General features: G+C 38.2%; 5 protein-coding genes across 12 annotated transcripts in view; 4 read left to right on the top strand and 1 right to left on the bottom strand.

The window, feature by feature from the left end:
• micall1a (MICAL-like 1a) overlaps positions 1 to 13,090 on the top strand; it is a 20,297-nt gene extending 7,207 nt beyond the window's left edge. The window contains exons 3-16 of one of the 3 annotated variants that reach the window (XM_030134168.1): positions 1,745 to 1,886; positions 2,035 to 2,135; positions 3,329 to 3,477; positions 3,988 to 4,586; positions 5,910 to 5,970; positions 6,173 to 6,597; positions 8,122 to 8,465; positions 8,547 to 8,681; positions 8,777 to 8,903; positions 9,337 to 9,427; positions 10,335 to 10,408; positions 11,256 to 11,370; positions 11,457 to 11,503; positions 11,603 to 13,090. In XM_030134168.1, the coding sequence (XP_029990028.1) occupies positions 1,745 to 1,886; positions 2,035 to 2,135; positions 3,329 to 3,477; positions 3,988 to 4,586; positions 5,910 to 5,970; positions 6,173 to 6,597; positions 8,122 to 8,465; positions 8,547 to 8,681; positions 8,777 to 8,903; positions 9,337 to 9,427; positions 10,335 to 10,408; positions 11,256 to 11,370; positions 11,457 to 11,503; positions 11,603 to 11,736 (2,544 nt within the window). In that variant the 3' untranslated portion in view covers positions 11,737 to 13,090. Of the gene's footprint in view, positions 1 to 1,744; positions 1,887 to 2,034; positions 2,136 to 3,328; positions 3,478 to 3,987; positions 4,587 to 5,909; positions 5,971 to 6,172; positions 6,598 to 8,079; positions 8,466 to 8,546; positions 8,682 to 8,776; positions 8,904 to 9,336; positions 9,487 to 10,256; positions 10,307 to 10,334; positions 10,409 to 11,255; positions 11,371 to 11,456; positions 11,504 to 11,602 lie in introns of those variants that run through there. The other 2 variants (XM_030134158.1, XM_030134177.1) reach the window with 2 other exon arrangements.
• c1h22orf23 (chromosome 1 C22orf23 homolog) lies at positions 12,571 to 23,079 on the bottom strand. Of its 5 annotated transcripts, none has more exons than XM_030134201.1 (11): positions 22,978 to 23,079; positions 21,209 to 21,249; positions 20,971 to 21,091; positions 19,457 to 19,540; positions 19,185 to 19,221; positions 14,871 to 14,964; positions 14,736 to 14,798; positions 14,468 to 14,644; positions 14,125 to 14,259; positions 13,862 to 13,962; positions 12,571 to 13,706 (listed from the first exon to the last, which is right to left on the bottom strand). In XM_030134201.1, the coding sequence occupies exons 5-11, from the start codon at positions 19,215 to 19,217 to the stop codon at positions 13,581 to 13,583; spliced, it is 729 nt and encodes a 242-aa protein (XP_029990061.1). In that variant the 5' UTR covers positions 19,218 to 19,221; positions 19,457 to 19,540; positions 20,971 to 21,091; positions 21,209 to 21,249; positions 22,978 to 23,079; the 3' UTR covers positions 12,571 to 13,580. The 5 variants fall into 5 exon arrangements, with proteins under 5 accessions (XP_029990061.1, XP_029990088.1, XP_029990070.1 ...); XM_030134228.1 differs by lacking the exon at positions 20,971 to 21,091 and adding an exon at positions 18,698 to 18,845 and having other exon boundaries at positions 22,978 to 23,071; XM_030134210.1 differs by lacking the exon at positions 20,971 to 21,091 and having other exon boundaries at positions 22,978 to 23,072.
• On the top strand, positions 22,754 to 26,822 carry klf1 (Kruppel like factor 1 (erythroid)). The gene is made up of 3 exons (XM_030134189.1): positions 22,754 to 23,085; positions 24,586 to 25,438; positions 26,242 to 26,822. Exons 1-3 carry the CDS (start codon positions 23,011 to 23,013, stop codon positions 26,415 to 26,417), a joined length of 1,104 nt encoding a protein of 367 aa, XP_029990049.1. The 5' UTR covers positions 22,754 to 23,010; the 3' UTR covers positions 26,418 to 26,822.
• An 18,696-nt stretch (positions 26,823 to 45,518) lies between these two features.
• LOC115426160 (nuclear factor interleukin-3-regulated protein-like) lies at positions 45,519 to 48,869 on the top strand. Its single transcript, XM_030144159.1, has 2 exons — positions 45,519 to 45,667; positions 46,369 to 48,869. Exon 2 carries the CDS (start codon positions 46,461 to 46,463, stop codon positions 47,691 to 47,693), a length of 1,233 nt encoding a protein of 410 aa, XP_030000019.1. The 5' UTR covers positions 45,519 to 45,667; positions 46,369 to 46,460; the 3' UTR covers positions 47,694 to 48,869.
• Positions 48,870 to 55,744: 6,875 nt separating this feature from the next.
• nfil3-5 (nuclear factor, interleukin 3 regulated, member 5) lies at positions 55,745 to 64,999 on the top strand. Of its 2 annotated transcripts, none has more exons than XM_030134140.1 (2): positions 55,745 to 56,043; positions 61,016 to 64,999. In XM_030134140.1, the coding sequence occupies exon 2, from the start codon at positions 61,575 to 61,577 to the stop codon at positions 63,450 to 63,452; it is 1,878 nt and encodes a 625-aa protein (XP_029990000.1). In that variant the 5' UTR covers positions 55,745 to 56,043; positions 61,016 to 61,574; the 3' UTR covers positions 63,453 to 64,999. The 2 variants fall into 2 exon arrangements, with proteins under 2 accessions (XP_029990000.1, XP_029990007.1); XM_030134147.1 differs by lacking the exon at positions 55,745 to 56,043 and adding an exon at positions 56,582 to 57,783.
• Positions 65,000 to 66,139: the final 1,140 nt, after the last annotated feature.

Genomic DNA, 66,139 nt, shown 5'->3' with positions numbered 1-66,139 from the left:
GGTCAGGTTTTACTGTTTAAGAGGCAGATGTTTGCTCCTGTCTGTGTGGGGATGTAATATATAAAGATGGGTTTGCTTAGTTAGTTTTACTGTTCAGAGACTCTGAATTTGTTAAAGTTCTGGTAGGGACTTTCTTAGTATATTGTCATGGAAAAGGTGTAGGAGTGAACTGAACTTTTGACATCTTCTTGGCTTTGTTTGGAAGTTTTAGAAAATTGAGGCTGTCCTGTTGGTTGTTCTGCAAATGCATATGACCATGCTCATCTGGCATCAGGGCTTAAAACTGAGAGGGGAGACCTGTAGGCGGGGCCTTAAAATGAGAAATTACACTGAATGATGATAAGACAATGAATAAATTAACTGTAAGGGTCAGTTTCAGTTCTTTCTACATGTTCACACTCGCTTGTTACACTTTGTGCTGTTGCCTCTGTCACTCGATACGTTATTTAAGTGAAATACTATATAGCTCATGGACAAACCTGTTCTGACAGTCGAAGTGACTAGCTTTGCCTGTATCACACAGCATTTTGATTTTATAAGACATACTCATAATGTTTTGTAGAGTATCTGCTTTCTGTATTTCTAAAAGTTAGTGGAAGTTTATTAATAACAAGAGCACATTGAAATGACACACTGTTACTGCATCTAATTCTGCATTTCAACCAATGTTTGTGCCTACTCGACTGAACTTCTCAATGTTCTATTGTGACAGCTTTTATTTACTTACAACTGCAGGAACATAAAAAGGAAGAGCAGGTATAATGTGGGGATTGCAGTGCAGTGTGTTTAGATTAATATCACTTGAGTCTGCCATTCTTTGCTGCTGTGTAGCCTTTGTTGGCTGGTTTATGTCAGTGATGTGTGACTGCCAACGATCGTATCCACCTTGTTATGTAACCTTAACTGCTCTCTCATTTCTTCAGTGGAATTTTTCATTAAGCTGATGGTTATCCTTAAAGACAGAACATTATTTTACAACGGAGTGACTGATGTTTTGGCAGCACATCCTACTTTCCAGGGCATCATGTATCTGGTAGTTGGTGGGCAAACGCAAGCATTTTTGCATAAGTTTAACACACAGACCTTCTTCTGTTCCCCCTTTTAATAAATTTTGTTGAAAACACATCCAGATCTAGGTAATATTTTATATATTGTGTATGTTATTAACTTAATAATAAAAGAGTGTACTCTGTCTAATATTTAAAGGGTGTGTTCACCCATTTATACAGGTCATTAACCATACAAATATGTGTTGGTTTTACTTGCAGAGAAGATGGGTATTCAAGTACAAACATGTAAGCTGAACTGTTTTTGTGCTGCTCAGTGCACAAAATATAATACATATTCAGAAATAGTATCAACAGCATCATCATCACTGCACTGTATATCCAAAGCCTGACCAAAAAACTGGAGAATTCCACAATTTTTCATGAAATAAGTCATGGATAAACAATTCACAGAGTATGTGCTGTTGATTTTCCCACTCGAGCTGAAGGACAAATGGGAATGAATAAAGTTAATCTGAACCTGTAGGAAGTAGGATTTGTGCAGTAATTTTGAAGTTAGTTTTACCTGGTTAAAATCAGAAGGTGAATAATTTGTGCTTCTCAAGTCTTTGCCTTCATTAATAATTGAAAAGACTTGGTTAACTGTGTTTTAGTTGAAGCACGTACTCATACGCAGCGTCTTTCCTTATCTCATCCCATTCCCTCCTCTGCTTTCCTCTGTCTTGGCTTCTTCACAGGCATTTGAAGTGGCAGAGACAGAGTTGGGGATCCCAGCCCTGTTGGACCCAGAAGACATGGTGTCCATGAAAGTGCCTGACCGCCTTAGTATTATCACTTACGTCTCTCAGTATTACAACTTCTTCAACAACAAGTCTCAAGGTGGGTATGATCTTCTATTCTGGATAATGTGGTAGCTTTTCCATGCAGAGCAGTAGAAACATCTTAATCTTAAATGCAGCCTCTAATTCTTATAATAGCACGGAAAAGTCTGGTTTGTATCATTAACAGATTATTTCTCTTCCTGCAGCAAACCCTCCCTGCATGAAGAGACTGAGCTCTGTTGGTCACAATGAACCAGCCCAGAAAAGGCCTTCGATGCCTTTGGAAAACAAACCGGTTGAGTCTGAGGTAAGAGCTGGACTTGGTACCAGGAGAAGGCATGGAGATGAACAGGAGTTATTCTGCATTTACTGTTCATGACACATCTTTTGATTCTAATGTTTTAACTTTGTATAAACCCAAAAAACCACAGTGCTGACCTCCATTATTTCTGCATGACATTCTGCATGATAGCTGCATGTTAACAAGCTGTATTTTCAAATGAATCTTTGTCTAAAATCTCCTGTTGGTGACTGGATGAGCGATGTGAGATGTGGTCTCACAGAATACTTAGTACTGTTGTGTTTGAGAGGTCTCTAAGTAAACAGTGATCATTCTGCATGTGCTATTCGGGGGCATTAAGTCACCAGGGCTGTACAATACAAATCCCATCCTCCCCTTTCAGTAGAACAATATGGATTTCATAATTACTACTTCCTTGTGTGGGCTTTGTGTTGCACAGCAGGGGAAGAGCAAAGCACCAGAGGTAGAGTAAGTCTATAAAGAATAGCCTCTGTATCCTGTCTCTCTTTTCTTTCGCATGCCTTCATCTTCTTTCCTCCATCCCCATACTCCCATGTACGGGCATCCTCCTCCTCCACCACCCCCTTCTTCAGATGGAAATCCATTCCACTCCCTCCTCTTCCTGTTCTTCTTCCTCCTCACATCTGATCCCCCCTCCACTCTCTGGTCCTGAGCCTAGACAGTAGGATGGGGGTGGGGTGGGGGGTGGGCGAGGAGGTGAAAGCAATTACATTAGGTTAGTTTTTTTGTTTTTATTTTTAACCACGTCTTCTATATTTGAGACTAACAAGTTGCACTCTCCTAACACTGTGTGCCAAGTTTTGGAATTTGCTGCTGCTAACCCCTAAATGAAAACACCCGAATGCCTGACACATTAATATCAAACGAATCCTGAATATGAATCATATCCAGCAAATGTGACCCCTAGAGCCACTAACCAAAGCTGTTTGGATTTTTTATTTTTATTTTTTTCGTAATCAACCTGTTTTAATCATGATAATTTTTTATATCAAGTAGTGTTTTAAGCTGAAGCAAATCTGCAATGATGAGCCATAGATAGCTAACAGAATGAACAAACCACATCCTCAAATCCTGACTCCGTGTTTGATCTCCCCCCTCCCCCATTACTCTCCATCTTCCTCCCTCTCCTGACGTTTCGTCCCCCCTCCCGCGAACACCATCCTGGCCGCTTTTGCTAGCTGAGCCTGCCTGAGCAAACAGGTGTGGAAGTGAGTGCACCAGTGAAGCGCAGCACCCTGAGCAGCACCTGCGCCGCCTGCCAGAAACATGTCCACCTGGTGCAGAGGTTCCTGGTGGACGGCAAGCTCTACCATCGCAACTGCTTCAGGTGAGCACTGTGGATACCCACTGCTATTCTCCAGGTTCTTCTGAGTGAGCATTTTAAAGAAAGTATGGTGTTTCTGTAGGTACTTTAAGCCAAAACTTATGAAGTGATGAAGTGTAGGTATGCAACATGAATCATTCAGTATCCAACATTCATGAATGACATCCCTGTGTTTTGCATGTAGAACAGTGTTTAGTTTTCAGTGCAAATGATATCAAAAACTAAACATAAAGCTGCCATAAGAAGCCACCAACCACCCTTCATTTTTCTTTATTCTCATTACCAAAATCAGGCTCCAGTTTCCATCTATGTTTAATATGTTTTGCTGGTATGGATCTAATGTAGTGCTTAAATTGCTTTCACAATGTCTGTTAAAGGTCTTAAATTGTATGTGCTGAAACCTGCAGAAATCCAGCTACAATTACTGGTTTCTGTCTGAACCTTTTTTAGTCCCACAGTACAGCTTTATATGAGTGCAGTCCAGTCCTTCTCACCCCCCTCTTATTCTCACAGGTGCATAGAGTGTCATAGCACTTTGCTTCCCGGATCCTACAAATTACAAAGTAACTCCGGGGCCTTGGTCTGCACACATCACCTTGGACGATCCACCTTAACCAGTCAGAATGGCCGACCGGATCTTAGTAAGAGACCACCAGTGGTTGAGTCTGTCAGGATTGGTCGAAGCACAGTTCCTCACAGCTCGTCCTCCGAGATGGACAAGGCAAAGACTTTGAACAGCAGCGTAAACAGCTCTGATGCCTCTGCCAGTGACTCTCTCACACTCACTACGGTTACAGCAAACCAAGCAGACTCTTTAGAAGAAGCAAAAGAGATCGATAACAATAAAGAGACTAAGGATAAACCACGCTCTTCCTCTCCTACCAACCCTTTTGATGAGAGCGATGAAGACGAGGAAGATGAAGGAAAAGAGGAGGATACTGACACACTGGCTGAAAGTACAGTAAATGGAGATCTTCCCTCTGCACCTGTCAGTCACTGTGAAAGTGCAAGTCGGCCGGTGCCTGCACCTCGCAGGGTCTCTGAACCCACTCCCCCTCCTCGTCCTGCCCCTCGAGTCCGAGTACCTCGACCTGCAGACAGTCCTGCTGTTGGTAAGCATTCAGCAAGTAAAAACTACCAGTCACAGGTTTTAGAACACCTGCATATTCTCTAAAGGAAAGACCTACAGTTTTAAAGGAGTTTTAGAAGATGTGTGAATTAATTTATATTCACTGAAGAAGTTTTAGTTGCTGAAAGCTGAAAATAAAGTTGCTAGTTGTTTAAACTTCCATCCTCTCCATTCAACAAAGAAGCGAATGAGGAGATAAATACACCATCACCTTCATACAACAATAAGATAAGGCTGTAAATAAATACAGCTGAATGTACAGTCAAGGAAAATATTATTAGAGCATCAAAAGTCATCCAAACAATGGTTATGCAATCAAGCACTAACTCCTGTGTGTATCATGTGACTAAAACAGACAGAAAAGAAAACATGGAATGCCTAAAAGCACTGTTTTTGGCAGTACAATGCCATAGCTATTGATGTAAGATCTTACGTGATTTTGAGTATTATCAAGAAAACATGGAAAATGGCTAGATATCAGCTCTTAAATTAAACTCATATGAGCTATTTTTGTTGTTATCATTATATTTGTCTAAGCAAATGTACCTTTCATTGTACCAGGCATTAAAATGAACAAGAAATTGAAGAAAACAAGGAGTGGTTTAATAACTGTTTCTGGGACTGTAGATGTAACCCTGACAGACAAAACTTGGCCAAAGTGCACACTGAAACTGTAGTTTTGTTTCTACAGATTTGGACAGAGGTAAACAATCACTGCCTAAAGGTCCAAGTTCAGAAATGTTGTAAACACAGTAATACAAGAGGATAAATAAGAAAATGCACACAGCCAAGCCAAAAAAACCCCCAAACAAAAAAAAAAAAAAACACTGTGATTTTTGTATTGTACTGCTTTTAGCTTTGATTATGGCATGCATTCACCATGGCATCATTATAATATGCCAATGCTTATTTTTCCTTCATTTTTGGACACATATTCATAACACTGCCTCCATAAGCTTGTAATAAAGACACTAGGCATGATGGGTAAACACCTTGATGGACCCATCACTCTGGAACAGGGTCAGTCTGGACTCATCAGACCACATGACCTTTTTCCACTGAAACACTGTCTAGCCTTTATGCTCTCTATCAAACCGATGAATGTTTAAGAAATGAAAAGCGACTCACTGCATCAGTTAGAGTTAAAGAAGTTGTTGCAGCTGAAACATACGAATCCCTGCTGAAATTATCCAATTTTTAGACAAAATAGAGGTGTTCTAAAACTTTTGACCATTAAGATGAATAAGAATATATTAAAAACGTGTATTTGTTGATATTTATCTTGACACTTTACCTGAAATTCCAGGTGAACAACAGAAGCCTCTTATCCCTCCTAAACCTCGAGAAAGATCGCAGTCCCCTGGAAGGTACCCGGGTTTCTATTAGTCCCTCTTTCCCTGTTCTTTCTATCATTTCATCTGCCTTTATCATATCGTCACAGACATTTTCTGTCCATGTACTAAATGATGTCTTGTTAGTATGTACTGTATTGTTTGCCCCTTCATGAGCCTTCATTGTGCTGTGACCCCCCCCCCCCCCCACCCCTATCTGTGTTATTTCACTGTCCAGCCTGTCTGGTGGCCCCCCTAAACCCAAAGACCCGCCATGGCTCGCCCTGGTCCAATCCCAAGAACCCAAGAAGAAGAAAGCCCCACCCCCTCCCCCCGCTGGGCTGGCGACACCTCCAAACACAGGCTCTCTGTCCTCTCTCAAAGGGGAGGGCTCCAGACCCAGCACACCCCCTCCGCCCGCCAACCCATTTGATGAGGATGATGATGAAAATAATGAGGAAGAAGAAACGAGTGAGGGAAGCGAAATTCCAGCCACAGTGGCGGTTAGTCATCCATGGTACAGCATCACCCGGGTGGCCGATGCAACCGGTTCTGACACTCCCCCTGATGGAGGAAGCTCGTCACGCTCAGCCAGCCCCGGGAGTGCCAAGAGGAAGAAACGCCCAGCACCCCGAGCTCCAGGGCCACCTACCTCCAGCCAAGGTCAGTTCTGGACAGGAAATGACCTCTGGATACGGCACATTTAATAAACTGAACTCAACATCATTTTTGATCTTATTATATCTTATTTAATTTGCAAAGAGGAAGTTATACTTTGTAATTCTGCACCTTTAGTACTTTGCTCATTTAGTGAGTGAATCATACATAAAACCAGAAGAACTCCACTCTTTATAAAACCTTGTTCAACTGTTTTACTGTGACAAGATCCACCTAAAGAATATTTATTTCCCCTTTAAACTTGTATTAATGGAGCAGCTGCTCAAAACGGAATTTGATAATGGGGTTTGCAGTAAAATGAACTGCTTCGTGGATTTGGAAGTAATTACTGGACCACTGATAAAGTAGTAAAGACTGCACTCTTAAGTGTATGTAGAGTATCTATGTTTTATTGTGTGGAAATGTGAGGCAGAAATCTGGTACAAGACGCATGCAATGCTTGCTTTACAAATGTAATAAAAACAAAATAAGCTGAATTTTGATTAATGAAAACAAAACCCCAATTTTCTCATGAATGACTTGCATATAAATTTCATTACAGTATTACACTATTACAGGAGCTGAATATCAAAAGGTCGTACTGTAGAGCTGTTATATTGAATTATTACCAATAACTGCATGAGAGCTAATAATTATTTCTACTGCTGAATATAAAAGGTTATTAGTTTGATGTGGAATTAAACAATTCAACAACTACAGAGGCTGGCATTTGTGTTTCAAGGTTGTGATTACTGTTCCACTCAGAGAAATTAGTCATGCATTAAGGCTCATTAAGGAAAAAGGAACTTCATACCCTGTATGAATACTACAATACTGTGCAATCATTTTAGGGCAGAATTAAGTTTGTTGTTTCAGCAAGTTTATAATCACCATAATTATGCATTTCTCAGCATCACAATACAATACAAAAATATATAAATAGCATTAAAACCCAAATGTCAAGAAAAAATATCAGTATTATAGATGCTTTAGGGAATTATCTGGACACAGTGAGTCTGAGTGTAATACGCCACAAGATTCCAAGAAAGTTCAAGATGTAACGAGGTCACACTAGGTTGTGACATGACAGGTGATTTAGCTTTTTTTTATACTGAGTGTGTACTTACTTTGTGTCATTGTATCTTAATAAAGAGAGTGTTTCACAGTAATGTAAATATACCCAAGCACAAATATGCAGAGTTCAAGTACTGCCAAAGTTTTTAGTAGTATTAAGCTTGTCATTAGTACTTAAATTTATAGATATTGACTTAAATGTGCAGTTAAAAAAATGCAAACACGTGCCTCAATCCAAATATTTGAGGCTAAAGAGAGATAAAGAAGGAAGGACGTTGTGTGTCCATAAATGTTGATTGTTTGTTAACTAACTTATTCCCATGTCTTCTTTCCCTATTTCAACCTATTCCAACTCCTTGTGTTCTGTTCCATTCCTGTTCTGTTTGTTTTTACTGAACCCTCCTTTCTCTTCAGTTCTCCCTCACTCTCAGCCCCCATCTTGTTCTCCCTCTCCAGCTCTCAGCACAGAGTCTCTGTCCTCCAGCTCGGACCACAGCTCCTCCCAGCCCCCCTCGGGTGGTGGTGCCAGCAGCGACCAGGAACATGCCTTCACCAAAAGCGTCTCAGAGCCTTCCATCTGTTCACCATGCGACTCTGTCGCCTCCTCCTCTTCCACTGAGCGCATGCCGCATCCTTCCCTGAGTCCCTCCCCCTCTCCCCTGCCGTCAAATGCCAGTTCGGCTCCAGCCACCCCCCAGACGAGTCGCAGCTCAGGGACCAAAGGGACAACAGCGCCTCCACCACGACCCCAAACAACCCCCAGCCCATTAGCCTCAGGGGCCAGCCATGCTCACAACAAGGTGAGGGGATTGTGTCCAAATACTCAACTATTTACTGTAAAATAAATAGTGACTAAAGAAGTTTTTCTTTTGTTTTTATAGCGTATCTGTAAGGAGAACCCATTCAACAGGAAAGCTTCCCCCTCGCCTGTTAAATCCAAAAGTAAACCACCAAAAGGCCCTCGCCCTGCCAGACCACCAGCCCCTGGCCATGGCTTCCCACTTATCAAACGCAAAGTACTAAAATTAATAAAATGCACAAACAATGTATCGTATTCAGCCTCTGTCAGTCACAAACTGAAACTTTCCACCCTGTCTAAACATGAATCCAGGTGCAGTCAGACCAGTACATCCCAGTAGAGGACATCCATGGGGAGATGAGTCAGCTGGAGAAACAGCTCGACCAGTTGGAGCAGAGAGGCGTGGAGCTGGAGAAAAAGCTGAGAGACAATCCAAACGGTTAGAGCTCAGGATAGAGCTTTGAGTTTACACCCACTGAAGACGATATGTAACATGTGAAGGGCTGGGTGTCACTCAGCTGATAACTTGGCATCAGTACCAGTTCCTAAACAATACTTTTACCAATACCATTTCCCTATTTTAGTAAAAAGAAACATCCATTACATATTATGATACAAGTCAGTTTCACAACATTAAAACTCTAAATGTGTTAGCCACATTAAGTTTTCAGCTCCAACTCTGACATTCTTGTACCTTTGCAACATAAAACATAAACCTATTTACTGCAATTTGAAAATTTGAAGTGGTCTGAAAGCATAGTTTCATTAATAAAATGTGTAACAGCAGCTAATACATACAAACATATTTTTTGTAAGGGCAAATATAATAAGAATGTTAAATATATTGCTGTGTTCTTCTGGTCTGTGTTCAGACGAGGATGAGGAGTGCCTGTTGGTCGACTGGTTCACTTTAATCCATGAAAAGCATCTCCTGGTCAGACGAGAAGCTGAGCTGGTCTACACGTACGTATTCTCCTGCAGCCCCTCCCAGCAGCGCACTCAGAACGGACTAAACCAAGCATGTGCACACCAGTGGCGGCTGCTCATCGGCTTACGTCCAAAAAAAAAAATTTGTCAGGTTATTTAAACATAAATTCGGCCCTCCGTTCCTTTTTAAGAAAATGGTCAGTGACCTTATCGTACCAAGTAAACAAGGAAATTATGTTAAATTGAACCAAGAAAGTACAATGAGTGTTTTATTTACAGTGCATGAAATGAACAAGTAATTTCATAGTGGTTTCTCTCTTGATTTCACAGCAGAATGCGCGACGGTATTAAACTGAACTGTCAAGTGAAGGAGTATATCTCAAAATGGCTGTCAATCAAACGGGATTCAGCCTTTCGACTGACCCTCCAATCAGCACGTGGAAGACCGGCATCCAGGCCGGCCGAGCTCCGCCCACAGCTGCATTCACCCCCAGAGACGCCGAGCGTCTAGGGGCGGGACAACATCGTGGCATTTATCCAATTACCGTCCAGTTTTGAGGCAATGAAAAAAACTGTTCCACTCAGTACCATTGAAGTGCATGGACACTGAGTGTCTACGGGCAAATGCACTGAGCATAGATCGTATGAGAAAACAGCGCAACGGGAATGTATGAGAAGTGAACAACATCGAGTCTGTTGATTTGTGATAAAGCTGATTCTAAACGAACTCGTCTTTGAGATGAACGTGTTCTAACACATTTGTAGTCAATGAAATGTCAACACAACCGTACATATTTAACCATTTAATTTTCGTAATTTTAGGGGAAACTGAGCTTCCCTTGCAGTCTGTGAGAAATGGCCTCTGGTGCACACACTGCCATCTATAGTTTAATATACTAAAGTGGTTTGCAGCTTTCTAACGTACAATGTGTACACTGTACAGGGCTAAGCAGCAGAACCTGGAGGAAAGACAAGCTGATGTGGAGTATGAGCTGAGATGTCTGCTCAACAAACCAGGTGGGTTTCAAGACTTATTACTTTTTACGGTGACAGTTGAGTCATGCCAGGAAAATCATTTTAATTTCTTTATACCAGAAATTTAAAACAGTATTTATTCTTTGTTCAATAAAACCTCAACCTCTGTATTTTTTCACACTATAATATATATCTGAACATGTATGAACTCCTCCAACTACATCAACTTAAAAGGGTCATATTTTGCTAAACCCACTTTTATTAGTCTTTGGTACATTTATGTGTGTATTTGGGGACCCTAATAGTTCATAAAGTTTGAATTTGATCCCTCCAGGTGCTGCAAAGCTATCTTTATATTTGTTCCGGCAAAAATCGAGTGGGTTTCCACAACCCATTTCAATTCCTTCTTAATTTGTTACATTTTATAACTAGTTACATCATGACATTTGCACATATAAGGTAAAGACTTCTGACAAACATTTCTCAGATTACGCCATAATCATTTGTCAGCAGCAGCGGCTGTAGTCCATACTGAAAATATGTCCAAACTTCGACCTGATTACCTAAAATGTTCAGTTGTTGGTTGTATTAACGAAGACAAGTGGCTGAACGGTACAGAGCACTACAGTCAACAACCTGGAGGGGGTGGGGCATGAAGTGGCTCATTTGAATTTAAAGGGCCAGCGCTCAAAATGACCTTTCTGGTGTCATTACTCAGAAATAAGGTTGAAGATGGACCTGTGGAGTTGAATTAATGAAGAATTCAGACCCAAGCAGAGCATTTACAGTTTATGAAGACCACAGGGAAATGTTTTAAAATGCAAAATTCCAATTAAAAAAGCAAAATATTACTCCTTTAAAACCTGTTCTTGTTTCCATGTTTGCACAGAGAAAGACTGGACTGAGGAAGACAAGAATCGGGAGCAGGAGTTGATGGCTGAGCTTGTCACCATCATTGAACAACGCAACCAAATTGTCAACAACATGGACCAGGACAGGCAGAGGTAAACGAATAGTGACATTTATTGTGTGTCTGTACAGCAACTCAGAAAATCTTGATCAGTGGTTTAACAGATGTTTTTTTGAACAGGGAAGAAGAAGAGGATAAACTGATGGAAGCCATGCTGAAGAAAAAAGGTAAGCTTCAGTGACCATTACTGCTTTAAACACAATATTCCAAATTGTCTTAGTTTGTATTTTAATGTTGATTTCTGGCTTCTTTTTGTTTTTGCTCAGACTTCCATAAGGATCCAGACAGTGACCACCAGAAGAAAAAAGGGGCAAAGTTCAAACCCATAAAGGTGCTCAAAAGGCTGAGCCACAAAGGGGAACCCGGCAAGAGCCACAGCCCCCGAAAGGAGAAAAGCTGAAAACCAGCCAAAGGACACATTCCCTGCTAAGAGGAAACTATTTTAGAAAAACTTAGGACAATAACAAACGGATGTGGGAGGAAGAATCAGGTCAGAGCAAGCGTGTCCCATCTAACTGTGTTGTTAATTAGGTAAAATATAGCGTAGCATCCACTCCCAGCTCATGTATTATGCAAAGCTCCTTCGTGACTATTTTCTGCTGCCTTCGTGTGTTGAAAGGAACTGGACAACGACTTTAAGTGCTTTTAGAGTTGACACATCTGTAAGCTCTGACATTCAAACCAGTGAAGGGTAAACACAGGTAGGTTTCTAAATGACTGCACTGACTCGTCGCATCTGCCTGCTTCACTGATCCTGCATTGCACAGCGACTGCCCTGTTGGCCTTTTATCAAAGTTCATCCAATGTATGATTCATTTCTTGGACTGAAGCCAGTTGGATGCAAAATTATCCCTGATAATCTGCACCTTTTTAAAGCGGTGATCTTTATTCTCCCCTATTTTACCCTACAGTCCCTGTTCCCTCAACTCCTCATATCCAGTTGATGGTGTCGGTTGATGGAGAATGTTTTGTGAAGCCATTGTGAAAGTAAAAGGTGTTTATAGAGAAAATCAGCTTTAAAGTACCATTTACAGGCAATCTCAAAAATGGATACCTAAGCTATTTTAGCTGCTATAGTACAGTACCATTGTTTGTGAGTCTTTTTAGTATCACGTATGTGTATGCACCATCAAAGATGGCATGCACATAGATACAGTATTTATGGGTGTTTGACAGGAAAGGAAGACTTCATTTAGAATATGTGATGGCTGTAGGGGAGCATTACAAAGACGTGTTCAGATGTCATTGTAAGTTTTAATATCAAAGGTCATTCATGCAATAACAAGTATTAAAAAAGATGAAAATATTTTAACGGCTGCCGCAAAACACCAGTTTTAACTATTGAAAAAACCTCAATATGCAATCGTTAATTTATATTTTACAATGCCTTTTTAAATGTTTTAGTGTTTTGCCTTAATAGTGAAAACGAACAGCCTGTTAACAGAGATTGTTTGTATGAGTGCCACTTATTTAATTGCATATATGGATGAACATTTGTTGGCGCTAATGTAAATGTCCATAAAGTTTACTCATTCTGTACCTGTTTTGTTATTAAGGGTGTGTGCTTTGTTTGTGTATATTTGTCCTCTGTTTCTGTCTGTTTTTGTCCCGCTTCTATCTTCCTGTCCAGCTGAAACCAAGGGCTTCTGTAGCACTGCATTAGTGTCTGCTATATATGGTCCTAAAACAGCAGCAGAATTCTACAAAATACTGACACTGGAAGGCCAGAGGAATAAAATAAGTTCATGCAAAAATGTCATGTTTGTGTCATGTGTAAATGTAAAGTTTTTAACTGCCGTCTGGTTACATCATGGATTCATGTAGTTGCAACCCAGACCACTGAACTTACTGATTAGATCACTTTACCAAACAAAAGTGATGAATTCAGAACATCTAATAGTTGTGAGTTAAAGGTGTAGGAGGAAGAAATTTTGTAAAATGCTAGAGTTTTGTATGAAGATAGATGACATCTCACTTTGTTGTGGAAAAGTGAAGGCAAGATATTTAGAGGAGCTGCCATGTTGGATCGGTGATACCTGGAGTAGAAGAGTAGAGCACATCTGACAGAATCTCAGCAGTTACCAGTAATTAAAGCTGTCAGTCAGGAGGTGGTTGGTCTTTTTTGCCTCAGACTAGTTGAATTACAATATGCTGAGAGGTAATTAATGACAACAAATGAGGTATTGCACACCAAAGCTTTACAGAGTCCAAATACAAGGTGAATCATTGTCTAGTCAGATGTGGTCAGTCTTTAGTTCTAGACTCCACTTTTTCCTCTGTGTGTTCTGCACTGCGCACTTTCCTCTCAAACGTCATTGCCTCTGTCTCTGAACTCCGGGTTTTGTCCATCAATTCCAGCTCTCGGATTCTCTGGATGACAGTAATGTTTAAAAAAAAAAAAAAAAAGAAATTATGTATACATCTTTCATTGTCAAATGGTAAATGTATAATGATAAATTCAGGTAAACAGCTGTGTTACAAAAAACTTTCATGAAAACAAAACTAACATGAACAAACATGTTTACCTGAGATATTTCAGTGTTGATCATGTAGGTGTAATCCTTCTCCTGACCCAAGGAGGCCATATCTGCCAAAAACTGTCTTCTTTCCTCTATTTCATCAAGAACTACAGAGGACACACATTACTCATAGTACTGAATAGTGCAAGAGCAGAACATGAGGCTTAAAGTAACCCAAGTTTTAAATGTGTATTTTTGGTTCAGTCTTCTGTTTCCAAGACCTCAGTAGTTAGTGTAAATACTGTGCATTATCTGTGTTGTAGCCTCACCCTCTTGATACCGGTCCTTTTCCTCCATGTCGGGGTTTGGACATGGATTAGGATTATGCTGAGGCACTGCTACAGGCTCATCTTTTCCCTTTTCCAAAATATTCTGAAGTCTCCATTTCTCTTTCTCCAAGTCTCCTGTGAGAAAAGCAAAGTAAGATGATTACTAAATATAGAAGCAAGACAAAAGAATTCATCGCAAATTAGAAATATTAAATAATTAGATATGAGATAAATTCCCAGTATCTGAAGAAACTCCTGGGCAGAGAACTTCACTGCTCTGTAGCCTTTCAGTCAGACATGTATGTAAGTGCAAATGTTCGTGGATTAAGATTCAAAAACACACGTGTAGGACCAGGCTGGAACTTTTCTCTGGTGTAGCTGTTCCCTGAACGGCACATTTCAGCGGTGCGTCTTTGTGGCCTTGTTGGAAGGTAGTTTGAGGAAGGTCTGCTGGTTTTAGGCTTAGAAGGAACAGCTGATGATGAAGGGAAGTCAGAGGGCAGTGGCAAAGCTTTTCCATCTGAAGGAGAGATGTGAGAATGGTAAATGTCTCACAAACACGTACAAAACAGACGATTTGCAAAAGTGTTGAGGAAAGGACCCAGGCTTACTCTTGATACATTCGCTGATCTGTTTCCTCTGGATGTTGGTGAGCTTCAACTCCTGTGTCATTACTGAGAACAAAGAAGGAACATGATTAAACACACAACAGCCTTGACACTATGTTTGACCAACCACATAGTCACCTCTCAGCATTTCTTGGGTCTCCTTGCTGTACTTGGATGGTCTTGGATGGTTCCAAAGACCCCCACTGACTGTACTCCCTGAGAACATCTCCATCTACAACATAAAACACATTAAAAAGTGATCACCAATAAGAAATCACAAGCTAATGTCTATTTGCTATCTTAAGACTTATGTATGTCCGATATATTGTATAGCTCACTCTTCATTTGTGAACTTGTCCTAAATGATTGCAGGCTGCTACCAACAGCTAGATGCATTTTACTGTACAGAAAGCTTGTTTTATTATTATATGTAGTACTGTATGCAAAGGTCTCAAGCTATCTTTAGTTTTGAAATTCTGTCAAGTTTATAGTGACTGTATGCATTTCTCATTCTCTGCACAAGATACAGTTGGGAATAAATAGGAAATGTGCAAACACCAGTGATAGATGTATGTGTAAATAAGTTGATTTTAAGATTATATTTTAATCAAGTACATTTTAGCTAGATAAAAATAACAATACAATTTTAAACCATAAACCTTTTAGCAAATTTAGCATGTTAATAAGTTAAAGTTAGACTAAAGCAGACCAATAATAATAATAATAATCATGATAATAATAATAAATAAGTGAGAAGTATTTAATGTGACCTCCCTTTGCCTTGATGTTTTAAATTTTTTTTGGAAAGACAATAACATTTACTGCTAGTGGTTTATGTTGTGGTCTTCCTCCCCGGTGAAAACCAAGTAAGGCAAAATATAATATTGAATTTAAATGGAGAAAAACATGCTTATTGGAAAAAAAATGCTAAACTTTCAGCGTTTCTATAAAGGTATAAAATAAATCCAGGTGAACTTGATTACTACTTGAAAATGACAAATCCTCCTGAGACCCAGCAATGCATTTTTTTTTCTCTGTAGGGGACAAGAGTTTCACAGCTTTACTTTAACCCTGTCATGCATGAATTATGAGAGCCTTAATCTAGATTTTTTTTCCCCCCAATTGTTTTTATTCCTCTAGGCATGGAAAAAAAATGCGATTGAAATTTTTTTATGAACTTATTTTTCATGGAGTTGCAAAAATGTCCACTTGGCTGGACACCATGCGTTTCATTTTTGAAGCGAAGAAACATGCATTTACTGATACACTGTGTAAAATCTATGAAATAAAAAAGATTTTAATGCTGCTAATCTGATGTTTTCTCACATTTAACATACTCTAATACTAGTCATTACTCACTTCGTGGAGATAATATGCAAAAAAAAAAAAAAACTTTTTGGTTTAAAAAAAAAAAACAAACCAAAATGTTAATTGCAGTTGAATAACAATAACAAGGTCAAGGTTTATTTATATAGCACACTTAAAAACAGATACTACTGTCCCAAAGTGCTGTATAAATGTATATAATGTATATAATAATGAAACAGAATAGGAGTAAAAGACAATAAATAGAATAAAACAATACTGGCACATAGTTGGTGCATTAAAAACAAGCAATTCATTTACACTCAAACATGTTCGTGCAGATCAGGTTTATTAAAAACAGCAAAGTTACAGTAAGAGTATGAATGTCAGTGTATGGGATGGTGCATGAGCGTCCACTGTGTTGGCTGATGTGGAACTAAAACAACAAAACACATGAATATATAAGAGAACAGCTGTAGAATAACTGTCCACTGTAGTGACCACTATGCATGAAAGGGTTAAAAAAAAAAAAAGAAAACACTGTTCACTGCAAAGGACATATTAAAAAAAAATAAATTAAAATGTATCTGAAAAAAACAAACTGTTGCATCATGCCGTTTCCATGCCGCATCATGACGTTTCAAGTCAATTATTTAGTGTAAAAAAAAAAAAAGCCAAAACTTGTACATACTGGTTCTCAGGAGGATATAATATATGAAATAATTATAAAAAATCTAAAGTCCTTATATAGTCCTTGATGAAGGCCTCATACTAAAAAAAGTTCTACGTCATATGTCCCTTCAATATCTCAGTTAGTAGAGGAGGAGACTGTAAAGGCATATGCTGAAATCCGTTGGTCGCTGGTTTAAATCCAGCTCAAAGGGACATTTTTTAACTCCTAAACATACCCACAGGTGTTAAATTTGTTGGTCCTTTTAGTGTTAAAATGTTTAGTATCTCGAGAAAAAAGATGTATGCACTTTTTATTCATTAAAAGGGCCAGTTAATTATTTAAGCATGAGAAAAAAAACATTTGCACTCGTTATTTGCGGTTTTGTATTATATTTAAAATAATTACATGAAAATACATTGCATTTGCCGAAATATGTCTTCTTTTTTGTATTCCTCAAATACTGATGTGGCCCTCCAATGAGAAGACAGTGGCAGCAGTGGCCCCCAGCTCATTTGATTTTGAGAACCCTGGTCTAACATCATTTATAAGGACTTTGTTTCATGATTTCTACAAACACACTATATACCGTTGAAGCGCATAAGCTACATTTGAATTGATCTGAAGTGAATACATAGTTTGATTAACCAACCAGGACCCAATGGGGCTCCCAAAGGAGCACAATAAATTTTGAGTATATATGTTCTATAATACAACAGTTCCTCACTTTGGCAAATTTTGGAAACTAATTTGTCTGTGCAAACCAAATCTACGATTGTGTGTATGATAACCTCAGTGTGTGATGTCATTTTATTATTTGTAGACTGCTTTTTGTATGTTTTTTCTTTTTTTTCTTTTGCCTACATTCTGCTTTTAATTGGTCTTTGTGTGCCTGTTGAGAGTCTGTCAAGAGATAAACAAGTTCCATCAGGCATTTCCAGGTGCCATGAATAGAAACATGAAATTATTTAAATCTAGCTTTTTTTCCCCAAATGCATGTATTTTTTTTTTTTTTTTTTCAAATAGAGCAGTTAGCATAGCAATAGACATTTGGGGAGGGGGGGATGTAGGAGCAATCTTTTGGCATAGTATCTCTTTGGGTCAGTTTTGGGAATTTTTTGGTTGGATTGTGCGGCTCTAATGGGACAATTATGGCTATATTTTGGGAGTCCACAATTAGTTTTGGGTGAATTTTGGCCTCCTTTTGGGTCAGTTTTGGCTACTTTTGGTTGGCTTATGAGGATTTGGGGCTTTTCTGGGACAATTATGGCTATATTTTGGAAGTCCGCAATTAAGTTTTGGGTGAATTTTGGCTTCCTTCTGGTTTGATTTTGGCTTGCCTATTTTGGGCCATTTAGGGCCCATACATCCGCCCAGAACTTTGCCAAAATGGAATGCCAGTTTTGGGCCAGATTTCAGCCATAATGATTTTGCTATCTGGGTAAGCTACATTTGACTTGATCTGAAGTGAATCACATAGTTTGATTAAATTAAATATAATCTACTGTGTATGAATGAACTCCTTGCTATATGTGGATAAAGAGACTTAGAAATAAATATTTGTGGTCATTCCAACCATGCAAACAATAAAGCAAAAAGTGGCCTAAGACTTTTGCACTGTTGTACTGTATGTCTAATAAAGGTTAACGTAACATAAAAAAATGTGTTTAAAAGTTTCCCTTGCTACATATAAGGTGTTCAGTTCGTGTAGATTTTCAATTGAGACCTGTCAGTTGTTACAGTAACAGACAGGAGTTAGCTGTACCTGCCTCTTCCACTCATTCACTTGTACTGATGTAGCTTTAGCTTTAGCTTTAGCTTTATGCTAAGGTCCTGTTAACTAACTTGTGTCTGATAATAAAAAATAATTATTAAAAAAAATAATAATAATAACAAAGAGCAGCCCAATGTAAGACGCTGAACCTACGCCACTGACGAACAACATACCAATAAAACATAAAGTTAACTGGAAACAACATAGAGGACTTACTTTATGGGGTTTATTTTCTGATTCAGGGCAGGATACAACGCAGTGCAGTTACCAAGGCAACCGTTAAACACACTTCCGTGTCAGAGTAGCGCACTCTGATGCAGTTCCGTCTGTATTTCCTTACCGGCACTCATTCAAAAGACTTCCACTTTATTGATAAAACATAATAAAAATAAATACATAAAAATTTGAATATATTACACACAGTAAATGCCTTAAACTTTTCATTTCTCCGTTTATTGACTGTTTCTACGGAAGCCCAGAGGCGCAATAACAACAAATGCCCACTAGATGTAGACAAAGACAGCGATTTGTTTGTTGATTGGGCTACTTTGGAAGTGTAAGGACAGTATATGAGAAGCTGTCACCGCTTGTACATAGGATAATTTTTCTTCTTCTTAAACATTGTGAGACTGTATTCTACAAAAGGTTTTCTATGTCAATCAAACCACTAGAACAAACTGAGGTGGTGTAGTGTGGTCCAGACCTGTACTGAAGACCCTCGATCTGTGAGAACCATGCATCTGTAAAAAGTCAACTTTTCATGTAAACAGCCATACAAAGAGAATAAATTCTATTCTATTCTATTCTATTCTATTCTATTCTATTCTATTCTATTCTATTCTATTCTATTCTATTCTATTCTACATGTTCCACTAATTCAAGATAATTTTTAAAAGATTATTCAGCCTAAGAAGGACAAAAACTTTCATCAGACATAAAGGAACAAGACTGCTTGAGCTTGAGGAAAATACTTACATTCTACTAGCTTCATTCAGTTAAGACTTTGTGCCGCATGCCAAACACCTGCACTCATTAACACATCTCAGCTCTCAGAAAAGCCTGTTAATAAAAGAAAGTGGTAATTATGGTAATGAAAGTGGAAGAATACAGTTTACAAAGGCTACTGTAGTAGAGCTGCTGTAGTATTTTTGCAATATTTGTTAGCTTTCCTTCTTGAGGCACGTTGAAAGTCCACTAGGAATGATATAAGAACATATAGAAGTTTTCTGTGTAGATGGTGCTAACATATAGATAGATAGATAGATAGATAGATAGATAGATAGATAGATAGATAGATAGATAGATAGATAGATAGATAGATAGATAGATAGATAGATAGATAGATAGATAGATAGATAGATAGATAGATAGATAGATAGATAGATAGATAGATAAACAAATAAATAAATAAATAGCAGAAAAGTTCCCAGTGTAGATTAAATCATCCTTTCCCAAACAGTGTAATGTCCTAAGATTTTTTATTTTTTTTGCATTGCTAAAGGAATCATATATGTAATATTCTGATAACTGCATCTGAACAGTGAACATAACATTGGATGTAGTATAAAAGGCTCACTTACGCTGTGTTTTAGTAACCTGAAGAAAAAGTCTGTTAATGAATAATGTTTTAAACGTGCATCAAACAGTAATGATTTATTAAATGCATGTATACTAAAAATGACTGGTTCACCTATCCAAGATAGTATAATTAAATGATAGAGAGATGGCAGAAAAACTGGTCAAAAACGTACAATGATGCACTACTTTTCAGATTTTTAGGTATAGCTTCGTATGTTTAACCCATAAAGACCCAAGCAGCCGCCAGCAACCAAAAGCATCAGCTGATCTAAACTGTTTAATATCTGCTGATCCATTAATTCTATCAATACATGTAAATAATTGGTGTAAAATACAATTTTGCATCTTTTCATGGTCATCAAATATGACCCATTTGGATGTTCAGAGGCACCGTAGTGAACATGGAAACATCGTCATCTTCTACAACATTTATTCACCAGTAAAACCCATGGAGTTTGATTAATAACAGTGAATGGACACACTGGATTTATGTTCAGTTATTGATAGATTTGCTGAAAAAGTCCCTTTTTCTTCAGTTTTCTCTGTTTCTGATGTCATAACCCTCAAATTTATTCAGAGTTTTTATAAACATCTACATGACCAGTGAATTAAACATAGAAAAATTCCTAATTTTCACTGAAAAAATGCAAAATGCAGAGGATAATATTATAATAAATGTTGGTAAATCACTTAAGAAAGGTTGCTCTGGGTCTTTATGGGTTAAAAAGTCTCTGGGAAACATCAGATGGACTAGTTTGTGTGAAGCAAATTTAGTGAGAGTCAAAATGGTCATGCAGCATCATGAGACTTTTTCTTTTTGACATTTTATAAATGTTCCTGAACGCTTGTTTGTCCAATTTTTTTTTTTATAAAACATACCATATTATGTGTGGTACATATACTCTACTGACCCCTCTCCTCTGACAAACACCAGCTGTAGATGAACATGTGTAATATGTCAAAGGCAGTTCTGTGAAAACTGGCAAATGTGGCTCTCATTGCGCATAGTGGATGTGCAGCGAAGTCGTCATCCTGAAGTTGAAGGAGAGTCTTTATCAGCGGTGGGCTTGTCGTGTGTTATCTGTGAGAGGACAGCAGCCTGCCTCTGCCCCCCTGTTCACAGATAAACCCCAGCCAGAATATAATCACCTTTCACACACAGGTCTTCTCAGAAGTCGAAGCAGCATGTCCTAACAGGGAAGTCACAGAACAGCCTGTGAGAGACAATGTTTTTAACACAAAAGAAAAGTTCTTTTTTTGACAATACTTACAATTAGAAGGATTAAATAGAGCCTATTTCATGCTTTACTTTTTTGACGTTCTATTAATGTCCAGCTATATATAATAAGCACTCCAATAAAAATATGTTGACATTCATAAATATTGACCTTTAGATTTTTTGCTCAATGTTAGATGGTCACATCTTTCTGTAGTTACATTATGTCCTTTTTATTGCTTATTTGACTTTTTTTTTTTTTTTAATCTTTACTGATTTTAAGTATTTCCCACAGTTATTTAACGTCATATCTTGCTTGTTAAAGAACAAGGGACAAGTGGAATACAAACTTTTAATCTTAATATAGCATATTATTTGCTAAGATTATATGGCTTTTTAAATTTTTTTTGTTTATCTTACCTTTTCTTTCACATTTCCCATTGAAATAAACTGATTGAATGTCTCTTTTTGTTTCTATTTATTGACCAGATGCAGTTCTGTTGAGACATTTTCATCAGTTTAATCAACACTAATGTCTTCATCACCTTTATTTAATTTCATACACGATTTTGATGCTACAGGCTTAAATTTCAATATATCATGCATTATTTTGATTAGTTTTTAATCTTTGACAACTTATATTGGAGTCTTTACCATATGGAGTTTCAGTATCAAACAGAAAATTAATCCTTAAAGACCCAGTGCTACTCTTTATGGCAGATCCAAAATATTTTTTTCTCTATATTTGACTACCTAAGTGATACAGCACCATTATTTCAAAATCATCCTCTGTATTTTGCATTTTTTTCAGAGAAAATCAGATATTTTCCTGTATTTAATGTACCGACCATGTAGATGTTCATAAAAGCTCAGACTAAAATTACGGTTTATTACATCAAAAACAGAGAAAACTGCAGGAAAAGTGACTTTTTCCAACAAAATATATCATTAAGTGAACATTAAACAAGTGTCTCCCTCTACTGTCATTTATTAAACTCCATGGGTTTTACTGTGAATCAATGTTGTAGAAGATGACTGTGTTTCTATGTTCATTACGGAGCCTCTGAACGTCCAAATGGGTCATATCTGATGATCATGAAAAGATGACAAACTGTATTTATTTACATGTATTGATAGGATTAATGGATCAATGAGTATTAAACATTTTACATAAGTAGATGCTTTTGGTCACTGATCGGGTCTTTATGGGTAAAAAAAAAAAAAAAAAAAAAGACCTATCTACCTGAAATGACACTGAGAAAACTGGCTTGCCTCATTCAGACCATCTACAAAATAAGAGTTTGTTGCTGATGCTGCATTTTCATAGATCATATTTTACACATTTTCTTGATGACTGATGTAATGGATAGCCTTGAGGGATGAAGTAAAGAGTCAGCAGAGTAACCCTTTGTGCTCCACCTCCTAACGGTCAAAACCTACATGAAAAAGTGAGATTTGAAGTCTGAGTTGCAGCTGACAAAGATAGACAAGCAAGAGGAGGGCAAGATATCAGGGGAGGAATGGGGAAAAGGAGAGAGATTTAAGAAACTGTTGCTGCTGTGGCCTTTCGACACTGAGTGGACTGTAAACTAGCATGAACGAAGGAGGGCGTGTAAAAACAAACAAACAAACAAACAACAGTAACAAAAAAAGAAACAATTTGGAATAAAATCAAAAGAAGAGAGAAACCTGGTGGTGTTACCTCTGTTGAACCAGTGTTATTTGACGGTGCTTGATGGCTGTTACGCAGGCTGTGCTCCCTTCCTTCAGCTCCTTCTCCAACCACGCTCCCTCCACTGACAACATGAAAGTAAGTACAACATTAACTGCTGTCACACACTTTGGATTGTAAGGGGTTTTTGTTGTAACTAAAAGAGGGCAGCTGTACCACAATACCTAAATAAATCAACATTGCAAAATTAAATATAATGTTAAATTAAAAAAAAAAAAAAAAAAAAAAGCAAAACATTGATCTTATATTAAGAGGTAAATCTATTGTTTTATGCACTCTTGACTGGCAAGATTTCTCAAGACAAAAATAAAAGTCAGACACCTGAAAAATTCAACTATGAAAGGCAAAGTTTGAGTATGTTGGTATATTACAAGAACCTATTTAATATTGTTGAAGTTAAAACTGGAGTATAACCTATACTGCTGTTTAAGCCTTTTATGTTTTTTGCAAAATAGTTCAGTATTGACATAGTTAATATAAATATATATATATTAATGATTATTATTTTTCTAATAGGAGACATAACTGACAAGGTTTCTTTTTGAAAAACTGTTTCTTGCTTTCCAGACACAAAGTGTATTTTTTACATTCTTGAAATTCCAGCTTTGCAGTGAATATGATCTGTATTACTGTCCTAATGAAGTTCATGAATGCATCATTCTTGTACTGTAAGAGGCTGAACTCTAATCTAGTAAATATAATGTCAGTTTTTAAAATTTTGTTTTGACATCCTTCCAGCATGTGATGAGTTAATGTTAAATAATTTAAAGAAGCCACAAAGGTTCTTCACTTTTGATACTTTAAGTACAATTTGCTGATTGTATTTTTGGACCATATGATGCAACAGCTAAGCACCATTTCCGTTGCCTGTCAGTATGTTTACTAGCATGTTGGCCTGTGGAGATCCACGGGTTCTAGATGTGGTAGTTTTTATGCTGTTGTGTATTCATGCATGCTGTACTGCATTTGTCCAGCAGTCACTGCTAAAGCGTTCTGGCCATAGCAACATGATTGTAAGGCAATTGTATTTCAAAATTTTGTATATGTCCCAAAATATTGGTCCTATCAACTTACTGTTTTCACTAGTCTTTTCCTTGACCAAAAATAGATGAGTTTGCCAAACTGCAGCAGTCAGCTCTTTCTGGATTTTGTGTGATACCCAAGACACACTCACATGCATACAGAGCCCACTTGACTTTTATAATATGGATTGTTTAACTGATTAACTTTTCAATCCATAAAACGCTCCAAAATGACGAATGATGGTTAATCAGAGTTTCCCATAAGCCCAAAATGACATCCTGAAACTTCTGGTTTGAATTTCTGTGTTGTTTAGTCCACACTTAAATTACATTCAGTTTACTGTTATAAAGGAGTAAAGAAACCAGGAAATATTTACAGTTTAAGAGGGTAGAGTCAGAGAATACTGTTGACTAATTCAGTAGCTTTCAGATAACTAACTTATTGTAATTTGACTTTGTTGTTTTATTAGAGAGAGTTTTTTGCATTTTTGTAGCAAAGTGTCGATACTTTTTCAGAAGTGAATAAGCTGAATGCTTCTTCCATTCATGTCTGTAGGTGTGGAAGTCTGAGAGTGGCGCCCTCCCTCTGGACTCTCTCAGCAGCAGACTGTCACCAAGCAGCTCTGAACAGCTACAGGTCTCACAACACATGACCCAAGAAGTCCTGGACACTGACAGCCAGGGTTCCTGGGACATTGAGCTCCTACTGTCTGACTGGAATAGCCCGTCCCCTGAGCCCAGTCCTTCTCTGAGCACACACAGTGGCCATCTGCTCCCAGAGATCAACCCCAACAGGTCGTACCAAGACATGTTCAAGGACAAAACAGGACCAAACAGTCTGCACATGAAAGGCAGCAGCCTCGTGTCTGAGCTCATGTCCACAGATGAAACTGCAGCATTGGTCCAGCCAGAGCTGTATCACCATGGTTACAATGACAACCAGCCAGCTCGGACATTTCCCAGCGCTCTCTGTGCCGATCAATATGGCTTCCACCAAGAAAGCAGTGTGGAGAGGCACAGTAGAGCTACCCTCAGTAAGGTCACATCATGGGACTTCAGTCCATATTATCCCCAGCAGCAGCCTTCCATGGTGACCTTCCCCGAAGGAAGGTTCATTTCACCTCAAACCATGACCCCTGACCCCCGACACTACACCTACATCTCTCACTTCAGCCACAACAATAACCACTTCTGTGACTACACCCACACCCAGGCAGCTGCTCATCTGCCCCTTCACCAGCAGCCTCTGCTGGTCACATCGCAGCTGCCACCAGGAGGGGTGGAGGGGAAGCGAGGCCGGAGGGCTGCTGGGAAAAAACGGCCAGCCATCCACAGCTGCGAATACCCCGGCTGCACGAAGACCTACACCAAGAGCTCACACCTCAAGGCTCACCTCAGGACTCACACAGGTATGTACGACAAAAAGCAACAGAGAGTTACAAAGTCCCTCATGTCATTATTATTATTATTATTATTATTATTATTATTATTATTATTATTAGATTTAATATTTAGGCTGTAAGTAAATAGATATTTACTTAATAAAAGAGACCAAAGGTAGATTTCACTTATACAAAGTTGGATTGACATACATATGAATATGTTTATATCCAATGCTGATTAAATCTTAACCAACTTCAGTAAAAAAAAAAAAAAAAAAGGAATTATAAAATATTGAGGACAAATTTGTAATGAAAGAAATGGATTTATTCATTATTCATTATTCACTATTGTAAGTCATTTTTAAATTTCCATCTATTTAAAAAAAATAATAACATTAGGTAAATTAATATACTATATGATATTTTAATGATTAAAATGTTGTTTTGATTTCTATATATTATGTTGATTTTGCTCTTTTGTGAACAAGGACGTGAGTTATTGAGTAAAATGGAAATATCCAGTTACTATTCTGAATACATTTTTGTGAAACATTTAATAAATCCAAAAAATTTTTTTACAAATATTTTATTAGTTTGAATCTAATTTTCTTATAAATTTTACTTTATATTTAATCTTTAGATTGCATTCACAACATTTTTAACAACTTGAATCAAATACATTTCCGTTAATATGGAATCTTCTCAGTAATGTTACCAGGTACTTCTTTTTTCTTTGTAACTAGTATTTTTTTTTTATAAAGTGCTACTATAGGTAAAGTGACTTCATGGATTTATGTTTTAATTTCTTGTCTGCTCCATCCTTTAACCAGGTGAAAAGCCGTACCACTGTTCATGGGAGGGCTGCAGCTGGAAATTTGCACGCTCAGACGAACTGACGCGTCACTACCGTAAACACACAGGCCAGAAACCTTATGAGTGTCTGCTGTGTCAGAGGGCCTTCTCCCGCTCAGACCACCTGGCTCTGCACATGAAGAGACACACCTGAGGATCAGATACACACAAAATAGATTAAACCACATCAAGTCAGTTACTCATGATAAACTCGACTACTGAACTGGTTCTAATTCCGATACAAATCAGTGCACTATGAATTTGGATGTGACACCATAGACTGAATATAAAAACTGGATGAATACTCTGTGACATCAGCCGATGGTTTTTGACGTGCAATTCTGATGTCTTCAAGTGTGTGACATGGCCTTCACCATGTTGATTTTAGGGTGAAGTTTGAGAAGCGCAAGGAACAAAAACATCAACCACATCAACAAACAGGCTTTAACCCATAAAGACCCAGTGCTACTTTTGTAGTATACTTCCCAAATGATTTCTTCCCTCTATATTTAACATTTCTTGAGGGATAAGTCACCATTTATTATGAAATAATCCTCTGCATTTTGCATTTTTCTAGTGAAATCAGGTATTTTCAAATATAAATTTTTTTGTTGATGTTCATAAAAGCTCAGATTATACTTGATGATTATTATACCAAAAAACAGAGAAAACTGAAGAAAGGGTTATTTTTTCAGTAAAATATAACTTTGATTAAACATGAAACAAGTGTCTATGATAGCTGTTGGGTTTTACTGGTGAATCAATGTTGCAGAAGATAACAGTGTTTCCACGGTAACTACGGAGCCTCTGAACATCCAAATGGGTCATATCTGATGACCATAAGAAGATGTCAAACTGTATTTTACTCCAATTATTTACATGTATTGATAGGATTAGTGGATTAACAGGTATTTTAAATTTTAGAACAGTAGAGGGTTTTAGTCGCAAATGGATATTTGGGTCTTTATGGGTTAATAATAAATACCATCAAGTAATATTAGTGACATGTTATTAGGCGCTACCTGAGCTACTTAGCAGGCTAGCCTATATACCATATATTTCAATGCATATTAATGCTAACATCAGCTAAAGCAGCTAATCCATGCTGTCTGTTGTAATTAAGTACTGGTAAACTTAATGACCGAATCCTCTGAGAGTCTTGTTAGTGTAACTCTAACATAACTACAGCAAAGTTGCCTGTCAGGGAAAAAATAAGGTTTACTCAATAAACAACAGCTCCAAATGTCCAACTCAGCAGCCAAGCTCACACTAGTAAAACAGCATGGAAGACACTGATGACACTCAAATGTCAATCACAGCCATCACTCTCATAATTATGCAGACCTTTGTGGCATGCTGTAAACATGTTTATTTCTATTGTAAAGTTGTTCATATTACATATACTTAGTCTACTAGGACAAACTTGATTTTGGAGATAGCCCCCAGTGGACGTTAACATTACTGCAGATTTTGACACTTGCATTAGTCTCACTTCTTAGCCTTGGATGTTGATTTTTGTTGCCTTTCCAGCAGTCACTCTGGCTGGATTTGTTTTATTCAGACCCTCTAAGTGTCTTGGTGATCCATATTTACATCTAAGATTCTATGACAAGTAAAAGGTTTTGATATGCGTCCTGATGGGCTGTAATTGACAGTTTGATCATCTGCTACCATCAAACTTCTGGAAGTTCAGTTTATTTCAAAAGTATTTTCCTGGTGGAGACCTCAACCGTTGTTAGAAAGTTAAAAATCAAGACTGTCAAATGACTTTGATATATAAAAATATGATGAAGTTTAACTTCTTACAGTGTCACTACACCACTGTCACCATTTGCTCACCCTTGTTCTCGGGCAGCTCTACCATTTTGTCCAAATATGGTCACTTCCATCTCGTATGAGCCAAGACCAAAACACAAACTCTTGGCAATGGAATATATCCATCCACTTCAACAATCACCATAGTCTATTATCACACTTAAACCAGAATCCAAGAAACAGTCCTTCAAGGCTCAAATGTCCTCACCATGAATGTTCTCAAACTCTAATCGCTCATTTTATCGTGTGAACACCTACACATAATGTACAGTTAACTTTACACTTTTAAAGATACAGTTGTTGGGACCACCAAACACTTGCAAAAACTGTATGAGCATGTAAACACTAACATAGCATCTGATAAGAGATGGATGTGGTGTAGGTAGTAATGTGATAAACAACAATATATCCAGTACGACTTCATGAGTCTACAAAGCAAGTTAAATAAGAACTTATCTCATTTGTACAAATGATTGTGTTTTTAAATAATTACAGTAAAATTATCTGAATTTATAATTGTATGTTTGGGAGATTTTAATATAAGAAAATATAGAGCTTTTACATTTTCTTATCAAACTTTTACCTTTTTTATTTTCAATATGTAAATAATCTTAATAATAAACTATCTTCATCTCAGCTATTTACATCTTCTAAAATGAGGATATATTTATTATCAACATGATTCTTTCCATCAGCCAAAGATACTATATTGTTGTACATTGTGTTATATAACAAAAAGTGTGTTATAATGGTTTTGGAGTAATTGCTTTTATTATTGTAATTCCAATAAAACCTGCGATGCTATAAAATGGCTTTGGTGTAAATTTGAATTAGAAATGAGCACATTTAACATGCAGGATATTAAGTCAATATTTTAAAGTTTCAGTGTGATATTTATTGATTTGTTGTGGAGAAGCTGGAGATTGTACTGTTTTGTCCTCACTCTGACCTACAGCAGGTGCTGAAATCTCAGATCCAATGTTTGAACCAGTATTTATTTTGTCTGTTCTATGATTTTTAAGGGAATAATGAAGATAATGCACTTCACACTGGATTTCAAGTGGCTATAAAAATGGAATAAGTACAAGAACAGTATGGTCACTCCAATCCTTACATCAAAATCTAACAGTTATGGCTTGTAACATGTTCTGTGGGGTCACAACGACCCTTGACCCTTGACTTTTGACCTTCAGAGTCACATCAGTTGCTTCTCTTGTTTAGTAACAGACTCCAAATGTAGGTGTGGTTAATGCTGTTTTATCACTGACAGTATCACTTCAAGTTGATGTGACTGTGAGAGCACATACCACCGAGTTGGTTGTTCCAAATGAGTCAGAGTGATACTAGCATATGTGTTTCATCATGTTGTAACAGGAAAATGTTCAAGTAGGCTCTGTTTTAAGAAATAGTCCAAAGGTCTGATATGCAAATAGCTACACTCTTGCCTGAAAAAAATCTTAACACATTACATTTTATAAATTGTAACTAAGTTAAGTTGTAACTATTTAACGTTCATCCACTCCATCATTGCCTTGCTTGTAGGTGCATTTGGACTGAAGATATACTTTGCTCTGTGCAGCAGGGGTCCATGCTGGTTCTCTGTGTTCACATTGGAAAAAATGGCTCAGAACCTGAAAATGTGGTTCTCATCTGGAACCAAAAAAGTTGGTTCTACCTCATAAACTGTGACATCATCAGTGGGTGTGTCATATTCTAGACAAGGGGGGAGTAGAGGAAGAAAATGGAGAAACGTGGAGTAACATCCTCCCATTTGGGTCCCGCTTAAAGTAGGGTGACCATATTTTGATTTCCAAAAAAACAGGACGCTCCACTTCACCTACGGTGGAAACATGGTGAACTCCAGGGAGGTGAGCTGCCCCCTCTTTAGAGGTAAATGGCTTAATCTAAGTAACAAAAATACTACACTTGATATTTTCAGCTGATAAAACAGTAACGAAAACATAATTATGATTATGTTCAATTTCGGCTACTTGATTCTGGTAAATCCCACTGGATCTTTAATCAACCCTGAAAGAAAGAAAGAAAGAAAGAAAGAAAGAAAGAAAGAAAGAAAGAAAGAAAGAAAGAAAGAAAGAAAGAAAGAAAAAGAAAGCACAAATCCAATCCAAAGTGTCGTAACAGCATGTGTCCTTTAGGTGTCAGTCTTCTGTTACTCTAGTGGTCGTCATGGCCTGCAGTCATCTGGCTGTGAGCAGCTGCATCTGCTGTGTTTCTAATCCTGGTGAGGCTCGGAATCTGCTTATGTAACTCACTAACTCACCGCTCACTGATCCATCCTGGTTATGTCAGATGATGAATGTCTTCATCACATTACTGAGCTCCCTCCTTCCATCTCCTACACCTCACAAATATAAACAAACCACAAACACACAACGGAAGGAACAATATACACAAACCACATTTTCTTACATAACCTAAACAACATTAGTTAGAGGAAAATAAGGATGATTTCCATGTTTATGTCTTGAATTATCAATGGAATACATTTAATTTTAGACAGAATGAAGTGTGTTCAATAGAACCTAATCAAATCATATTGTGTAACAGCCTCAAAGCTTAAATGCTCATCAATGTACTGGCACACTCAGACTTACTTTTCTTATAAGAAGGTTCTGTGTTTTCTTGAGTATGTAAGCTTAATTATTTAACAGTGGGTTAATACATATTTCAGAGACAAGACAGAAAAAAATCCTTGATATATTAAAAGATGTTGTTAAATGCATGTATTAAACTAACAGTGTACTAAATATGGGGAGAATATCCACTTCTAATAAAATATATGGGTATCTGTTTCACTTCCTTCAGGGATTTTCTTTACAAGTCTAGACTCTTATCTACACAGAAGAAAGAAAGACATTTTACCTGTATGGGTCTGTGAGGATGGAATTTAATCGATTAATGTGTAAATTTGGGTGATGTTTATATGTCTGTTCATTGTTTGTTTAAAGTCATATCAGATACAGCAGCAGCACAGATACAGACCTGGTGTCTTCATCTGAGTCCAATGTTGCAAGACATCAACCAATCTATACAACTGGTTAATGAAATAAGCACTGATCAGCCATAACATTCTAACCACTTACAGGAGAAGTGGTAATAATGTTAATTTTTTCATTACAATGGTACCTTTTACTGGGTTGGACATATATATATCCTGCATGTTCCTGCATGTTCTAGTGATGGGTTAAAAGCAGAAGTTGAAATTCAGTGTGTGGTGCATTTACTGTATACTGACAATAGAGGATCTTAATCTCTAATCTTAATCTAATAAGGCAGTAAGTGAACATTTAGTCCCTGAAGTTGATGTGTTGGAAACAGAAAAAATGAGCAACATGATGAAGTGAGCGACTCTGACCAGGTCCATATTGTGATGGTGATGACTGGGTCAGAGCATCTGCACAACTGCAGGTGTTGTTGGGTTTTCCTGGTCTAGAGTGGATAACATTAAGTAAAAATGGACTAAGGAAGGACATCCCAATCTCAGACCAACTGATCATCTGTTGGAGGTGTTGGACAAATAAACCTGATCCATGGAGGTGCACTTCTCTACCTTGTGGACTTCAGGGATCTGCTGTAACATCTTGGTCCAGATACCACAGCACACCCTCAGAGATCTGGTGGAGTCTAGGCCTCAGAAATGATTACATTTTGGTGGTGATCGCTTGCCCCCCACCCCTCCCCCCAGGCCCAATCACCACCAAAATTTAATCATTTCTTCCTTGTGCCAGTATCAACATTTCCTGAAAATTTCATGAAAATCCGTCCATAACTTTTTGAGTTATCTTGCTAACAAACAAACAAACAAACAAACAAAACAAACAAACAAACAAACAAACAAACAAACAAACACGCATGCACAGGAGGCAGATCTGTCTTGGTGGAGGTCTGTGCTCTCTGAGTGCTTTTCTTGTTCCATATTGATTGACTGATTGATTACTGATGTGTTTCTTTACTGTATGTCTGCTACCACCGGCAATAATAACAGGTTACGATCTTCTATTGCAATGTTGCCATTAAACTACTCATACTACTCCCAAGGTTGATTAGAGTTTGTTCTTAAAAATTAACCAAAACTGGAGTTTAATTATTACCGTCAGGGTTTGTCTTTTTGTTTGTTTGTTTGACTGTTAGCAAGAAATCTCAAAAAGTTATGGACGGATTTGGATGAAATTTTCAGGAAATGTTGATACTGGCACAAGGAACAAATAATTAAATTTTGGTGTTGATTGAGGGGGGGACTGATGTGCCTTGGCAGAGGTCTGCGCTCTCCGAGTGCTTTTCTAGTTATCTCTTTAATTACATACACTACCAGTCAAAAGTTGGACTCACCTTCTCATTTAAATGGTATGAGATGGACCACAGATGGCCAACAAGTGCTCAGCATCACTGGGAACTCCTTCAAGACTGTTGGGAAACATTTCAGGTGACTACCTCATGAAGCTCATCGAGAGAATGTCAAGAATGTGCAAAGCAGTAATAAAAACAAAATGTGGCTATTTTGAAGAATTTTAAATATAAAACATGCTTTGAGTTATGTCACACTTCTTTTGACTACATAATTCCATATGTGTTCATTCATAGTTTTGATGCCTTCAGTGAGAATCTACAATGTAAACAGTCATGAAAATAAAGAAAAAACGGGTGAGTCCAAACTTTTGACTGGTAGTGTAAATGTTGATTTTTGTGAAATATTTAACAAATCAAACAAAATGCAAAATACATCTTATATGTTGTAGAACTTTAAATATACCCTGTAATATTAGATGGCACTTTGTTGCCAACATTCATTAGGTAACAGGCGATCAGAGTACATAAAGTTTTATATCTATAAATAGTATGTGCTTGTGCTTAATATATCTCTGCAGCTTACGTTGTTTCGTGTGTCTCCCAGCAGGTAGTTATGATGTCACACGGTGAGGAGATGTAAACAACTTCCACTTTGGTCGATATAACATGGCCACAATTACCACAGTACATTCTTAAAGTTCATCCTGGATGCCGTGGTACACTTCACCTTAGTGCTTTAATCACAGCTTGATATACGCATGTGAACTAATCCAAATACTTAATGGACAGAAATAATCTTTTATCCTCTGAGAAAATCCTCACATACCAACATATGAATCCAAAACACTTCACTAGTATGTCAGAAATGGTCACAAGGCTCCATTAGCAATAACAGTAAGATTATTTTTGCGCAGCACTGCAGAGTAACATGGGATTTAGAGGTGAGATGAGGACAGAAATCCAACCTCTAGTGCCTTGAACAGAACAACTTCTTTAACAAATCCTCTTTTTACTTCCACTTTCAACTTCCACCTTTTGTGTTCACATCTCCTGTTGCAGCCACTGAACATATAGAAGCATTATGCATTTACAACATGGATTCTCTATTATGAGCATTGAATCAGAATGAGGGAAAAGGTCAAATGTCTAATTACGTGTGATTAAGTCAAAGCTATAAGCCTGAATAATGCATGAAGACTTGTTTGCACCTAATTGCTGGTGATGATGATCAGCTAAATATTCTGCTCTAAAAAGTGATAAAAAGGAAAAATGCACCCAGTGATGACAACAATCTCCCCATGACAGACGGTCTCCATCATGAAACTGTTTTAATGGGGACAAACATATAATTAGATTCCCCCTCTTTTTGTTTTCTTCTGTGGAGATATACGTATTTATCAGAGTGAACATGTGGGGAGGACATTCAGGGACATGTTTAATCCAATGAGTGGAGAAATAGAGATTGTAGAGATGAGCCATCAGCATAGCTTTTGTTTTGTTTAAGTCTTCTTCACCTTTTTAACCTCTTCTTTTCATATCTTATGATGTAGGGATCGGCTACATAACAAGATTATGTCCGTTCTAGGAATCAGACGAGAGATATTTGAACAGCTGAACTTGTGCTAACTATTAAACTGTTAAGTTATTGAATTTCCTCATTTTGCATTTATTTCAGTTGTTGCTGTGTTAACTTTTTGTGGACTTTTCTTGGAGGTCAAAAGACATAAAATGAACACATAATTATTACATCCCATTCACAGAGGAGTCTAGATGTATTCTGAAAAGCAATTAAAAATAAAATCAGTGATTTGTTAATTTGCTTGAGAATGAGAGTGAGACTGAAAACGTCTATCGACAAGTAACACTGTTGTGTCAGATTTCACAATTATTTGATTCATCTGTAACGGGCATCATAGGAGCATCCACCAAAAGGTTAGTCTTGGTTTAGGATTAGGATGGATCAAACTCAACCTTTAAAAGATAATTGTCAGTAAAAAAAAGGATATTTCTCAATGCAAGAGTGCAACACATTTACAAAATTTCAATTCAGCATGAGAAAATATCATGCTATCATTAAGAATATCACCACATGGGCTCAGTTACTATCACTTTACACTGCATCCAGAAATACAACCCATAACTGTATTACATGGTTCTGATGAGAATCACCTCTGAGCTCTCATGATCCAAGCTCATCTCACCTGTGGAAAAGCAAGTTCTGTGGAGGCACCAGCTTGGAACCAGTTCAGCACTGGTTCTAGCACCAGCACCAAACTAGTACCAGGTTCTTTTTGGTGGAAAAAGGGTGTCTGATGGACATGTGCGAGACGAGTCCATGCTCCAGTTTATTTGTCAGACATGAAAAGACAAAGCAGACTGTTATCAGTGAAAGGTGCTGAATCATCTGTGATGGTCTGGGGCTGCATCAGTGTCCACATGGCTAAACTGCATATGTGTGAAGAGACCATCAATGTGAAGATATAGATTGAATTTTACAGTGCAATATACTGTTGAGTTGACATCTTTTCTGTAAGGTCTGTAGCTATTTTGATGATACCTCGTCTTGTTTGCAGTCCACATCTGTGTCCTATTGAAAATGTATAGACATCATGAAGAGGACAGTCAGACACCAGCCAACACAGACTGATGAGCAGCTGAAGTTTTGGAAAGAGCAAGAATGGGAAAAAAAAAATACACCTGCAAAAGAGTATTTATATTTACCTCCACCAAGAAATGGTGAAGGTTATGTTTTCATTGGGGTTTATTTGTTTGTCTGTTTGTCAGCAAGATAACTCAAAATGTAACAGAAGGATTTTGTGAAATTTTCAGGAAATGTTGATACCGACAGAAGGAACAAATGATGAAATTTTGGTGGTGGTCAGCGGGGGTGGGGGTTGATGAATTTTTCAGGAAATGTTAATACTGGCACAAGGAACAAATGATTAAATTTGGTGGTGACTGGGACACACACACACGCACACATATACACACCCATCTGCCTTGGCGGAGGTCTGCTCTCTCCGAGTGCTTTTCTAGTTATATTCATATTACATTCATATATTTCTAAATCGTGTACTTGCTATTTGTTTTCTTTATGCTGTTGTCCTTTTGTTGTCTGGTTGTGTGTAAGCATCTGCAGAAGTGACACACAAAACATTTCACTGCACGTTGTATAATGTATGATTGTGTATGTGACAAATAAAGCTCATTTGAGTTGCAATCTATGTCCATATTTCCCAGGTGACTAAAAAGCATGATAGAAAGGAGAGATGTAACACAGCGGTAAACACACCAATATCCCAACTTCTTCAGTGTGTTGCAGGCATTAACATTTACATTTACTTATCTTTCCAAGACGCAAATAAATTCAATGAAAACACTGAAAATCCTTATTTGTACTTTTTCAGTCAAAGACACAAGGACATTAACAAATTACACATTTTAGTTTTCTATACATGTTACAAAATGTAGCCACCTCTCTGGAAAGAGGTTTGTATTTCCTAAATATTCTAATAGATAAGAGGGTATATTTTGCTGATGTATTTCTGCTGATATAGCTTCAATGAACTGTCCTTTAAATTACAAGTGCTACATTCATTACATTTTTAGTCTGTACATCCCTGCAGGCAGAGAACCACTGAAACATTCAGTGAATTGCTCCTACTGTGTCAACTCAACAGAACAACAGTATCCATAGGCAAAAACCATGTAGAAAACACTGTGTGCAAACTGCACCCACACACAGCTGTACTAATGCACACCATTCACTGTGTAGCATATTGTTACGTTAATATTTCAGCAGCTCTTCCTCTCCACTGAGCATCTATAAATGGATTTTCCCTGCATTATTAAATCCTGTTACTTCAGGACACTGCTGACACCAGTCTTCATTTACCCGTTCCTCTGTAAAGGGCACAACTGAAGCCTGCTGCAGTTACCCTGTTCATGTACAAAGACACACTGGCAAGCGTCCAAATGGCAGTGATTTCTCGATGGCATTCAACTTGTTTGGCATAATAAAGTACTGTACCAACTCTGACTCTCAGTGTAACTAAAGTTAGGTTTATATGAATGTGTGGTATTATTGACTATACTGTACTGTTTGTTTGCTGTTACACAACCTCACATAATGGGGATGTTGGCCCGTTGTCCAAAAGCAAGAAGAGGATTAGAGTGGTGAAAGCCGCTGCTGTACTGAGGCTGTTGAGAGGGACTGTGTGTCCAAGTGGATCGAGGCATGTACAGACCAGAGACAGGGGGCAGAGTGGGGAGGAGGGAGGGGAGGGATGAGCCCAGTCTCCTGATGTGAACTTGAAAGCTCACACAAAGTCAAACAAGGCCACTGTCCACTCTGTGCACAGGCTGGCGATTATATTCTGCCTTTGTTTTCAGAGATTTTTATTTTTTATTTTTTATTTTATTTTTTATTTTTTTTATTTTATTTTGAACATGCAAAGAAAATAAAACAAAACAAAGCAAATTAAGACATAAACAAAATAACATTTAAATGGACAGAATCTATCTTCAAGCACATACAAGTCTGAATTTTGCATGGTCGAAAAGGAGTAGGAAGAAGTATAAACTTATTTAATCCTACCCCTCAGGCCTTTTGCACCTAGAGATCTAACAAAGTTTCACATACGCATAAATACTCATGCACACACTGATTTGTACATATCTGTATTTAGGAGGACCCTCATCGACATAATGCATTTCAAAAACCCTCCGAGTTAGCAAAAATAGAATCGACCACCGCTCTAAGAAAAATGGTCTAAATCAAAGCAGTGGAGATATTTTTAATGAGCAGTTTGTAAGGTTGCACTGGTATGAGATTTTCATAGTACATCAGCTGCATCACATCCAGTATATTATTACCGTTTACTGTTTGTCCATCAATTTAAATTTCAATACCACTGCATTGATTTTCTTGAAACTTGGTACAAGTGTTGGACATGAACCACTGTTGAATGCCATGAATTTTGATGTAGATTTACAAAAAATGGGCAGAGGCTAGAAGAGGCCAATCTGACAAAAACACAATTCTCACTTTCTTGTGATTATAGGTTAATTGGTCAGTATCTAAATCTAATGTAATGTATCATTATGTTTATTCTGTTGTTTTACTTGGTATTTTTATTTCACTGTTTTGAATTGTACAGCTGTTTTTATATCTTTTTAATCTATTCTTGTATTTTTGTCTATCGTTTTGCTTTTTTATTCTTCTGTATGACACTGTTTTAATTGTACAGGTGTTTTATGTCTTTATTCTTGTATTTTTTTGTAATTTTGTTTTGTTTTTTCCCCTGTAAGTCACTTTGGAAAAAGCATCTGCCAAATGCATAAATGTAAACTTACATGTAAATCACCCATTGGTGTGAATGTGACAGTGATTGGTCGTTCATATATATATGTCAGTCTTGTGATGAACTGATGATACAGTATGTCCGGGGTGTACCCCACCTTTGCCCACTGGTAACTGGGATTTGGCTGTTCAGAAAATGAATAAGTATATATAAGGAAAAGTAGGAGAAACATACTTTCTGAATACATCTTTAGAAATGCATAAATAAGGACGATGATTAACAAAAATTGGTATGATGACGTTATACATTTGCAGATTTCCAACAGTATAACCTAAAACAGCATGAAACCCTGGAAAAAAGTCCTTAAAACTTAATGCATATTGAGAATAACCCCCCTGACCTAACAGTTCTAGCTTTTAAAATCAATTCACTATGTTTGTCATGTGGGTTTTCTCCTAAAAAATTCATAAAACCTGTCTATGAGATTAGGGCACGTTTACTCTCAAGTAAATTTCTTAGATTTGACAAACCTCCCCCGAGAAAACAGAAAAATGACTTTCTGAATTACAATATCAAATCTTTCCTCTAAAATCACCAAAACGACATCACTTCCTGATCCTCACAAAGGCACAGCACAAGAGCTCACATACATTGTTCTGACATGAACATAAGCCATGGTTATATAAGGTACCGTACAAAACCCATACACAGACACATGCTGCAAAAGAAAATGCTGTTGCGCAATCACCATTTATTATGGCCACCAATATCAGATTAAAAGCAGTATCTCATGTCTCAAAGTCCAGGTACAGACCCTGGACTTGGACAGAGGTTTTTCAGTTGCTTGTTTGATGGTCGATACAGATTGGGTTCATTGGTACTGATGTTGCTATTATTTGCTGTGAAAGCATCAACCTTCAGAACAACAAATCACTGGTGAAATGTGATTAGGTACATTCATTTCAGTCTTTATTTACTTTTATATTTATTTTCCCCTGCATCTGAGAAACAAAATATTTAGCCACTTTTCACATTACAATTTCTCATCTGCTTCTCATCCAGTGAAAATAATATTTTTCTGAATGTGCTAATTTGTTGTTTTTGTTCGTTTTTTGATAAACTGGTGAATGAACTGTTTCCTTTATGGACTGAGAACATTTTCCTCCTGAATATAAATGAATCCTCTCAGAAAGAAGAATGTGTCTAAAAAGAAAAAAATGTTCCAGTTTTTATGGGCGATAGTGTAAATACCCAGTTGTGTAAAGCCTTCGTGTTGGAATAAATCTGACTGGTGGGTAACTCTACTGCAACATCTAATCAACATACAGCTAAACATTTCTATTGTTAGTAGGCTAGTGGTAGTAATCTAACTCTTTGACTGCTTGTTTCTGTCCTAATACACTAAAATTATAGTATTTTTTCTCATATCCATTTGCTGTTGTGTTGTGCTTGCATTTCTGGGAAAATACACGGACAACCCTGAAAAAAAAATTAACACTGAGAGTCAAACTGTTTCTTTTCACAGAACTGTAACCTGTTTTCTCCCTCTGTTTGTCACTGCCATTAGTAGCATGTTTAAACTGGTCGAAGGTCACTGAATCAGGTTAGTACAGGTGAGGACATACTAACCTCATTTCCAGAAATTTGGTACATTTTCTAAAATGACCAATTTAACTATCCTTTTTAAACAGAAAAAAGGTTGGATTTCAAAGCCTGCAACTCAGAAATGGTTTAGACGGAGACAATGTTTACCACTGTGTTTTTTTTTTTGTTGTTTTTTTTTTAATAACTTGTGTTTCAAGCGTAATTTGTGTCAATTCTTGTTATTTCCAAGACTGGAGCTGCTCACCAGTCCAAAGTAGCCATTGTCTGATTTTATTTTTCATGATGTCCATACATTTTCAGTTGGAGGTAGATGTGAAATGCGGAACTCTGTAACAATGAAGCCACGCTATTGGACCTGGAGCAGAATGAGGCCTGGTATCATCCTGCTGAAATCATCACAGACATCAGGGACTTCCATCAATGGTCCTTTGACATGTGCAGGTCAGCCATGTGGACACTGATGCAGCCCCAGACCATCACAGATACTGGGAAAGACTGACATTTGTTGCAATTCTGCATATAAATATATTCTTTTTTTTAGCTGATACATTTCTCTCATGAAGGTCAGCATTAAGTGTTCGAAGCCTCAGCTCATCTTTGCTGAGACTGGTCCTTTGATGGATACTCCCGTCAGGTCCAATTACAATCCTGTCACATTATTTATTGACCTCCTAATTGCAGACTTCTCAGATGAATTTTGTCTCTGTTGTAATGTCAGTAGAAAGTGCTGCAAGCATAATAAACAACAACAACATAAATAAATGCATACATACATAAAGTAATAAATAAATAAATTGCATAAATAACAATTATTTTCAAAATACTATTAAGTTGTATGGTGAGAACATTAAAAAATTTTTCTTGTATTTTTGTCACTCAACCCACAAAAACCCAGCATTATTTTTGTGGCAGTTCCCAATTGATTTTTCCTCTCTATTTAACCTTTCTTTAAGTGATTTATCACCATTTAGCATAATATTATACTCTGTAGTTTGCATTTTTACAGAGAAAATCATGTATTTTCCTATATTTAATTGACTGATCATATACTTTAATCATCATGCTGATATTACATTTGAGGGTTATTATATCAAATACAGAGAAAACTGAAGAAAAAGTAACTTTTTCATCAATACATATCATTAACTGAACATAAAACAAGTGTCTCCATCCCCTGTCATAGATCCAACTCCATGGGTTTTACTGGTGAATCAATGTTGTAGAAGATGACTGTTTCCACATTCACTACGAAGCCTCTGAACATCCAAATGGGTTATATCTGATGACCATGAAAGAAGAAAAACTGTATTTTTCACCAATTATTTACATGTATTGATAGGATTATTGGATTAACAGGTATTTTAAATTTTAGAACAGTAGAGGGTTTTGGTCGCAAATGGATATTTGAGTCTTTATGGGTTAATAATAAATACCATCAAGTAATTTCAGTGACATGCTATTATTATTGTAATTACTGTAATATTGTAATTATTTACATGGATTGATAGGATTAATGAATCAGAAGTTATTTAACATTTTATATTGTCGATGCTTTTGGTTGTTCATGGCCATTTTGGGTCTTTATGGGTTAAATAAAAATTCATACAAATGAGGAGAGGACAGCTTTTTAGGTTTACTGCATTTTTGAGAATGTTCCATCTTTTCTGTAAATGGTTAGCATAAGCATAAACAACAAAAAAAAAGGGAAGTTTGAAGCCGCTGTGTTTAGGAGAAACTGATGAGATTGACGGAAGGACGGGGGTTCAGTGTATAGTTTTTTTCCCCATGCGGGGAGGAAGTATTTCTGTCCACCAGATCATTCTCAGAACAATGTGCCTTTTTTTCTGAGCAGCCTCACCCCATCTGAACTTCCAACACTGAGTAGAGCTCACATGCTCCGTGTGTGTGAGTGTGTGTATTATATAACAGCTCACTATCAATGGCGTCATTCCCTCTGCACCATATGACTTTCTTTACATTTCCTATTTGCAAACATGGTTGTATTTTTATCTTACAGGTCAGGTAACACTCTGATTACCTGCTTTTGCTGTTGCATAGAAGTTATGTGTATTCATTGGAGGGGGAGGACATCCACACCACTTTTTCTGTGTAACACTGTTACCTTGAACTCCTCTTTGTGTGCTCACGTGAAAAGAGCTAACTGGGACAACTGAGGCCACTGATGTATAACAGCTGCCAACATAAGTTTCAGATGACCTCATTTGGATTTGGTTGCTGGGTGCAGGTACATGGAATAATCAAAAGAATGAAAACACTACGTCATAACAGTAACAAATAATCTACTTATAACTTACACCTCGAGGTTCAACTTGTTGTAACTCAGCTGGGGTTGTTTCAGCTCAGATTTTCGTGCATGCTTTTCTTGACGGATTATATTAGATTATATCAGAGCAGAAACTGATGTAAATGTGAAATGTACCCTGTGGCGCCTAACTCTGCTGCCTCTGTATTATTACATAGTCACTGTCAAGCAAAACACAGAACACAGCTACAAGAGGCATACTACAACACCAAATAAATATGAAGACAAAAACTATATCCAGTTGGAACAACAGTCTTAAACAAACCATGGAGGATATTTCCCAAAGGGATGTATTACCAAAAGAGATTCAGATAGATTAAGTATCTTTTTCTAAGTCACGTTTTATCAAAGATGCTATTAAATCAGTTATATGGTGATTAAAAAAAAAATTTTCCTTCAGTTTGCGTTCATACTTTTTCTTCTCATCTGTCATTTGTCTTTGTAGCCTTCACTGCAAAAATTCTGTCATTCAGTTGACCTGTAATATTATTCAATATATTTAAAGCTCTCAAAACAATTCAGATGTATTGTAAAAAGTTATTTAAATGTGCCTCCAAAATGATTAGATTAAGCTGGATTTATAAATGTTTTACAATAATTATTTTAGATTTATGCAATGCCTGGATATTTTTACCCAGATTTATTAAGGCTAGGTAATCCAGGGGTGGTGCTAAGCAGAAGTGGGGCAATGCAACAGAAATGAACACACTGACAATATTTATCAAAAGTTTTTGATTGTAATGTTTGGATGAATTTCCATTTCATTTTAGTGGGTTTTATTCTAACCTTAATTCATACCCTTGTCTCCTAAGTGGCATCCCACAACCTTAACACTTTATATTAACATGGAGGCAGATAGCTCAGTGGTGTTTGCTTCATTCTCCATTAACCTATGCACAGGTAAGGAGGAGACTAAACAGAGGTGTAACAGGCTGAACATGACTAAACTCTGTAACCTGTGGCCTTTGGAGCAGGTTTATCATCTGCTTCATACTGATTCTGTGTTCTGGAAAATATCAATGTATTACTTAGGCTACTTGGCCTTGGCCTCACAACCCAGCAAATATTATGAAATTATATTAGGACAAAAAAATAATAGCAATTCTGATTGGGTCCAGGGTGCAGAACTTAGTGACCCACGGTGATTCTTTAATCTTCCAGTAAGCGTACCGCCTCTTGTCACCTGCTTGACAAAGGTTTTCAGAACCACCAGGAAGTGAAGATATGCACACAAAAATGAACTAAATACAGTTGAAACAACTTCAGCAAATATTGACATGGACTACAAGACACAGAGCGAGTATTATATCATTAAAAATGTCAAAATTTCATGTACATTTTTGCTAAAGGGTCAAGTCACGTGGTTATGTAGGGAGTGCCCGACTACATTTTATACTGTAATTCAAAAAGTATTTAAGATAGAGACATGAATAATACATCATTTTAAAGGTATTAACTAATACTTGAAGCTCATAAAAAGAAAAACAAGATATAGTGCCATCTTTTGCCATAAAAATTTTAAAAACTGCATGGTTATGTAGGGAACAAAAATTAACATCTAAATTTTCCTTTTTTTCTAAACGTTTTAAAATTGCGGTTGCAAGTGTCTCCTAACTATGAAAACTTGCTGAGATGTTCTTTAAGGCGTCTGTTTTGATAAACTATGGATGCATTTTTAATTTTTTAAATATAACTATGACTTATGGCAAAAGTTTTGAAGAATCCTAATTTTCTTGAAAATCCTTTTTTGGCAAAAAATTTTAATGGACTTAGAAACTCAAGATGTTATACTATTGAACTACAAAAAGTTTGAAATCATTAACTCAATTCTAATTTTTTGATTCAAAGTCAATAGGTGCATGACTTGACCCTAAGTAATATGTTTAAATAGCTCTTCTTCTTCATGTAATTTTAAGCGGACAGCGCCCCTGTTGTCCATATGGACTAGCCACCACTCCTAAAAGTTATGAAATGTATAAACACCCCAATAATGGCTAACTGAGCTAATTAGCTAGCTAGCTAAAGTATGACTGAAGTAATGCTAGCATCATCTGATGCAGCTATATTAAAATGATTATTGTGATTAAGCACAAATAAACTACTTGACAGAATGATCTAACATTTGTCAGTGTAACTCCTTAAACACACCTATGACAGAGCTTTCTGTCAATAGTTTGTTAATTTTTTGGTTGAATTATTATTATTATTATTATTTTTTTTTTTTTTTTCAATAAGTAATAACTCCAAATGTCTGGACTAGTATTACTAAAGCCTTTTAGACAATCCCAGTGGCCACTCCCTTAATTACACAGAATTTTGGCTTTGGGTAGTCTAAACAGATGAATTATATGAAAATTCACCCCATACATTAGTCACAGAGAGGGCAATGAACTATTGGGAGTGGAACGATTTATTGTCCACTGGACATTCAGTTTATCGCAGGTTCTGACACTTTCACATACGTCTAACTTTTCAGCCCTGGAGGCTGATCCATGGTGTGGACAGATGTTAAAGTATCATTGCAAATTAAATTAAATGAAATAAACTCATTAGCCAAGGGATTATGTCCTTCCAACATCATACCATCATTAAACTCTACAAACCTATCAAACATTCCAATGCTCTCTGTGACATATCATTATTACACTGATAATTGGGCTATATAAAACTGTATTGGCAGAGTAGAAAACTTTTAACAGAAATGTTATTTATTTTTTAATAATGCAATGTATGATGCCTCTAAAAACCTGCCAAATCAACACTGATCATGACCTGAGCCCTAACAATAAGTGCAAGGCAAATGGGACCTAATGTCTAACTAGATTCTTAGAAAACATTATTGCAATTCATAAATTTTTCAAGAAATCATATAGAGGGAAAAAAAAAGAAATTCATCTAAATAATTTCCACCGTAAAGAGAGTAAGATTTACATTATTTGAAATTTACATCGTTAGTTACAGTCAATGAATGAAATCAATGACTTTAACCCTTTCATGCATGATTTATGAGAACCTTAATAAAAAAAATAAATAAATAAAAAAAAATCCAAAACATGTGATTTAATTTTTTTTTCATCAATCTATTTTTCATGGAGTTACAAAAATGTCTACTCAGCTGGACACCATGTGTTTAATTTTAAAGGCAAAGAAATATGTATTTACTGATATACTGTGTGAAAACTATTTAATAAAAACATTTTAATACTGCTAATTTGATGTTTTCTCACATTTTAACATACTCTAATACTAGTTAGTATTACTTACTTCATTGAAATAATATGCAAAAAAAAAAAAAAAAAGTTTAAAAATGAAAAAAAAAAAAAAAAAAAATCCTGTTAATTACAATCTAATAACAATTTGCATTTTTTGCACTCAAATGTGTTACTGCAGATCAGATTTATGAAGAACAGCAAAGTTACAGTAATGGTAAGAATTGCAGTGTATGGGATGATGCATAAATGTCCACTGTGTTGGCTGATATGGAACTAAAACAACAAAATTCATGACTAAATAAGAGAACAGCTGTAGAATAACTGTCCACTGTAGTGACCAGTATGCATGAAAGAGTTAAAAATGTAGTCTACTAGTAATGTACATATCTAATGTAAACATTTTCAGTATTAAGATATTGCTATTTTCTCTACTTTATTTCATATGAAATTGTTTGAAATTAAATCAATAAATGACTCTCATGACAACATGATAATACTGCTGTATTATGGAGCCTAAATGTTGCCTTTATTATTGACAAATTAAGTCTCAGGTTTTGTTTTTTTTTAATGTTTAACAGCCTGTGATAGACACAGAGCACTTCGTTTTTATTTGTATCTATTGTTTTATTTCCGTCTTCGTCAGCTTCCCGTTAAGAGGAGGAGGAGGAGGGTCACACCGGGTTAGGATCCGACCCCAGCTGAACTGAACCGATGAGCGGGAGGGGACGCACCGACAGCAGGATGCGGAGCGTATGAAGCGCACACAAACCCAGTAGGAGACCGGATAGACTCCATCAACGACCGGGGACACTTTGGACAAAACCGAGCAGATCTATCTGTAAGTACATGTTTATTTGTTTTTTTAATCACCGACTCATTACCATTAAGGACGTTAGTGTTGTGTTTATTAAAAAATAGTTGCAAAGAAAGTTAATAGAGGCTGTTTTCTAGACGCACTTCAAATGAGAATGAGTCAATCAGTCAATCAATCAAATTTAATTAATATAGCACCACATTCCTAATAAAAGTTACCTCATGACACTTTACATCTACAGCTGGTCTAAACTAGACTCTCAACAAGCCAGTTCACAAACACCCAGCAGAATCCTCCAGGAACAAACACTGGGTGACAGTGTCGAGGAAAAACTTCCGTCTAACAGGTACAAACCAGGAGCAGACCCCGACTCTGGAGGATGTCCGTCTGCCTTCACCAGTTAGGGTTAAAGACAGAGGGTTGTTTTTTGGTGCATGATATAAAATAATTTCCATCTGTTTAGGATTTAGCAATGCTCATGACAAACTGGGAAAAAGCTGTCATGGTCATCTTAATGCATCCCTACCTTTCTATTTATGCTCTCGTCAAACACTTTCCCTACATTCATGTATCCTGCTTTAGTTCTTTTTTTAATGACTGGTGTAAAGCCCAGATGCTTGTCCTGTATATCTACTGTATTTGATCTAATACGAGTTGCTTATCTCTCATATTCGCTGAAACCTGCAGTCACTCCACCTCATGTATTTGTGTTTTTTCCCCACTAGGTGGTGCTGGTAACGCAGGATTCACCCTCAAGCACCCTCTCCTCACTGGACTCAGACCCTGCAGCATCCCATCAGATCAGAAGTATCTGGCCATGACGGGTCAGACTGCAGGAGGCGTCACCCAGGACCCAGCAGTGCCCTTGATGCTGAATGTAGAGGGACTGGAGTCCAGGCCTCTGGGCAGCGCCACGACCTTCAGTGATGAAGCCATTACCATCCTCGCCTCTACAAGCCAGCTGGCCAGAACCCTCTTGGGCCGGACCTTTGCCCTCAGTCGCAGCGAGAGCGTCAGCAGTGCCGAAGCAAAGGCTGGCAGCAGTTGTGACGAGGACAGCACCAACAGTGTGCGCCGCAAGCGGGAGTTCACCCCGAATGATAAGAAAGATGAAGGTTACTGGGACAAGAGGAGGAAGAATAATGAGGCAGCTAAAAGGTCCAGAGAGAAGCGGAGGGCCAATGACCTGGTCCTAGAGAGGCGGGTTCTGGGTCTTCTGGAGGAGAACGCCCGCCTCAGGGCTGAACTGTTGGCTCTGAAGTTTCGCTTTGGTTTGGTAAAGGACCCATCTGAGGTCACCATACTGCCACTGTCCACAGCCCTGTGCACCAACACTACACCTAACAACACACCTTACTACCATCAACACACTGACAACCCCTCACAGACCACCACAGCGCAGGGCACCAGCACCCACCACATCCAGCCCCCCCCACAGGGTTCCTCGTATACACTGAGAGGAGCTGGACCTCCGTCAAATCATAGTGTATCCGAGGAGTCTGGGGTGTTATGTAACTCAAACATAGATAGCCCTGTGTTTTTTGATGAGACACTAGGAGGGCCTTCTCTAAGAAATCAGGTGGAAGACCCACAGGGCTGCCACGCAGGTCCACTGGAAGTCAACGAGGGACCCTACATGACCAGACTGGACTCACCTGAAGGTTTGAGGAGCCTTCCACACAAGCTCCGCTTCAAGGCACCGAGTAGTGACGGAGGGGAGGTGTCTCCGACCTATGACAGCAGGTGCGGTGGCCCACCTGTAGCCACAGTGGGACCAAACATCCAGATGAGGCAACATCAGCAGACAGGATCAGACAGTAGGACGGAAAACCAGCCTGCGTGGACCAGGGAAGAGGCCTGTTGTGGACTGAGGCAGCAGTGTCACACTCGACCTTTTGGATATTACAACTCCTCATCCCAGCAGAACTCGAGAGACATCAAGCATTCAACTGAGGACTTGGGTCTCAGGTCTCAGATCAGCTGTCTGTCTGAGGAAGTGGCGCAGCTCAAGAAGCTCTTCTCTCAGCAGCTGCTCTCTAAGATTGCTTAAAACCTGAACAGGAAGGATTTGAACCCACATCCTGAAGCTCACAGCATTAATTTCCAAGTTATATACGGTATCTTATGGACTGCTGATTTCACACAGTGTAGATGTTGTTACCGTGACAATGCTACTTCAATGTATATAAATTAATTAATGCATAACTAAAATGTCATGCAACTTCGAGATTATGAAGCTGTGGACCTGTACACATACTCCTTAATTCATAATTGACCCCTGAACTAAAGAAACATGAATAATCCTTGACACATATGTTGACTTTATGATGAATTGTTCTTTAGTGCTCTCATAATTTTCATAAAAATACTCAAATAACAAAAATATGGAGAATCTAAGACTTCTAATGATACATTGGCACAAATAATATGTTTCTGACTTAATGAAAATGGGTGTGGGGGGTGTCTATGATCATGCTTAGAAGAGTCACCCGTCATCCAGTGGACATCCAGGAATTAATGACTACAAAATGGCTTCTGTGGAGTCATAATGGGATTAAAAGTTGCCATTTATTTCTAAATACTGAACTGAGCAGGCCAGAAATATTTGAGGAACATGTCACATACTGTACAAAAAACACAGCACACAGTCACTATACAACACTTGTTTCTCACGGTTTTCAGAACAAATATGATCATTCCAACTAAAACATTTGTGCTTGTCCTCTTTGCTTAATGTTTCAAGATATAATATGTAGCTGAGATTATTTTGTGTTAAATAATGTGCGCAATAATAAATATATGCTGATCCACAGAGGACACATGTATTAGCAATACATCTCATCTTTTTGGATAGTTTTGTATTGTGTTTGTTCACTCTGTCTGAATATAAAATGTATAATATATAATGCAGTGAATTCTACTTGTTACATAATTCACTGAAAATACTGCAGATATCGAAAATTTATAGACATGCTGTTATAGTTTGGTACAGCTGGTTAAAGATACAAATTAAGGATCTTTTTTGTTTAGTTCTCTGCATTTAGCTTTGATAAAATACTAGATCATATGGCTTTTACTGTGAATAGAAAATCTGCAGCTATTACAGCCTATGTGTATTCAATAGGATCAGCAAATTCATGCTAATAAAACTGTTAATAAAATCATTGTTCAGCCCACAGCGACTTAAATGCTAATGTACTTGTTCTGAATAAAATGAATGAAGTTAGCTCGTCCAGTTTTTTTCTGGTTGCTTAGGTACAATCTGTGACACTATTGTGAACTTTTTGACGCACACACAAAGAATCAACAACACACACTGAGGGTATGAAGGAAAAACATCATCTTAAAACTACCTGCTGTATGGATCTTACAATATGATTTAATCCACATCACATGGAGACAAACACTTAGAGTCGGAGTAGTGTGTAGTGTAAAGCAGAGAGTATGCATACTGTTTGGCACAGTCGGAAATGCACAGGCTCCGGTTGTTAATGGTTTTACAGATACATGTTCAAGAATCACTGTTAGTGCTGAAGCATCCAGAAAAAAAGCACAACACTGTGCAGCAGCAGAAAACAAAATGGACATGTTTCAGGGTTGGGCTTTGCAGTTTTTATTCTAAAGGAGACACAGTCATTAACTTGAAATAAAAATACATTTAAAAGCACCACACGCTCCTGCGAAAGATAAGAATTCAGCGCGGAATTTCAATGTTACCCACTCTGACCCGGTGCTCTAATGCCCCTAATCTGTCATGATGAACATAAAGGCTTTAAAAAAAACACACATTCAGATTCTACACATAAAACTGGAAAGAAAATATATTATGAGACTTGAGACTTTGAGACTTGTTTTGTTTAGTACTTATTATATTAGTACTAATTTATAACTGCAGATAACTGTGGATTGAAATACTTCCTTACAAAGCGCAACAACATCCACAACTGACCCTTACAAAGTACAACATCTCCTTACCTACAGCTGAGGACACTGTGCTACCTTTTCTAACACAACAATTACGCTCATAGACACACCACATGGCCATGTTTTATAATGCTCTACCACAAATCATTGTAAATTAAACATTGTGGTGTTACAGATATGACTATACCAATAAATTATAATTTTTCAGTGTAAGGATTGACCTTTATATTCTACAGACCCCAGCAAAAATCATATTATTATTATTATTATTATTATTATTATTATTATTATTATTATTATTATTATTATTATTATTATTATTATTACTTCCACCAAGGAGGTTATGTTTTTGCCGGCGGTGGTTTGTCTGTCTGTTTGTCTGTCTGTCTGTGTACAAGATAACTCAAAAAGTTATGGACGGATTTGGATGAAAATTTCAGTAAATGTTGATACTGGCACAAGGAACAAATGATTAAATTTTGGTGGTGATCTGGGGGAGGTCGGCGCTCTCTGAGTGCTTTTCTAGTTTAGTATATTTTCATTGAAAATCAAATTGAAGAATTATCATTTCCACTAAAATTTTGATGCAAAATCACAATGTGATTTTTTCTTTTAACCCTCAAAACCAAAAGCATCTACTGATCTCAAAAACATCTGAAACACTAATCTTATCAATTTCTGTAGATCATTCAGGTAAAATGCAGTTTTCCAGTTTTTCAGCAGCATCAGATGTGTTTGGTTTTTTTTTCAACATTCAGAGACTGGGCAATGAATGTGGAAACTTTGTTCTGGAACAATGATTCACCAATATAACCCCTGTAGTTTGACGAATGACAGTGGTTGTAGATGTTTATTTTAATGTTTGCTGTATTTTGCTGAAATGGTCACATTTCTTCAGTTTTCTCTATTTTGATATAATAACCAATGAATTTACTCTGAGCTTTTATGAACATCTACTCAATCAGTGAATTAGATATAGGAAAATACAGGATTTTCACTGAAAAATGCAACGTGCACGAGATAATTATAATAAATGGTGATAAATCACTTTGGAATGGTTAAATGTAAAGGGAAAATTACAGAAATAGTTTTGGAGGCCTATATTGTGGTTTAGTCTTTTGTTTTTGCTTCCCTTATGAAACTGTTACAACTCACCTCAGCATCTGTCACAACCGAGCCCAGTGGTGAGGTAACAAAGCAACACCACTTTCTTGCAGAGGTGTGAACTCGTACCCATTGAGGGTTCTTTGTGTAAAACCTTGAGATCTGCGGCTTAAAAAATCAGGGTTAGTATAATATAGAGTGTCCTCTACATTTGACAGAGAAGGGAATGATGTCCTCTAAAGTGACATTGGTGAAATACTATCACTAAAGAGTACAGTACTTGAAGAAAAGGCTAAAGATATATTATTGAAATCATGACACTTGCTTTGCAAAAATCTTAGTCCATCATTAGCTTTGTTTTCTGGGGTTGAAATGAGCATACATATTTATTTCTCATTCTCAAGTGTTGAATGAAAACCTGGCATAAAACATCAGAAAATTAATACAATAAATCTCATATTGGGTTAAAGACATATTAAGTGCAAAGGGAGGTCACACTAAATCCTACCACTTTGGTTTAAAGAAGCTGTTTTTTTCCCTGAATCTTTTGCTTTTAAAGCTGCACGTACTTCAAATAAATCCAAATTTTATCTTAATTTATACAAAGACTGAGAAATGCGTATGTGGTCATAACTTTACTAAACCACAAACCTTATGTGTTCCTAGGACTGTATGTGATATACACTTTGATGCTGCAAATGTTCATCTGTTTTTCAACACATGGTGAACTGAACTGTGGGGGTGGGTGGGTGTCGGACAGTGCCAACGGGGGGGTGGTAGTGGGGTTACATGGACGGTGAATGGATACAGAGAAAAATGAGCCCTTGTGTGAGTCATCTATCACGTCAGCAGAAGAAAAGCTATTTTTAGCAGTGAGGCAGCTGCAATGGAAACTGATTGGCCCAGAAAGAAGTAAAGGATACAGGTTTGGAATACATGAACCCCTGAAAAGTATTGAGATACATTAGGAGAGCCGCAGGGACCCAGAGAGCAGCAGAAAATACACTATATTCCTTAATTTTTGCATGAAGATATCATCATTTTGAGATAAGGTCATTAGTCATCATTTATGTTTATTAGTTCTATTTTCAGTATTGCTATTGCTCTTTACTAACACTGAGTGGCGCCATATGCATCTATCTCTATGGCTCAGCTGTGCCTCATTCATTCATTCATTCATGCACTTACAGCAGTGTTACTACAGAGGCTGTCTACTCCTTTGTACTTATTGTAGCGCCACATGCTGCACAGATGAGCCCAGATATGATTTCTTGGTGCAGGTGCAGTGCTTTCACCCTCAAAGGTTCTGTACTTTATTCACAAAATGCAAAAATAAAGCAGGAACTACATAAGAAATTATTGCTAAATGCTCAGTGGGAAAAAAAAAGGCCATGTTAAACAATCAGGTCAAAGAGGGGACATCAGATCTGTACAGGCAGCAGTAAACAGGCTTTCTCTGTCCACCGCCACCACCACAACAACAACAATAAGCGTGCCCATGGGGGAGGGTCTTTTGTCTGTGATCAATTTTCATCCAGCTCTATAACACCTCACCACTCTCTTTGCCATAAGCCATAGGAAGCAGTGAGCGAGACCGGTTGCTAGGCAGGCACCACCACACCACAGTTGCCAAGGGAATGCCTGCATGCAAAGGCAGCTGGAGAAATGTTGGGGGTTGGTGGTTATAATACTGGTGGACTGGTGGTGGTGGTGGGGGGAGGAGCCAGACAAGTTCAAGGCCACCGTTTCCCCAACATGGTCTAATGGTGGTGATGGTGGTGGTGGTGTGTGTGTGTGTGTGTGTGTGGGTGTGTGTTGTGAACAGGCACATGCATGTGGTTCGAGACAAAGCAGGGGGAGGGGATGCAAGTGGGAAAGTGGGTTGGAAATGGATGTGTGTGTCTGATACTAAACAGGAGGACTGACGTAACTGCACATAAAAATATGGCAGTGATGAGGACTACAGGCTTTGTGGGATAAAGGAAATACTCCTAAGCAGATAATATACTTTCTTTTCTTCTGCAAATGAACAAAAGTACCCCCAAAAAAAAGTATTATGTCGCGCAAAAGCCACTAGTAGGTTTATGTTTTTATGAGGTTATGATAATCAGACACATGCACAACTGCATTTTTTTTCATGGGAAGGAGGTAATACTAAATCTATGCCTTTTGCCTGTTGAAGTAATTCAGTTCTGATTTTTTTGTGTGTGTGCATGTGTTTAATACTATACGTATTTCCTGTATTAGCATGTTGTAAAGAGACAGAAAAAAAATTATAATGAAAGGATTTTTTCCTGCTTTGAGGAATAAAAGGCATTTCTCCTTTTTAATCATGAAAATAGAGGCTTCTTTTCCATTTTTAAGACGTCATATCAGAAAGAATTGAGTGAAAGAGAAGCCTGTGAAGGAATTATTTCTCATCAAATACAAACGGAGAGTAAATCCTAGTTAATTTAACAACAAACACATTTTTTTGCAGTGTCCGTAAATGTGTTTTATTCAGCCTTATGCCACCCTGCTGTACTAATTTATTTTCTTCTGAGCCCATGTCTTCATTTCATAAAAGACCACACACAGGGAAGGGTTGTACAAAAATATTTTACCATACTATACTTGAATTGAATATGTATTATCTCTCTTATTCTGCCTGTCACTATACAATAAGCATGAATAAATAATGAATTAGTTAAAGGCCATAATGAAAAACTTGACAGATTCAGCAGGCATTGTCGTTTAAGTAATGCAAATGTATTAAATGTGGAAGCAAAAGGTTTAACAGTGCAGAGTGCTCCAAAGGCATGCACTGATTCATCCACTCATAATAAAAATTGTTTGTCCAAAACCTATTAATGTGCATTTACAGCGGAGAGTCAGGGTGGATGCACTTGATGGGTTCATTGGAAATCAATAATTCACCAGAGAGATTTTGTACTCACAGTTATAAAGATGCAATTAAACAATGGAATTTTCATCCAAATCTGCTTCCCTTGTGTTGATTCTACATTTATTCTCTGGTTTTAGACTTTACCCATAAAGACCCAAATAGCCATTGGTGACCAAAACCATCTACTGATCTAAACTGTTAAATACTTATTGATTCACTAATCCTATCAATCTATGTAAATAACTGGTATAAAATATAGTTTATCATCTTTTCATGCTCACCAGATATGACCCATTTGGACGTTCAGAGGCTTCATAGTTACTGTAGAAACACTGTCATCTTCTACAGCATTGATTCACCAGTGAGTTGGATCAGTGACAGTGGGTGAAGACACTTGGTTTTATCTTCAGTTATTGATACATTTTACTGAAACATCACATTGTCTTCAGTTTTTTCCCTGTTTTTTATGTAATAACCACTGAATTTACTCTGAGCTTTAATAAACATTACATGATCAATGGATTAAGCATAGGAAAATACCTAATTTACACTGAAAAAAACGCTAAATACAGAAGATAATAATATAATAAATCATGATAAATCACTTAAGAAAGGTGAAATAGAGAGGAAAAAGTGATTTGAGAACTGACGCCACGATGTAAAAAAAAAAAAAAAAAAAAAAAAAAAAAAAACATTAAAAAAACCTGTAATATTCTGGCAGCAGGGGTGCTGAAAAAATACTGTAAAATAACAGAAAATAACCATCTCGTAAAAATATGGTAATTTTCCATAATTAAAATATAGTTTTTTCCCTTACTTTACATGAGATTTTGCATATTTTTTTTTGACTTTTTAATGTTTAATAAAGAATATTTACATGCATTAAAACAATCAAATTGCCTATAAATATATGTATGTAAATACTTTTCAATGAGACTAAGTTATACAATCCACTGATAAAAACTGTATTTGGACAGTTTATCAGTGCTTATACATGTGATACATTCACAAAAATACATTTATTCAACATTTTTGTTGTGAAACCTCCTGTAATTACACAAGATATTTGTCAATTAACAAACAACTCTTGTTAAACTTACAGAACAAAAACTTCTTTAATGGTTAATTGTCAGTAATTTTATCTCATTTTATTTTATTTTTTACAGTATTAAACTTTAAATTAACAGTTTAATCTCATGAATAAATATTTGTGAAATTATGATACATTTGCAAATGTATTTTAACTGTTTTTTTCTGTGAAAAAAGAAAAAAAAACTCTTTTTAAAAAATGAAATTTTTTGGTAATTCACAGTCACAGTTTTTTCATGTTATTTTACATTTGACGTGTAAAATCCCAGTCTATTTTTGTCATTTCATTGATATTTTTCTGTATCTTGAAAATACAGGAAAAATCTGTAAAATAAACAGTGAAAATTCTGTTAAATTACAGATTTTTTTTTTTTTACAGTACAAAGTAGCACTGTGTCTTTATGGGTTAAATATCTATCACGACAGGCTTCAGCCTAATGAAGAGAAAAGCTGTTCACCAAGAATTACATCTATCTATCTATCTATCTATCTATCTATCTATCTATCTATCTATCTATCTATCTATCTATCTATCTATCTATCTATCTATCTATCTGTCTGTCTGTCTGTCTGTCTGTCTGTTATTTTTTTACATTTTTTCCAGCATGTCCTCATAATTTGACCTGCTTACATAACCCCAGCACATATTCTTCAAAAATCCAGATGTAATATTCACAATGTGAGTCCCACTGAGGGCCCCTTCCCTCTGCTCCAGGAGACTTTATCTATCTTTACTAAATGATCAAAACACCTCACACCGAGAGAGGGAGAAAAAAAAAACTTAAAAGACTAAAGAAGAGAATGTAACCCACAGAATGACTCATTGACTAGAGGGGCTCAGTTGAAGGACATACTGTTACAGGCTATTCCTGGACCTCCTCTGTGAGTCTAAGGAGTCCGTAAACAACTCTTAAGCCTTTTATTATAAACTTAACCTGTCCCGATAAACAGGGTCCGGGTCCACATGAGGGTCTGGGTGGAAACCTGAGGAGGGCGAGAACACAGCGAGAAGGACACAAACACACGCGCACGCTCGCGCGGAGAGATAGAGGACAAAAACGTGACTAGGCAGCCTAAGAGCTGTTATGCAACCGCTGACCTACTAACACATATTTCTCGAAAGGGAGCCGGAGAAACTGGAGCAAAGTGTCCGGCAGCGCACAACAAACGGGCAAACCCGAGCCGACAGACAGAAACAGCATCACCCCGACCCAGTGACTCAAACACGACTGAGCCGAGCACCCGCGAGCAGGAAAAGTAGTTTTGGACGCATTTTGGAGGAGGTTTCTACTGAAGGGAAAAGGGGAAAGAAAGGAGGAAACGGGAGCGAGACTGCTTTGCTTTTGTGTCGTGGAAGCCTGGATGTGTGTTTTTTTCAACGCCTCCAGGACACGGAAAGGTATGTTTTGACTGAGCGGGAGCGGTTTTACGCATTTTTCTCCGCTTTCTGTCTGGTTTTTGTGTGCTTTTTATGTTCTGTTGGCTTTGTGTGCATGTCTGCGTTGTGTGAGTGTGTTGGAGGTGAGGACATGATGCTTATGGCCGGTCATTGTTCACATGGCGACTACCGGCAGATCCGCGCGGCAGTCCGTGACTTTGAGACGTTCGGGGCCGTTTTCGGGTTCATTAAACGCAACACTTTTTTTATGCTAAAACGCCACTTTGTCGCCAGCTCGTCGCGTTTCGACACTTTGTTATTGATAGGGAGGGCGGTGGGAAACTGGAAAAACGTGGTTCGCCGTATCCCACATTATGTGCTCAATGTCAAGGCTTGGTAATTTCCCTCATGGTGGTGTTTTCCAGGGAATGGGGGCAGCTGTGTTCTCTGCTTCTTACGCAGACACATTGTATGGCTCCTGCACGTGGCGTACAGCTTTCTGTATATTGTTTATGTGGAGGTCATCAAACCATTCTTGACTGGTATAATAGGTAATTCCCCTTTGTGGCTGCACAGGTGACAGAAAAATAGACATTTCAATATTACATCTAATTATTGCCAGATGTATTGTTTATTATGGCGCATTTTGACTGAATCAGGCTCAAACTCAGAAAATTTGGACCACAAAGAAAAAAATCACTGCATTTTTTTAACATGCAAAAAAGCCTAATATTGTTGTAAATAGCAGGGATCTCTACATAAAATGTGAAACCTGCCTAAAAATGCATATAAATGCACTATAAAGCTAATATATTGCGATTTTATTAATATTTCTTCTTCTCCACATGTGCACAGGCTTTTGTCTTCATGTTACATCTTCAGTGTGCAATAGATGTCAGTGTTCAAAAGCTCAAACCATTAAAACAAAGACAAAAGTCTATTTTTCCAAAGTAAGTCACTGGTTGATTCTTTTTTATTTGCGAGGTGTGTTAAATAAAGCACAGCAGCGTCTTTGCTTTGAGCCAGTTGGAGGGTATGACATAACCAGCACACAGCAGGGAGAGGCAATAAACAGCAGCTCTCTCCTGGGACACACAGGCCTAATTGATTCCCGTTCGCACCCTGCGCTTTTCTCCTATCATTCAACCCACACAGATCCACGGACTGTTCATTTCCAAAGCAGAAAAGATGTGTACGAAGTCTGCAAGTAGCTGCTTATTTGCACTCATGCTGCTGAAATTGGCCTTTGAAAAATGCTTTTATCAGTGATGTTACGCAGCTGCTCAGTGTCTCAGAGCTATTTTTAACTTGATCAGTCTTTTTCCATGAAGAGGAAAAAGCAGAAGTGAGGTTTAGCTGTGTAAAACCACATTTTTTTGTGTGCCAAGATCCTAGTGAGGTCTTTGTGCATGACACTGTTGTGAAATTACAATAACAACTCAAAAACATCCAGGATGTGATGCAATGCATGGAAACCCCTGTCTGGCCAGGCAGGCAAGAGTTCTGGTGAGCTCTTGGTCCGCCCCATTGCCAGCTGGTCTGGTTTCAGGGCGGTCTGGATCACACTGTCCTAGCCAAGTTGCTGAATATAGGTCAAACCTGTATCTGGGTGAGGACACACATGAGGTATACAGGGTAAGCTGTGGACTACTTTAGCCACTCTACTTTTTGCTCTGAGGAATACAAGACTGCATATCCTCGCAGACTTTTTCAAACTTCAGCCACTTGTTCCAGTTTTCCTACTTCTGTGGCTGTTAATCAGTAAGTGTTTTGCGATGAACCTTTGTCACTCTGAACAACACTTGCTGCATGTTTCAGGAAATGTGACTTAACCAGAAAAGATAGAAGATATCTGTCACACTCTAACCCACTTTTTAAAACATGTACTTCAACACATTTGTGACCTTTTATTTATTGTATTGTATATTATTGTATTATGATATTAGAGATAGCATTCATCAGTGCAGGCAGATGCATTGTTATTCACTAAGTAAAGACTCTAAGACTGACCTGGAATGTCTGGATTCCAGTCTCCTATAGTTTGTTTCTTGACACAAAGCCATGGGGCAAAATGGAGGCCCCTAACTGGGGCCCCTCCACGTGTGTGGTGTTGGATCACTTAAAACATGGAGGAGGGGGAAAGGATCCCATGCGTTACACTCACTTGCCTCAGAGGGGGTTAGAGGTGAAACATTCCTCCCTGAGCAGCAAGTGCTTAGGAACACCAAATATCTGACGCAAACTACTGTCGTGGCACTGAATCATTCTTTGTAATCGGAAGATCTGAACAGAAACCCTTGCACAATGTTCCATGTTGGATGTGGATGTTTTTTTCTTTTTTTTTTCTTTGCTTTTAGTCAGAGCACACAGCACACACTGAGAAAGAATGGTAAAAGGGCTGATTGCGTTACATCAAGAGCCAGTAACCTGTAGCTTCTCCTGCCATGTAATATGCATGTGTTACACAAGCTTTGCTCCGAGACCAGCAAAATTCAGAGCACGTACGTTACGAGTAACAGCAGCCCCTCCCCATGCAGTCCTGAGAGAGGCTGTTATGTGTGAATTTGGCTGCAGATATGGGTGTGTGCTCTGACGTCAATGCTATCTTCCTATTATTTTTCTTCTGCCACTGATGCATATTGTTATGTGCTGCATAGGCAGAAGGTTTCTAGAGCAGGGAGGAATTAATGCTGTATGAAAATCACTGGGGCTTTTATAATCTCATTTATAGGCTGATGACGTATTCACGTTTGTCTCTTTTATTCCTCCTCGCTGCAGTCTGTAAAATTCCTCTCATTTCCACCAACTGAATTCCTTCTGTCACCCCATCCCTTTTCGGTTTCCTCCCTCCCTCACCTCTTTCTCGCTCTATTTTTAGAGTGCACTCTAATACTCTCTTTCCCCTCTCCTGCCCTCCCTCCCTTGCAGTCCCACTGACCTATTTTATGGCGCACCGTCAAAGACAGTAGGAGTGTTTACTGCTTAGCGTTGTTTCTAGGTCAGTGGGACAGCGCAGACGTATGCATGCCTCCTTCCAGCCCGCCTTTGTTTCATGCCTCTACTTGAAACATCTTAGTAAAAAATGTGTATTTAATAGTTAAATCACATAACAATACACATAAAAGCTACAGTAAGGCTCCATAAAGTGAACTTGGTAGAGTTTTATTCAAGCTTGATTCCTTCCTTTGGTCCATGTGTGTAGAGGCTTTTGTGCTTACGTTACGTCGTCACCTTGTAATAGATATCTGTTTCCAAAGGTCAGAGCAATTAAAAAATATCACTGGGTCAGTCAGTTGTACTCGTGAGTCCTGTTAACAGTTGAGCGTCTTTGTTCAGATTTCATTTTTTCTGTTTGCAAAAATGCAGTGACATATTTTTTCAGATTTACAAGAAGAAAAAAGTGAACAGAAGCATTAAAGGGGTCACGAGTCTGCAAACAAGATGTAATTTCACTATGTGCAGTGGTGGATGTTCACGTGTTGTGTCATGTTAAAGGTTGTGTCATAAATTTGCATGACTGAATTTGTGCTCAAGGATAGCATGAAGTCCTTTTTGTGTCTTTTTAATCACATGATAACATAATAATTAAGACTTATTAGTATCCTTAGCACAAAAAGGGAATGGTTAATGACTAACAGAAAATAATATTGGTATCAAAGTCATATTAAAAACACTGGAATCATCACAGAATTTCACTTCTGAATTTGCACTGACATACCTCCTGTTTTGTAAGCTAAAACATGAATAAAAGTAGAAACCGTTATGAATATTTGAGACAAATGACTAATAAGAACATCTGACATGTGAAATGTAAAATTTGTGTTGTGTTTAACTGTTTAATTCACTAACTATTGAGAAGGAAAAATGACAGAGGAGGCGAGGAGTCATTGTGACCTACAGGCACAGTGACCTAGATTAGTACTTTCCCTCTGTGTGTGTCATAACTGAGTTCTTCATATTTGTAATAGACTCCGGGGCAGGTTATTAATTACAGCATATCAAATCTGTAATGCAGTGCAGTGAGGGAAGCAGGCAAATCATAACTAAAACAAGCAGATCTATTTGTTACATAACACAGCTAGAGTGCTGAAAAACATCCGTGTGTGATGCATTCAGTGCTCTTGGTAGCGCAAGACATGCTGGGCGGGGAAGGTTTCCTGCAAAGCTGCAATGTTGACACCACATATGGTTGTTCAGCAGTTTGTGCAGTTGTGTAATTTCAAACAGTGAGATGGCTACCAGAGCAACTGAGAATTCTGCTCACCGTCCCTCATAGAGACACAGTCTGACAAAGATGTGACCAGTGGTTTTAGTGTCTGAGAGAAATCAATTCAATCAATTCAGCCATTTATCACTTTTAAAGGTATTCATTGGTCATATTTGAATCCATCATTAAATTAAAAAAAAAAAAAAAAAAAAAACGAAAAAATAAGTAAAAGCCGGAGAAATTAAGACACAAACTACAGTTATATATTGATTAGAAAATGTGAAGATGTATCAAAGTGTCCACTAAAATGGTCTAAGTACTAAGACTTTTATCGGTTGGTCTCTGCAGAGCTGGCATTAGGCCTCAGTCCTCATTATGTGACTATGACACCACTATGTCTTACACAACAGCTCTGCAGCAGCAACAGCAGCAGCACACATGCTCTATGTTTGGTCATCACTTCTTCTTCCCAACTGTTCTGCTATCCAAGCAGTGTCAGTCTGTGAAGTCAAAAAAAACAAAAGAAAGACAAACATTGACTAACTTTGCCGAGGTTTCATCATGGCTTTGTTCTGCAGGTTAAACTGAAATAAACTTTGATGCCTCACAGCTTCCACAATGTGAATCGGTGTTAAAGCATTGTACTACAGTTCATGAATCTAATTAGACTAAAGTGAAATGTAAATACATGACCTAATGGACTGCAGTGAGTTTTTTTTTAACTGATAATCTAACTCTTTCCCCTCTCTCTCCCCATCCCTCTGTTTCCCTGTCTCCATAACCCAGTTAGTGGTCAGCAAACAGCAGCGCTGAATCTGGATCCTCGGGGAGCCCTGAAGCAGACGGACTGACCTACATCCTCTAAAACACTGAGAGAAGCAGGGCAGCAGCCTGACAGGAATCAGAGCTCTGCTACAGATTGAGGAGGAAGCTGATAAACTCAAAAATCACCTCCAGTGAGACTCCAGAGACTCTTTGATCCATTTGCCAAGGAAGCCGGGAGACTCATTGCTCAAAATACTGACTTATTTCTTTTTTTAGCTTTTGTTTTTTTTCTTGTTCAAAACACTAGTTCAATGTCTGAGGTTTTTGTGGAGTTCCATCTCTTTTTAATCTTCTTGGCTAATTTGGACACTTGAACAATTTGATTTAGAAAAATAAGTAACAGAAATCAATGAGGCTCTCCCTTCGACAAGCACAAATACCTCATCCAGAAAGTTTTTCTGATCCTGCAACCTAGGTCAAACTCCTGAGTAATTAATCAATTGGCTCATATAGTTAGACTTCTTTCCCTTTCCCCTTTGCCCTTTGCCAGAGTTATAATCTGGCCCTCAGCCAATAGAAAATGGAAAGTCTGGGTCTACACCTCTCATCCACCAGCAACAAAAATGCCATGGAGGTGGACAGTTTTTCCACGTACGATGGGAATGCCCCATCCCCTCCTCCTGAAAATGGAGCACGGATCAGCCGCCAGGTTAAAGGTGCCAAGCCCTCTGTGACCTCCCGCCGCAAGCGGGAGTTTATTTCTGATGAGAAGAAAGATGCTTCCTACTGGGAAAAACGGAGAAAGAACAATGAAGCAGCCAAGCGATCAAGGGAAAAGCGACGCCTCAATGACATGGTGTTAGAGAACCGGGTCATGGCGCTGAATGAGGAGAATGTCCGTCTAAAAACGGAGCTTCTTCAACTCAAGTTGCGCTTTGGCCTCATCAGCACAGCCTCCTACATGGAGAAGAGTCAGCAGATTTCCAGCAGTGCAGCTGCTGCAAACACTGGTAGCACTGGAAGCAACACTAATGGAACCCCCAACAGTAATGCCTACCTCTCAAGCAGCGGCTACTCCAGTGCGTCGCAGGTGATGCTGAATTCAGACTCCTCTGAGACGGAGCAGTCGAGCCGTGGTGATTGTCACAGCATGCTGCATAAGTACTCTCCACGGGGGTCTGTGTCTGACATGTCAGATGGCTCCTCCAGAGACAGCCCTGAGCCCATGGGTTACAGCATCAAGAAGGAGCCCTCAAACATGGAGATGGCCAGACTGGAAATCAGTGGGATTCCTAATGGCATTCCCAGTGGGATTCCTAATGGGATTGCCAATGGGATGTCCACTGGCTCTTACCATGGCAGCCACCCTGCTCTGGTTTCTTCTCACCAGCAGAGCACCTCATTGGCTGACAGTGCTGTGGACTATCACCACAAACAGCAGCAGCAGTGCCTCATGGACGGCTCCAGCCCAGTTCCTCAGGCCACCTCTGCACAGAGGAGTGTCATCTTGTACCGCTCCAGCAGTGGCTGTTACCCAATGGAAAGCCAGAGGCCGGAGGACCAGCAGTCCCAACAGAGCCGACAGCTGCAGCACTCCTCCAGCTCCAGGTTCTCTGACAGCTCAGTGAGCATTACTGAGGTGGCAGAGAAGCTGGAGCGGACCAAAACCCTGGATTCACCACAGTATGAATACACCAATGGTCACGCTGAGTCAGAGGAGCTGCAGCAAAGGTATAATCTCAACACCCAGCAGCAGCGAGAGAGACATCTTGGGCATTACTACCATGGACAAGAAAACAGGCTTCAGCACACAGAGAACCACCAGAACCCTTTTGCTCCTGATCTAATCCACAACACTGAGGAGGTCAAGTCCTCCTTCTCACAGCACAATGGCTACCTCAACACCTTGGATGAAGAGCCTCCAGTGCTCACTTATGAGGGAGGTCCCCGAGCTGACGGTTTTTACCAGGAGAACTCCTCCGGAAAAGACACCTCGTCCAGTGACGGGGATCCTCGTAGCTCGGACAAGGAGGGCTCCACAGATGATGAGTCTCCTTCCTCGTCATCCTCAGACATCAGCAACTACCACCAGAAGACAGCGGGCGCCATCGGTTCACATGGTGAGTGCCAAGCCGAGGTCAAAGCCACCGCTCTGCCCCACAAGCTTCGCCTCAAGTACAGAGCTTTGTCTAATGGAACATCAGGAGCTCAGGTGGAGGCAGTGGCCAGCACCTCCATGTCAGCATCCCCCTCTCCCACCCTGCCCCAGCATCCCTACTTGGCTTTACCCAGCAACCTTCACAGCAGCCAGATGGGTGGGGAGAGCAAAGAGGTGGAGAATGAGACTGAGTATCCTGAAGAGGTCAAACCTCAGGTGAATGAGAGGGTGGACGTAAAAAAGGAAGGAGGGAAAAAGGGATCCAGTGGAGGGCGTGGTGGACGCAAGAGGCGTGAATAAGGACAATTGGGAGCAGTTTAAGCATTTTCCTGTCCTGTCTCTTCAGCAGACAACTCACATGAACACTTCACAAGACTGAAAAGAAGCCAGCGGTCTGTGTGATGTGTAGTTAAGATGTGATTTCACCATCAACTCTCACTGTGTCTCCTCCCCTTAACTCTGTCCTACCTCCCGCCTCAGCCTCTGATCAGAATACTACATCACCTTACAAGGGAGGGAATCCAATGAAACTCTCCAGGACTGCAGTCTCAGACATTTCCCATGTGGAAAATGTACACATTATTCAATTGTTTCATTCTTCTAAACTGCCTTGGTGGCTTACACGTCTACTGTGGCATTATGGGAAAATTCCTTCAACCAAAGAATTCACATCTCTCTTTTAGCATGCCCCCTTTTGACACACACATTCTTCCCTCCCTCTGTATCATTTAATCCTGTGCCCTCACTTTTGAAGCACTTAGATTGTATATTACTGTGACATATAAATTTGCATATATGGATTATATATTTTAAGAAGAAAAATGTGGCAAAAACAACAAAAATAAAACCGTGGGATGCAGAAGTTGTAGACTTAAAGTGATTAGCTTGTTCATGTCGAGACACCTTGTACAGTCGGTCCTCTTTGTCTAGAAAATGCCTCAAAGATATTGTTTTTTCTGAAGTATGAGCAACAACTTGTAAAACAAAACAAAACAAAACAAAAAAAAAACAGAGGGTACACTTTTGTTATTGCGACCGTGATCCTCATTCAGGTGATCTGAACTCTTACACAGCATCAAGGCCAGTTATTCGCATATCAGTCAAGGCTATGCAGTCACGCGTTTGCTGTTGGCAAAACCTGACAAGCACAAGGCGAGCCTCGTTTGCCAGCCATTCAATGAAATCAATACAGCTTCATTTAACAGACGAAAAAAGTGTCTGTCTAATAAATGAAACGGCTCTTCAGTCACAACCAGCAAAGCTGCTCTCTATTCATACGGTGCCTCTTTATCGTTTGTCCCTTGTCCCCACACAGGCCGATCTCTTTAACGCTCCCACTCACCTCCGCACTGAGTTGTTTTAGCTCCAGTAGCTGCAGTAGTTCACACAGTCTGTAGAACTGTTTCACTTCCTGGTGCCTGCCTCTGGCCACTATGTATAAATGTAAAGTTGTCTCTTAATCTCTTGTATACTGCTGTCATTATTTTATTATTATTTTATTAATAATGTTATTTTCTACTATATGTGGTTATTATTTTGGCTATTATGTGTATTTTTCTGTCATCCTGTTGTGTCAATTTGCTCTATGCTCTTCCTGGTGTGCAGTGTATTTACCCATGCTTCCCTATGCCCTGGTTACCATTTGTACTCTGTGTTATTGTATAACCTGTTGTTCGCCGAAAAGGCTTTACAAAAGAAACGGAGAAAAAAAAATTGAATAAGGCTTGTCCAGAAGTGATTATGTATTACTATACTTCACATGGATATGCAAAATGGTTACAAAAAAACACTCATTTTTGATTGTGAACATTTCAAAATGAGGAAAAAATAAAAGGTTGTTGAATTTATTCATCTCTTGTGATGTTTTTCCAGGTTTTGTGGAGACGTGGTGCTTTTCAGCTTTTGTATTCATTGCATTTAGTTGATTCAGTGTTGATATGGTCAGTTCAGCTCAGCCAAAGCAGCTACACGGTTGCAGAGACGGAGATTCACTGACATAAAACATCAGAACAACATTCAGACTGTGTGGGGCTGGATAACTGCAATAAATTCAACCTAGCTCTGAAAAGTCAATATTTTATAAATGGGACTCCTTTTCCTGAAGAACTCCTTCTAGTTCAAACATAAAAAGACTGAGCTGAGACCATGTGGCACCTTAATTTTTATAAAATCAATGGACATTTATTTGGACACAAAAAAAAAATCTACAGGCAAATTGCTGAATGTCTGCAGGCACTCAAGGTAGAAAATTATTGTATCAAGGGGTCAAAACCACAATCCTCTTGACTAAAAAGGATTTTAACCTTTTCTAACTCCAGCTGAAGAGGGCTGGAGAAGTATGTCTGAAAACATGAAGCAAAGACTGTATTAAAACATTTAAAAATAGTTTCAGTGCAGTAATACACTGTGAAAGTTTAATTAAAATGAATGCTACAAAAACAGGAACATTCCTATAAATAAAAACTGAGATGAATTACCAAGAAACATTTCAACACTTTCTTATCCGGATGTCATGTAGTCCGGTCTCTTACTGCTGTAACGCAACAGTCCAAATAGATTAAGATCTAGAAAAGTCACAGCATGTATCAAACCACAACAAGCAAAAAACGAGTTACACAACTGTCTTGGGAGGAAAATACAACAGTTTATGAACGCTCTGTACAGCAGCCTCCATCTGACCCTGCTGTTAATGGAACAATAGCTGAAGGGAACAACCAGTTGGCATGGGTAGAGCATGCCACTGGCAAAGGGCTTACATAAGACTCATTACAGGGAGGGAGGGAGGGCGAGCCTATCAAATGCAGAGGTGTTGCAATTTCAGAGAAAAGATCGAGTTTGTGAGAAACCCAGCAGGATGGCAGCTGTAATCTGGATATGTCAACAAGACACGAAAGTCTTCAAACCACTTGTGAACATGTTTTCATTTGTAAAATCATATCGCAGGTTAAAAATCTGCGATTTGTGGTTGAATTCAGATGCAACCGCAA

This window comes from Sphaeramia orbicularis, chromosome 1 (assembly GCF_902148855.1).
Source record: "Sphaeramia orbicularis chromosome 1, fSphaOr1.1, whole genome shotgun sequence".
Classification (NCBI taxonomy): domain Eukaryota; kingdom Metazoa; phylum Chordata; class Actinopteri; order Kurtiformes; family Apogonidae; genus Sphaeramia; species Sphaeramia orbicularis.
This window is presented reverse-complemented; position numbering and strand designations above follow the sequence as displayed.

Excerpts from the sequence above, each read along its gene's own strand:
- c1h22orf23 (XM_030134201.1), bottom strand. The coding sequence starts at position 19,217 with ATGGTTCTCACAGATCGAGGGTCTTCAGTACAG. Across the intron at positions 14,645-14,735 it reads GATCAGCGAATGTATCAAGA|ATGGAAAAGCTTTGCCACTG; the intron begins GTAAGCCTGGGT and ends TCTCTCCTTCAG. Across the intron at positions 14,260-14,467 it reads GTTCCAGCCTGGTCCTACAC|GAGACTTGGAGAAAGAGAAA; the intron begins GTGTGTTTTTGA and ends CTTTTCTCACAG.
- klf1 (XM_030134189.1), top strand. The coding sequence starts at position 23,011 with ATGGCTGTTACGCAGGCTGTGCTCCCTTCCTTCAGCTCCTTCTCCAAC. Across the intron at positions 23,086-24,585 it reads CCTCCACTGACAACATGAAA|GTGTGGAAGTCTGAGAGTGG; the intron begins GTAAGTACAACA and ends TCATGTCTGTAG. Across the intron at positions 25,439-26,241 it reads TCACCTCAGGACTCACACAG|GTGAAAAGCCGTACCACTGT; the intron begins GTATGTACGACA and ends TCCTTTAACCAG.
- LOC115426160 (XM_030144159.1), top strand. The coding sequence starts at position 46,461 with ATGACGGGTCAGACTGCAGGAGGCGTCACCCAGGACCCAGCAGTGCCC.
- nfil3-5 (XM_030134140.1), top strand. The coding sequence starts at position 61,575 with ATGGAAAGTCTGGGTCTACACCTCTCATCCACCAGCAACAAAAATGCC.